This window comes from Chelonus insularis, unplaced genomic scaffold (assembly GCF_013357705.1).
Source record: "Chelonus insularis isolate UGA/USDA-ARS -01 unplaced genomic scaffold, ASM1335770v1 contig_23_pilon, whole genome shotgun sequence".
Lineage (NCBI taxonomy): Eukaryota > Metazoa > Arthropoda > Insecta > Hymenoptera > Braconidae > Chelonus > Chelonus insularis.
Window position 1 is genome coordinate 72,970 of NW_023276443.1, and position 72,089 is coordinate 145,058.

At 27.2% G+C, this 72,089-nt stretch overlaps 6 protein-coding genes across 17 annotated transcripts in view; 3 read left to right on the top strand and 3 right to left on the bottom strand.

The window, feature by feature from the left end:
* Positions 1 to 4,426: 4,426 nt before the first annotated feature.
* On the bottom strand, positions 4,427 to 14,924 carry LOC118064610 (monocarboxylate transporter 9-like). Of its 3 annotated transcripts, none has more exons than XM_035079318.1 (4): positions 14,812 to 14,924; positions 7,681 to 10,360; positions 6,243 to 6,528; positions 4,427 to 4,803 (listed from the first exon to the last, which is right to left on the bottom strand). In XM_035079318.1, the coding sequence occupies exons 2-4, from the start codon at positions 9,823 to 9,825 to the stop codon at positions 4,628 to 4,630; spliced, it is 2,607 nt and encodes an 868-aa protein (XP_034935209.1). In that variant the 5' UTR covers positions 9,826 to 10,360; positions 14,812 to 14,924; the 3' UTR covers positions 4,427 to 4,627. The 3 variants fall into 3 exon arrangements, with proteins under 3 accessions (XP_034935209.1, XP_034935207.1, XP_034935208.1); XM_035079316.1 differs by lacking the exon at positions 14,812 to 14,924 and adding an exon at positions 13,401 to 13,723; XM_035079317.1 differs by lacking the exon at positions 14,812 to 14,924 and adding an exon at positions 11,867 to 12,010.
* Positions 14,925 to 15,004: 80 nt separating this feature from the next.
* On the top strand, positions 15,005 to 17,811 carry Pngl (N-glycanase Pngl). The gene is made up of 4 exons (XM_035079319.1): positions 15,005 to 15,414; positions 15,486 to 15,997; positions 16,073 to 16,685; positions 17,222 to 17,811. The coding sequence occupies exons 1-4, from the start codon at positions 15,193 to 15,195 to the stop codon at positions 17,780 to 17,782; spliced, it is 1,908 nt and encodes a 635-aa protein (XP_034935210.1). The 5' UTR covers positions 15,005 to 15,192; the 3' UTR covers positions 17,783 to 17,811.
* A 16-nt stretch (positions 17,812 to 17,827) lies between these two features.
* hop (tyrosine-protein kinase hopscotch) lies at positions 17,828 to 25,334 on the bottom strand. Its single transcript, XM_035079315.1, has 12 exons — positions 24,883 to 25,334; positions 24,513 to 24,811; positions 23,908 to 24,270; positions 23,235 to 23,438; positions 22,792 to 23,069; positions 21,787 to 22,129; positions 21,457 to 21,613; positions 21,260 to 21,381; positions 20,998 to 21,151; positions 20,468 to 20,798; positions 20,018 to 20,397; positions 17,828 to 18,656 (listed from the first exon to the last, which is right to left on the bottom strand). The coding sequence occupies exons 1-12, from the start codon at positions 25,006 to 25,008 to the stop codon at positions 17,991 to 17,993; spliced, it is 3,423 nt and encodes a 1,140-aa protein (XP_034935206.1). The 5' UTR covers positions 25,009 to 25,334; the 3' UTR covers positions 17,828 to 17,990.
* Positions 25,335 to 32,527: 7,193 nt separating this feature from the next.
* LOC118064528 (proton-coupled amino acid transporter-like protein pathetic) lies at positions 32,528 to 50,475 on the bottom strand. 6 transcript variants are annotated; one of them, XM_035079201.1, is made up of 6 exons: positions 50,252 to 50,475; positions 49,950 to 50,049; positions 39,451 to 39,536; positions 35,646 to 36,053; positions 35,189 to 35,552; positions 32,528 to 34,538 (listed from the first exon to the last, which is right to left on the bottom strand). In XM_035079201.1, the coding sequence occupies exons 2-6, from the start codon at positions 50,004 to 50,006 to the stop codon at positions 33,948 to 33,950; spliced, it is 1,506 nt and encodes a 501-aa protein (XP_034935092.1). In that variant the 5' UTR covers positions 50,007 to 50,049; positions 50,252 to 50,475; the 3' UTR covers positions 32,528 to 33,947. The 6 variants fall into 6 exon arrangements, with proteins under 6 accessions (XP_034935092.1, XP_034935093.1, XP_034935094.1 ...); XM_035079202.1 differs by lacking the exon at positions 50,252 to 50,475 and adding an exon at positions 50,110 to 50,239; XM_035079203.1 differs by lacking the exons at positions 49,950 to 50,049; positions 50,252 to 50,475 and adding an exon at positions 49,177 to 49,198.
* Positions 50,476 to 50,585: 110 nt separating this feature from the next.
* LOC118064529 (spliceosome-associated protein CWC27 homolog) lies at positions 50,586 to 53,611 on the top strand. Its single transcript, XM_035079206.1, has 8 exons — positions 50,586 to 51,156; positions 51,263 to 51,472; positions 51,538 to 51,738; positions 51,822 to 51,961; positions 52,031 to 52,279; positions 52,384 to 52,539; positions 52,951 to 53,120; positions 53,205 to 53,611. The coding sequence occupies exons 1-8, from the start codon at positions 51,115 to 51,117 to the stop codon at positions 53,507 to 53,509; spliced, it is 1,473 nt and encodes a 490-aa protein (XP_034935097.1). The 5' UTR covers positions 50,586 to 51,114; the 3' UTR covers positions 53,510 to 53,611.
* Positions 53,612 to 62,448: 8,837 nt separating this feature from the next.
* Positions 62,449 to 72,089, top strand: part of LOC118064589 (uncharacterized) — a 23,730-nt gene continuing 14,089 nt past the window's right edge. Inside the window, exons 1-11 of one of the 5 annotated variants that reach the window (XM_035079277.1) lie at positions 62,449 to 62,639; positions 62,736 to 63,262; positions 64,583 to 64,802; positions 65,570 to 65,718; positions 66,504 to 66,662; positions 67,828 to 68,240; positions 68,361 to 68,838; positions 69,961 to 70,301; positions 70,468 to 70,673; positions 70,756 to 71,041; positions 71,295 to 71,428. In XM_035079277.1, coding sequence (XP_034935168.1) covers positions 65,596 to 65,718; positions 66,504 to 66,662; positions 67,828 to 68,240; positions 68,361 to 68,838; positions 69,961 to 70,301; positions 70,468 to 70,673; positions 70,756 to 71,041; positions 71,295 to 71,428 — 2,140 coding nt within the window. In that variant the 5' untranslated portion in view covers positions 62,449 to 62,639; positions 62,736 to 63,262; positions 64,583 to 64,802; positions 65,570 to 65,595. Of the gene's footprint in view, positions 62,640 to 62,735; positions 63,263 to 64,059; positions 64,504 to 64,582; positions 64,803 to 65,049; positions 65,145 to 65,187; positions 65,309 to 65,569; positions 65,719 to 66,503; positions 66,663 to 67,827; positions 68,241 to 68,360; positions 68,839 to 69,960; positions 70,302 to 70,467; positions 70,674 to 70,755; positions 71,042 to 71,294; positions 71,429 to 72,089 lie in introns of those variants that run through there. The other 4 variants (XM_035079279.1, XM_035079278.1, XM_035079280.1 and 1 more) reach the window with 4 other exon arrangements.

Consider the following 72,089-nt stretch of genomic DNA (forward strand, 5'->3'; position numbering starts at 1 on the left):
TAGTGGTAGTACTCTGCTCTCTTAGAACTCTATGGTGGGGAAGATAGTAGAGTGGTGATTCAGAAGTAGTAGAAGAAGCTCTTCTGATGTGATCTAGATTCTCGTACTTCTTCATAACTTCAAAGTAGAGTCGACCATACTCTGCGTTAGTGTCTAGTCGTTTTAAAACATTTGATAGGCACCTTTTACTAAAAGACTCACCAAAGAGTGTAGGCAATTCTCTTAATGGTAGTCTTACAACGTATCACCCAGTTTCGTTTCTAGTGTGTATTCTCTTAAAGTGGTCTTCACATTACGGCTCTTCGGGACTCAATCTCGATGCTGTTGACTCACTAATCTCTTCTTAAGCCCAGAATTTACTGATTAGAGAATTCCACTCTTCATCAAATGTTGGATGAAGGCAGTGAGATGCATCTCCTCCATGCATCCAGATGGGGCCAGCTGGCCATCTCAAGATTCTCAGTAAAGAGTTGAGAAGTAAACTCACCTACAATAAAAGTCTGCGTAAGAATTGAAAGTTCCAAATATCTCAACTGCAGTTTTAGCAAGAAGACTCTTTTTGTTATTCCATCAGAAGAATTTCAAAGACTCTTCAGAGGGATACTCGATGATTGCTTTGACACTTTTAATAATTTAAAGAACTTCTCTGAGACGAAAGACAGCTCAGTGTCAGGATCAAACAAAACTCGTGCTTCAACAGGTTTTCTCTGAGAACAGATCACTAAAACTCTACCTGTACCAAGTAGAATAGAAGGCTTCTCAATATTTCTTGTCGTTCCTCGGTGTTCAAATCCTGGATGAGAGCGTCGTGGAGTTGGTGCTGAAGGATGCAGACCTCTCTCGGCGATAGATAATGTTTTCTCAGAAGATTTACTTTATGGTCTAGACACAAGATAATTCTCTTTTAGTTAGTTCAATTATGAAGCAGAACTTCAACTCACTGGTAGAAAACTCTCTCTTGATGTTGTCTGCTATAAGCAGTTTGTTCAACGCTGTAGATAATGCATTCTCGGGTTTAGTAGAAGATGTACTCATGGATTTGCGTACCTTATTCCTCAATGTAGATAGTTTACTCATTATTGATGCTGCCTTTAGCAGATGGCTCTTGGCTGTAGAGAATGTAGACTCAGGTACTTTAGAAAGACTTTTAAAAGACTCACACTCAGTAGGCTGAAGAGAAAAAGTAAACTCAGTACTGTTAGCTCTAGAAAATGCAGGCTCAACAATCTCAATGATCAACGAATCACTCGCTGTTATGTAATTCAAGCTCTCGTTTAGAAAATGATTTCTGGTTTCTCAATACTCGCTCAGAGGTTAGCACGAGTCACTGCTCTGATACAGAGGTAGATGGGTTTGTCGTAGTAGTTGCCTGGGAGGCCCTTTTCTGCTCTCTTGCTTTTGTTCGATCCTCAAAGTGGATTTTAGTGTGATGCATAGCCCCACATGTCAGACATCTCTTCTCGCTAGTGCAATCTTAGACTTTGTGTAGTCCAAGACAATTAAAATAGAGTCTTCGCTCCTTCACCGTCTTTGCTTCGTCATCTACCGATAGCGCTCGGAATCTCGGAGACCACTAAATATAGTGCTTCTGTCTGCACATGGCACACTCTTTGGGTGCGTCAGTATTCTCAACTGACGTATCCGATGATAAAGTTATGGTGCAGCTCACAGCCGGTTTTTTTCTCGAGGATGAGGAAAATAAAAGCTTCTCTGCTAGTGTGTCCTTAAATACTTTTGCTAAAGCTGCACAAGTAGACATTTCACCTGAAGATGGTTTACTCGAAGATGCCTTTCTCGTAGATGATGTCTCCTCCTGTGATCGCTCGAAACTCTCCCACATGATAGCTGTAATCTCCAGAAACTCAAGTAATTTATCGCAAGAGAGGAACTTGTTATGTACCAGCGTACACAACATTTTCTTTGAAAAAAAATATTTTAAATGTTAAACACCAATTTTCAGCTCGCTCGGCTATCCGAAACAATTGAATATGATTCAAATTTTTATGTATATAAGTCAATTTGGCGATTGAATCAGTAAATTTTACTAGAGTAGGAAGGAAGCTTTGTACTATTCGTTGAAAGTATATTTATATATAAAATATGTATTCAATCAGTAAAGCTGACTATTCAAGCTGGTTGAATACTATTAGGAAAATTACTTTTAATCATTGTAAATACTGGTTCCTTTAGTTATAAGAATTACTTCTTTGATCAGTAAATTTATTTTATAACTTACTGATAGAGTAACAGTCATTTTTATTGACATTGGAAGTTTCATAAGATGACAAATAAAGTAAAAAATATTTGATTTTCCGCGGTCAAATTTACTGATTGATTTTTCTTCGTATACTTATCAGTCAACTCTGCATATGAAATCTCAGTAAATTCAAGACTGTGTACAGACAATTCATAAACTTAGTCATCAATGAACTCCTATTGGACAATTCATGAGAACTACTTCATTATTATCTTAATTGTTATTCTTGATTCAGTGGTTAACACGTTCATTGACGATCAAGTGATATTGCGTATTTCGTCTTCACATATTAAATCTACTTTGCATAGTAAATCTACTTCTATAACATCAAAATAACTCTATAATATTATATCTCAATGTTTACAATAAGTACAATGAGTTTTCATGCTTGAAAACGCTAATAGTGATCTTCTCGAACACAACTCTCTGCATTATTACCAATTTGTTATATATATTATTTAACAATAACATTAATTAAACGTATAAACATACCTATTACTTTTATCATCAAAGTATCCTAGTAGCCAAATCAACATATAGTCCAGTCATATTAAATTTTAAATCGGGAAATCTAGAAATGGATAAAATTTTAATAGAATATTTGTAGGGGATGTAGAATTAGTTTCCCCTAAAAAAAGTGAGCTCCGACACCGGGCAAGGGTTGAAATCACCCTTCAAGGTCAGTGTTTTCCTTTTCAATACATTCTCAAGTTTTAAATGTATTGAGTTTTATTTCAATTGACTTGAAATTAAAATATTCCAAGCCAAATAATAATAAATAAATAAATTAATTAATTAATTAATATAATAAAATTAATAGAATATTATATATTTATTGTTATTATAATTACAAACGGCTATTTGAATGGTGAATAAAAAAACTATTTGAGAGTAAAATTTATTTAATTTAAAAATTAAGTATAAAATCATTGTTAACAATAAATTAAACTATATTTGAAATAAATCATCTTCTTACTTTACATTAAGTTTTTTTTTTAAAAATATTTATTTTATTTTTATTATAATTACGTAGTGCTATTTAAATTGTAAATAACACAAAAAAAAAAAATATTAACATAGAAAATTGTTTCAATGAATAATTTAAAAATAAAATAATTTTTAATATTTAATTGAATTTTATTTTTTAAAAAAAATTTTTTTTACATTGTTTTAAATTAATGTGAATTTAATTTAATTTAAAATTAAATTGCTTATTAAATATATATATATATATATATATATATATATATATATATATATATATATATATATATTTCACATTTATTTAAAGCATTTTTTCATATTTATTATAGTTCTCGAAAAAAATGAGAACAAACGTGAAAAAATGCATAAAAAAGCGTTTAAAGGGTGATTTCAACCCTTGCCCGGTGTCGGAGCTCACTTTTTTTTAGGGGAAACTAATTCTACATCCCCTACAAATATTCTATTAAAATTTTATCCATTTCTAGATTTGCCGATTTAAAATTTAATATGACTGGACTAATAAGACTGACGGCAGACTTACCTATGTCGGTCTTATGGTGGGTCCGCACGATACAGACTATTGTTTGTACAGATATCTGTACAGACTTAAAGTCTGAGTAAAAATTTTCATGACAAATATGATAACGAAATGTATGTGCAGACTTAGATTATTTCAAATCTGCCATTTTTTCAAAAATCGTCCTCACCACGCAGACATACACGCATACTTCCAACTTCCGTGCTCAGGCTTCTTTAACTCAGACTTTTCCATCATACCGACTTTTGTTTGTACTGATTTGTTACGCAGACAAAATTCTATAGAAGTCTGTGTGAAGTTGGTATCGTGTGGACCTACCATTAGTTTGTCATTTGCATATGTATCTGTCGTTTTTCTGTCGTAAAATTGTGGTCAGGAAATTTAACGTCAGACACTGAATAGCAGTCTGATGCAGAACGGAAACAGAGATACGAAGTAAGTCTGACGAAAATTCTGACGTCAGGGAGAGCTACTAGGGTAAAGAATACTTATTGGTATTAAGAATAAAAAATAATACATAAATAAAAGTAAAGTTTTTTCTCCAGTATATTTGAATTCTCAATGTTATTATCTCATACATAGTTGTATACAGAAAATTTTTCAAAATTTGTATAACTATCAATAGACTATAAAAGACTATTTATATATATATATATTTTTAGTAATTAAACACTCTTTTAATATGCTTACATGTTAAGCTTTATAATGAAAAAAATATTTCTTATTATTTCATACAGATAGTTTGAGCTATTAAATAAATATTATTTTACAATCAAATTAAACTGATGGTTATTACAGAACTTTTATAATGCAATTGAATAAGATAAATTTAATTTCTATCTTCATAACTATACATTATTTATTTCACCAAAATCAGTTTTTGGTACACAGTTGTCACTACTAATCCATTTTTTATAGAATTCCATTAGTGGCATTACCATTAACAAGAGACCGCTTAAACCTATGAAAAATCCAGCTAAATAGAAAGATAAGTCGTAGGTTCCAGTAATATCATAAAGCCACCCTGAAAACAATATTATTCATCTGATGAAGTACATAAATAAAATTAATTCACTTAGTTCTATTTTTTATTATTTACCAAGTAAAAATGTTCCACAGAACTATGAGTATTTCGGCTAGGATAATTTTAACATATATATGTTATATATGTATATCTAACACATTCTGGTATAAATGTACAAATGTATATGTGAAAATACAAAATTAATAATATAATTATGCGATTTTCTTTTATATTTATACAACCTTGCTTAGGTACCGGGGAAAAAATAAAATAGATCTACATTAATCAACGTAGATCTGTTTTTTGGCACAATTAGATCTACTTAGTTCTGTGTACATCTGTTTTAATCATTTTAGATCTTCTGTGATCTCTGCAGATATATTAAATTTTTTTTATCATTGAGATCAATGGAGATCTCCATAGATATACAGTAATTTGTGTAGATACACAGTGATCTCACTAGATATACATAGATTTACTTAGATCAAATTTCCTTCAGTTTTTTAGATATGAGTAGATCAAATTGGATCTAAAAAATGGCGAAAATGTGGATCTGTGTAGATCTATTTTATTTTTTCCTGGGTAATACTGCAGCTCTATGCATGATAGTACTTTATCGGTAAAGATGTAGATTAACCCCCCATCCCCAATGATCTTAAGCTTGTAGTATGTTGTACAGAAGGCAATCCTGAATAATTTCATATGTGCATGTATATGTTAGGCACAGAAACATTAATTAAACATAGTTCTTTATCATAAAAACTTTGATAAACACATGCATTTGAAAATCGTACAAATTTTGAGATATATCATCTCTTTCTTTCATTTTTCAAAACACAATTAAAACATGAAGGTGTCATTTTCGCGCCCAACATGCATACACATTTTGGTTTTGTATAATATGCTCTACAACATACTACAAGCGGAAGGTCATCAGAGGTAAAAGGTTAACTATTACCGTCTTATCTTAAGTCAATACGATACTACTGCAGTATTACTCTAGTTCTGTTGTGTACAGTCTCATATGTATACTATCCACTCTTGGGTAGAAAACCTTTTCGTTTCTTTTAATTCAAAAAAGAATTCAATAACAAAAAAGAAATGTGATATAAATTACTCGGTAAAAGATAAAATTCAATTAACTGGAAAAATTGATACTTTGTAGCAGTGAAAATTCGCTAAAATGTATAAAGGATATTTATAATACCAACGAACATGGAAATAATCAATCTTTTGATGTTTACTTTTCAAGTGGGATAATTTTTGGCTTGCCCTTAGACTGTCCCGTTATCGTTATTTTTACCTAAAAATTTTTTTAATCTAAAGTTCTGCAGAATTATATTTTTACTCGGGTTTATTCATTACTTTTCTTTTATTAATTCTTTACGAAATTATTTTTTATATATTTATTAAATATAGTATTAAAGAATGAACCAAACCTGCTAGCGGTGGCCCCATCAAATTGGCTATTCCCTGAACAAGAAGAAGCAGACCGTATGCATTGGTAAAACGTTCAATTGTAATAACTTCAACAAGAATGATGCTCGTTAAACTGTAATTGGCAGCTATAAATATACCAAAGGCACCTGATACAGAGCATAAAGCATAATAGTTCTTGGTAACCATTGGTATTAAACTTGTGACTATGCCACAAAGAATCATGCATAGAGCATACACAATTAAAGCATTTGCCCATGGTTTATCACCTGCCCATCCAAGGAATATCTAGAATAAAAGTAATAATTTTGAAAGAAATTCGTGTACCTCCGGTTTAATGATTGAACACACTGAAGTAATGGCGTATTTGTCAAGAACAGCAGTAAAAGATAATTATGAACAAATATTGATAATGTTATTTGGATAGATAAATTATACAGTTGATTATAAATCAAAATATATCAAATTGATATGATAACAGCAATTAATAAAAAAAATTCTATTCATATTAATTTGAATTTCAATAACAAAGCTATAATTCGTTTCAATGATCAATACTTCATTTGTAATTTAATTATTTAGTAAATGTAGCTGAAATTTATTTTAATGTGAAGCAAATTTTTTCTAATTATATGATATCTTTCTCTTAATCATTCAGTTATTATCGAATATGGAATATTATACACTTAATTATTATCATAAAAAAAATTAAAGTATTATATAAATTGATGGATGATATAAATGTTCTAGAACAGGACTGGACAACTTTTCTTTTTTTTTTAAGATTATTATCAGATTTGAAATAAATATCATATTAAAAATGGATTGAAATAAGTTCGTTGTCAAAACTAAAATTTAATGATAACAAAAAAAAATATTTTCAGCAATAAATTAACATTTTAATTTATTGAATTTATTCAGATACACATGTAATAAAATTTCTGTAAATACTATAATGATTGGAATGAATTTACACAACTTTATAAAGTTATTTGCATTTTTTATGTTTTTCCTCCAATATTAAAAATTATTAAATTTCAATATTTAATTTGTTTAATTTTTCTCTATATATTTTCAAAAAATTTTTTCATCATGTCTATATAGCCAAGATGATAATTTTTAACTATTACTACATAAAAATATAAAAATTGATTAACACAAATAACTCTACACTAGTTAAGAGTGAACTTAAGTGAACTTATTGACAAGTTTTACTTGTCAATAAATTGACTTAATAAAAGAGTTAATAAACTTAGAAGCATCGAAAATATTCTAAAAAAAATTTTAGATTACTCAGATCGATCAGATTAGTATTATTGAGTTTAAGAAAAAGACAAAGTTCATTCAGTCCTATTTTAGAAATATAATTTACAACAACAAAAAAACTACAATGTCAATAGTAAATCTAAGAAGATGAGTATTAAATTTAAGATATTATACCTCTCCAAACATATTAGCAATACCAATTACAGAAATAAGAATGGATGCATCTGTCTCGCTGAAACCCATTTCAATGGCATTGTCCGTAAGATAAACATAAGGCACATCATACCAAGTATGAAGAAGAAAATTACTAATAGAAAAAAGAAGAAATTTTGAAACTGTAAAATGGGAAAAATCTAACATATCTACAATCAAATCCCAAAATTCCCAGAGTCCAGAATACCAGACAAATTTATTTTTTGCAATAGTCGTCATTGAATTTCTGTAAATATCTGGACAACTAGATGCTTTTAGTCTATATCTGTTTATATTTAGCATAGCTCCACGATAGGTTAAACTGTGTCGATGAATTTTAACATTTTTTAAGTATGCAGATGGAATTCTTTTTTGGGCTTCGGGATTAGTAGATTGGTTCAAATGACTTTCGGTTTCAAATTTATTGAGCCACCATAGATAAGCCACATTAAAAGCCATATCATTCGTATTTCCTTCACTGACTGCTTGTGTAGAGCTCAATGAATCCACAGCATTCGATTGATTGGTATTATCTTGTTTTTGAAATTTTGGTGGACCTTTCGAACTGGTATGAATGTTTTGATGAGTTGTAGAAATGTCACAGAGAGTTGCTGAATCACTAATACTTTTTGATGATGTTAATATTTGTGGATAATTACGCATAAAAACACTATAAATATCTTTACGAGTAGCTAGTAGATCAAGAACTTCTAGTGGTATTTGATCCCCATTTTTAATAAACGTTGGAAGAGTTAAAAGACTTGAAAATAATTTAGCATTATTATCTTTACCATGTAAACGTCTAATATAATCTATATCTATAGGATTAACCCATACAGAATTTCCCATTGAATGAGGTGTTGTATCAGTAAGGAAATTATTGGAAAATGAATCGATACTTGCACATTGGATCTTTATAGTTCGTTTTTTCTCTCTAATACGTTTGCGTTCCTTACTTTTGGCTTTTGCACGAACTGTTGTCCACTCAAGATCTCTCATGAGACATCCACAAACTGCTAAGTTGAAAAATAATCCCGCAAGAATCAACGTAGTTCCACGCCAACCATATTCAGCTAAAAGATACTGAGTCACAGGTGCAAATATAAATGTTCCTATTCCACTTCCACAAACCGATAATCCGGTTGCAAATGATCGTTTTTTATTGAAATAATAGGCCACAATCACAACAGCAGCAACAAAACACAATGATAATCCAAAACCTGCTATTACTCCAAATGTAAATATCAACACACCCATAGAACTTGTAAAAGAACTAAATACAAATCCAGCAGTTGCAAGAATACTTCCTGCTATTGATACTCTTCGGCATCCATAACGATCAGTTAAAAAACTTGCAACTGGTCCTGATAATAGTGGCATTGCCATAAATAATGATCCAATCCAAGCTGTTTTCGATTTACCTTCATTGAAATAATTTAAAAATTCAACAAAAATAACTCCAAATGAGAATGTTATCCCATCAGCTATTAAATTAACCATAAATGATGCTGCAACAATAACCCATCCCCATCCACCATCTGGTGGCTGTGCTTCAGCAAATTGTTCAAAGCTCGAATCATCAGAACTTATTCTGCTAGATGGTGAATAGCTAGATGTTGAAATAGATAATGGACTAGGCTGTTCTTTATTAATATTTCGTTTGGATTTATTGATTTTTTTGGTTTTTCGTGAACTAAATTTGACTTTTGAACATTTACTTCCATTGATAACGATCTCTTCATCATCAATATGGTTTATCCTTTCGTCATACAAACATTTCAATTTATCAGCACCTTCTTTTTTCTCATAACTGTTATCATTATAAGCAGTTGTACAATCCACTGCTGAAGTGAAATCCACCGTAATCATATTTTTTTCTCCTAAAGTGTCCAAATTGATACATGTTCTGCGTCCTTCATTTTTTACTCTTTCTATTACTTTGTTATTATCTTCCTCTAAATTATTTACATCTTTTATATAACTTTTTTCCATCTCAATACTGTGTCGAGTTAAATGATAGTTTTCTGTATCAGACCAATTGGATACATCACTGACATTATGATTTTCAGCTTGATATAATCTAATTGGCTTATGGTCATTAACATACGACCAAGTAGTTGGATTCATTGTCAAATATTACTTTGAAGATTGTATTATGTTGTTTATTTACACCCTAAAACATGTTTTATTTATTGCTTTCAATTTTAATTCTGAATTTATTTCAATTAACCATTCACTCGTGAAACTCATTAATTTATGAATGAATGAAGACAATTGTATTATCATTAATCTGATTAACACAATGTAGTAATAAAATATTAACTCAATTTCAATAGAAATGTTATATATTTTTATGGTGATATCTTGGCTCTTTGATCTTTTTGTATTGGTTGATTTGAATATCGTCTTCGTCGCCGTCGCCGTCGTCCTGACTTTCGTCGCAGACGTATCGGCATTGCAGTCTTGGTCAATTCGTTGTTGTAATGTAACTCGTGTTCGATTCGGAACATTTGTTACACGTGTTGAATGTATTTTGGTATTTGGATTCTTAATGGAGGACATGTGAAATTTTGAATAAGATGCTATCTTCTTCGTGAAGTAATTATCAATTCCAGAATCCATCCGGTGATCAGTAATTTGTTTACGCTTTCCCATATAAAACCTACGAAAAATTTCATTGTATATTAATTATTTGTAAAAGATATAACATAATACTCATTGTAATGATACTGATCACTGTAAATTTTAGTGTTTTATTTTAAAACATTAAAAGTGTTTTAATATGACGTCACCATTTGATTAACATTTGATTTTAAAACGTTTTTAAGTAGTTTAAAATCTTCTAAAATTTATAGTGGATAGAATACCAATCGGAAAAATTTATTTTAATAATTTGAGTTAAATTATTCATAACAAATTTACTGGCGTGATAAAATGTTAAACAATTAAAATAATTAGTTTTAAGTAAAACATAAATTTTGAAATGATTAGAAAAAAATCATTATAAATTAGTAAATTTATAGAGACGATATTATGATAGTAATTGACGTCAAAATAAATAAGTGGATCAGATTGGCTTCGTATTTATGTAATTACAATTCATTACATACTGATATTGGATCTTTATACTTTTTTAACTTTCTAATAATAAATATTATAATAAAAATTTTAGTCATAATAATGAATTTTTAAATTAACTTGTAATATAAAATTTTTTATTAATTAATTAACTGGTGACTATTTAATATCTCAATTATTGAATTAATTGTTTTAAAAGTACTTGGATTGAAATTTAGATGATATATTCCTTCAACATAAAGCAAATAAATTGAATTAAATGTCATTTTAAATTACCACTAATTTCTTTAGTAATTTATTAATATAGTTTTTTTTATCAGTTACGTTAATTGACACTATTGACCTATTTCGACATAACATCAAATATGTCAACTTTTAATCGATTATAATCCGATCGTCAGTAAAAAACATTATTAAATATATTAAAGAATTTTTAATTATATAAAATTGTATGCTCTATAAAAAAACTGATAATCATATCTAACAGAATGTTCGTTACGTACAGTAAGAGATTAAACGAAATTCTTCTTAAAATAAAAAACAAATTAATATCATCTAGAGGATTTATTACTAAAGATAGTAATTTATTAAATCTTTAAAACAGATATATTGTTAAGTCTTTAAGATAGATATTGTATCTTTTGTGTACTATGAAATAAAAACTTAGAACTAATTGCCTATTTACTTTGAAATAAGCGTATTTTCAATTTTTATCGCTCAGCCAATGAGATATAGCATATAATGTAAGCAATATCTTTTGATAAAAATATTAAATGTATCTCTGTTATTCATCATCGTACAGAAGACGTTGAACATCGTAGCATGGTAAATATCAACATCTATTGTATATGAATTGTAGTTCATTTAAGAACTTAACTTATACATTTATGTGTAGAAGAAGATGATGACCCTGTCTTTTTTTGTTCTGCTTTCTCTCTTTTTCTTAGCTATGTACTGAGTATTGTTTATTCCGACGTTACTTTATTTTAAAAAATATACCCCTTTATATGATAAATTATTTTAATACATAACATGCATTAATTGGTTAATATGAAATATAACAAAATACTTCAAAATAAAATCAATATACCTTTTATATAACATAGATGTTGATTATTTCCCATTTTCTATCAAATTTGAAAATTCTCTTTTATCATTTAAATATTTTCACTCAACTTTTAAACATTACCTAAAAATGTTATTCACATAAACTAATTTTTTTACTAAATCATTAATAGATTATTAATACCAAAAAAATGTTTTAAATAATACTTTTTTGTAATATCATGGTTGATTTTTCACATATTTATCAATTTTATTCATTCTTTATTTCAAAAAGTTTTATTTAATCGAATAAATGAATTAATTGAAAAATGACTACTAGTCCATTAACTGGTATGATGATAATAAAATACACCTCTTATCTACAGTTTAAAAACAAAATCAATATAATAAATAAATAATCTTGCTATCTCTGGTATAATATATTGATTAATTCATTGATGATTAATTGTTTATCATCTATCACCAAACATTTCAAATATTTAAGTTACTAACTTATTTTATTATCAATCACACTAATTTACCACATAATCTGATTAAGATCAACTTAATTATTAATTTATATTGAAGTTTTACAAATTAGGAATTGACACATTTTAAACAATTGTTTCATAGAATTTCTTTATAGAATAGAACTCAACATCCATACCGTAAGATTACTCGATTGAAACTGATGCGATAATGTTTCTTCCTTCGTAATACGTGTCGTACATTATAATCGAGTTCTTCTTCGTTTCTTCTACATTACATCAATTTCTTTCTACAGTTATTTTATTCTATTATCCACGATTAATGGATATGTAAGTATATATACTTGATATATATGTAAATACATATATTTATATATTTATATTTTTCATGAATTCGAATTTTTTTTAGTTTCAGAGCCATTCGAATACAGAAGTAGTTATTGAATTAATTGTATTCACATATAATATTTTTACATCTGTGTTTATAGTAAATAAACTCTTAAAAATTTTGAACAGGAAATTAAATAAAAATTATTAATTCGAAATTTTTTATGGTTATGTTGTGATATGAATTTTTATTGATATTTATAAATTTAATTATTGTATTTAACTAAAATATATTCTTAAGACAAATTTAAAAAATATCTTTGAATATTAGCAATAAAATAATGTTTTTTAACTGAATAAAAAACTGTAATGAATATAATAAAAAATTAAATTTATAAAAAGATTATTCATTATATTTAATATGAAGAAAAATCAGCATATATTCACTGATGACGTTTAATGAATATGATAGCAAAGACTGAACTTATTGATCCACACTAATATTAGTTCTGTACATTTATTCAGAAAAAATAATTTAAAAATATAATGAAATTTTATTTTAGTAGTATCAAAATTGATCATAATATTATGTTAGAGCCTATTTTCACTTTCTTAATTTCTACTATAAAAATCAATTATTATAGTTCTTTTATATGCTCTTATGAGACATGTGTAAAAATAATTCTAATACATTCGAATCGAGCAATGAATTGGAGTGAAAAAAAAATCTAAATATAATATTGTGAAAGCGTAAAAATAACTTACTTTTTCGTGATTATCTTTATCAGAGAATACTATAAAATAGCATAATGGCTTCAGTTGTTTGAATTTAAATACTTGACAATGTATAAAATATTATACAGAGGAATTTAGAGCTCAAATATGGTGACATCTATTATAAGCTAAACATTTGTCACACTAAATGAGAAAAGGTTAAAAATTTATCAACAATTATATCCAACATACAATAAATAATCAAATAGTATTAATCCTAATAAATGAAAAAAGAATTAAAACTGTAATGGAAAATATAAGTTTAAAGTAAATTTGACGAATAGAACAACAGCGTTGATAGAACGTCTAAATGAGCAAAACTGTATGATTAAAGGGAAGAGTCTACGCATGCGTTTGTATGCTGTACTTGACCGATACAAGATACATTTTTTACTAAGATGAATACTTTATAATTCAATAGATAACTATCAAATTAGGCAATTCATTCATTTATTTTGGTCTAGTTTTATTATTTCTATGACAATAATTTTTATAATAAGTTTATTCAATCTTAAATTTATTGTGAGATTGTAAAAATAATTGTGATTTTTATTCACAATGTAATGATTTAGTTTTTCTAATAGTTGTATAAAATTAGAGCTTGAGACTGAATGGAGCCAAGATTTTTTTTATTATGACTTCGTTTGAGACACTAGCTGAAAACAATTTCAATATATATAAAACCAAATTTTAATAATTAATTATCTATTCAATTAATATACTAAACGATAATTTAACTTTTTAACTAATTTTTAATATTAATTTTTCTTAATTTCAAAAAAAAAAAAAATAATTTTAATGATAATTAATGTTTTCATTCCATGTATTAGTAAATTTTTCAAAAAAGTATGAAGATTTTCAATCATTTTAATGGCATATTTATGATGACAATTTAATGTATGACTTTTTTAACAAATATTATAGTGCCATTATTAATTATCAACATTAATGCTCGCTCTAATTCGTTGTTAAAAAGAATGTATATTCTTATAATCTATTTATTTTGTCAACAATTTAACTGAAATTTGGCTCTAATAATCTTCAAATATATTGCTACCAACTTCCTTCTTCGGAAGAGTTGACAAGCCATGAATGAGTGACATCTTGAAGGTTTACATCAACAATCTGATATTTGTTATTCGTAGCTACATATCAATTGATATCAACTAATTGTAATGTTTTTTTGTAAAACAAAATACACTTTCAGCAAAAGTTAATTTTTTGCAATTTTTTGAAACGATCAAAAAAATACTTTATCAATATTGATAACATTTTGAATGACATTTTATTAACACTGACACGCTTTAGTTTTCATAAGAACAAAATCCAAATTATAAATTTAAAAATTATTTATGAAACTCACACATTCTCCATATACTCCAGAACTTACAATTTTATTTACCTTCAGTTTATTGAAATTTCTATCTTATTACGGTGCATCATTGATCGAAGTGATAATCTACTGACCTATTATCAAGTCAACTGAAAAGTCTGAACGAAATGTAAACAAATTTTAATTTTAATTTAAAAATAAAGCTCCAAAATACATGTGCAACTCCACATGTTGCAGTAAACATGAAACTTGCCTTAATATAACATGGCTACCGTTAATGTAAACACAGGAATACCAATACCTGTTACATTACATTCTTAGAAAAATTATTCTTTCGCTAATCTTCAATGTCAAGTTTTTTTCAATTCGACTGATAAATATTTTCATAAACAGCTGTAGTTAAAATAAAGTGTAATTACTTGTAATATTCAATATTTGATATTTGAAATAATGGAAAATACATTTAATGATTGTGTAAACATGCTTAAAGAAAATACTAGTCATATCTTTCAAACAGCAATACAAACCTTATATAAAATCTGTGATAACATAGTTAAATTTCCAAGTGATGAAAAATATAGAAAACTTCGTATCGCAAATCCTGTTATAAGTGAAAAATTATTACCAGCTATTGGAGCTACTGAGTTTTTATTTGAATTGGGCTTCGTAGAGGTTAATATCAATATCATTTTATAATCAATTATTGTACACGGGATATTAATTATATCTTTTTCAATTTACAGGATGATGAATTTTTCTTACTTCCATCAAATTTTTCAAGAATTAAACTCGAAAATGCGTTAAAATTACTAAAAGATTTAAAAAATTTAGAAACTTTACCTAAAAAAAATAATGCAATAAAATCACTTCATTTCACAAATAAAAACCCACAACGAAATTCGTTTTTTAAAACAATACAAAGCCATTTCGAAAGTGTTTTAAATTATGAAAACTCTGAACTTCAAAAAAAGGCAAATTCATGCATTCCGATTGATAAACTAAAGTTGAATGCAGTAAAACAGTTACGAGTAATTCAAAAAGAAATAATACTTAATTCTAATAATGGAAAAAATTCAACAGAAGAATCACAAGTATCAATTGAAGAACTTTTGTTAAGAGAAGTCATGCACTGGTTTAAGAATGAATTCTTTACATGGATGGATAGTCCAAAATGTAAATCTTGCACTCAAGTGTGTACATTTAATAGAAATGAATTCAGAAATGATCCAAGAATATCTAGAGTCGAAATTCATATGTAAGTAAATACTTATTTAAATTATTTTATTCCATGTCAATCAGATTAAAAATCAATTGTTGGAAAATATTTCAGGTGTAAACAATGTAATACAGAAGAAGAATTTCCACGATACACAGACTCGGAAATACTTTTGAAAACAAGAACAGGTCGTTGTGGTGAGTGGGCAAACACTTTTACGTTAATATGTCGTTCTCTTGGATATGAAGCACGGATAGTTTACGATCAAACTGATCATGTATGGACAGAAGTTTGGCTAATTAATTCACATCGATGGGTCCATGTCGATCCATGTGAAGATACTTATGATCGTCCTTTACTTTATGAAAAAGGTTGGAATAAAAAATTATCTTATATCATAGCCTTTTCTAAAGATGAAATTCAAGACGTTACTTGGCGTTACACACGAAATCAAGCAAACGTCATGAAGAGAAGAAAAATCTGTTCAGAAGAACATCTTTTAGATTTGATTATTAATCTCAATGAAGAACGATTGAAGTTTTTAACGCAACAAGGATGTAGTGAAGCTCGAAATCGTTTTATAATTAAAAGAAGATTAATGGAACTAGTCGAGTTTTTGCCAGCACCTCCAGGTATGGTCAAACCTGACCAACAAAATGACACAAATGAGTATGGTGGAAGAATTTCTGGAAGTACTGCTTGGAGAGCTGCTAGAAATGAAATTTCAGTAAGTATTAGACAAAGTTTATTTCCGTGAATCAAAAACAGTCTACTAATCAGTGAAATTTAAAATTATTGAACATTGTTAAATAATATTATAATACTAGTCAGTACACTGCTTTTCAATATTAACAAGCACTTATAACAAATGAATGACATAAATAGTTTGTATAAGGTTTAAAATTTCATAAATTTCCAAAAATATTCTCAAATATTCAATATAGGGATAAGTAGACTTATGTAAACCATAAAAACATTTTATGTTCATAAAATAAATTTATATTCATAAAATATAAATATACATCATATAATAAAGGTTAACTAAAATTTATTTGCAATTTTTAATTATTTGAAGAATAGCATAACTGCAAGCTTATCAGTTTAACATTAAAATATTATTCTTAAAACCTTATTTAGAATTAGCACAATAAATCATTCCATTTCCACATAAAAAATATAATTTTTTTTAAACTTAAATATTTATTAATTTTAAAATATAAGATGTATTATACAGTTCATTAATATATCTATTTTTTTACTTAGGAAATACGCCATGACCATGTATGGGAAGTTCCGAAAGACACAAAAACATTCCACTTGCAATATTTTGTAGTTGAAAACAAATACTACACTCTCAATGATAATAATGAAGTTTTAACTGTCAAACAAAGTTGGGAAGCAGGAGTAAACTCATGTGTCGGTGGTATTTTTCGAAAAGAAGAGAAAGATTGGAAAATGGTATACCTCGCAAGATCACCTGGTAGTCAAATAGGAAAAATAACTTGGAGTGTAGCAATAAAAAACCAAAAAGTTAATATCGAGACATTGGAATTCAGTGCTGATACAACAGTTTTTGAAGATGGTTGTATAAAGTGGACTATTCAGGGCATCAATAACAATAAAATAGTATCATTAAATGTTCCTAGTGACAAATATTTCAAAACTGATCAACTTAAAAATGTGGAAAGAATAAATGTAATTGCTGAAATGTCAGGAGGTTCCAAGGATATTTCATGGCAGCATGCTCAATTATTTCGAAAAAGTTTAGATGCTACAAAAGAATGTTCAATGAAAATATGTTTAACTTTAAATAATAAACATTGATTAAATTTCTTACAATTTATTCACAATCATAAAATTTTACATAATTGATATTAAGAATAAAAGTCAGTTACTAGTCTTAAAATGTTTAAATACATACATATCTATACAAAAAATGGTACATAATTTATTATATATAAATATAAAACAGGTGAATGATTCAACTCATTCAATCTATATACATTAATGATATTCTCAGTATGAATATAATTTAATATTGATTAATTAAATCGCGAATATCATTACAGAGTGTTGCAAAATCTGGCCTTTGGTGACTTTCTAAATGCCAACATGGATACATTAGTTTAACATAAACAGTTTGAGGGCAATTAGGTGGACAAGGTAGTCGACTTCCTCGTTCTAAAGCAGCTAACAATTCGGCACTACCTTCTTCTTTACCATCACCATTCCGTTCCCATCCAACACCAGGAAGTTTTGGATCTTCACCGAGTCCAAATGTTTCATACATTGTTACTCCAAACGACCAAACATCGGATCTTGATGAAAACTTTCCATCTCTTAAACTTTCTGGTGCATACCATTTTATCGGTAAATCACGGTTTGTTTGTAGAATATAGTAATCATTATTTTCAGTGACTTGTGCCAATCCAAAATCACTGATCTTAACTCTTGCATCATTTGCAACGAGGATATTTCTAGCTGCAAGATCTCGATGAACTATACTTTTACTGCCTAAATAATCCATGCCAGTTGCAATGTCAAGAGCAATACTTAAAAGTCGTTTATGGGTAAGACTTTCTCGATGTATCGCTAGGTAACTTTGTAAAGAACCATGTTGAATAAATTCCATTACTAAACAAATCTCTGGTTCCGAAATGACTCCGAGAATTTCGACGACATTTGGATGCTTTAAAGTCTGAAATAAGATTGAATAAATGTCATTCAATACTATAGATTACAATAATAACCCTTGATAAGCATACAATGGGGATAACTAATAAATTTCTAGAAAGAAGTTAGTACAAACTTATGTATTCTTCATCTATTTTGAATAAATATACTTCAAATCAATATAAATATTAATAGATACATAAAATAAGAGTTAAATTAACAAACTATATTTTTAGATCGCATTTCTTTGATAGGGAAAATAAGCAACAGTTGTCTAATGAAAAAAAGAATTTAAATAATATCGAAGAGAACGTTGAAGTTGTAAATTGAATTTTGACTATTGTAGCAAAACTTTTGAATAAAGTCCTTTAAAGTAAAAGATAACAAGAGAATATTGATATTTAGAAATAGATACTGTGGCTTTTTCAATTAATGAACATTGTATAGCACCGTACTAAATGATGAAACACTGTGCTTGAGCAAAGCTCTTCACAATATTTACTCGTATATCATTGTGCTTACTATTGGAATGCTTTCTAGTGAACACAGAGACACCCAATGCACATTGGTGTTCTAATTGAAAAACTCATACTCATTAGTTGACATAGTTAGACCAGACTCTGTAGCTAAAAGAATCTTATCTGAATTTCAGATGGTTATGCTTTGAACTTTTATTTTACACACAAAATAATAAAGTAAGATTTTAGTTATATTATCATTTAAATAAAAATTAACTAAGACAATTAGATGCAAACGTGTTTATTGTATTAATAAAGATCTAAAATATTTATAATTTGTAAAAAAATGCCCAGACCTTTTGAATCTAGAAACACTTCAAAAAGTACTATAACAGTGTATGCCTTTCAAGGGTTACTGGAGTTTAATAAATTAAATATAAATAAGTAATTTTTTACTGAGAAAAATATGATATTGAAGTAAATGCAATAAATAATAAATGGTTAGTTTTAATGAACAATCTATTTATAAGAATAAAACTTAGTTAAGTGGAATCAAAAAGAATGAGGCATTTTATTTCACTTACAAAAATATGTCGTATTCAGTTGAAACAAAATTTACTTCGATTATTAAGATTCAATTATACATATATTGATTCACTGTTATCTTTGATTTTACTTTTATTCGTTATTGAATACCATTCAATATGATATATTTCAGACATGAGGATTTATTAATTTGACTACCAAAAAGTTTTAGAACAACAAATTTCAATTATATAAAGGTTTTTCGTTTATCTATATTCCACTAAACGAAATTTAATTTTACATTAATATATGTATCACCATAAGAACTAACGAGATTTCCAGTAATTCTTCATATATTTATTTTTTGTTTTTTATGATTATTTATTTATTTCAAATGACTTACCTTCATAATGGCAATTTCTCTTTCAAAATCCCGCAAATCTGCTTCTAATGCTTTCGTTTTCAGTTTTTTAATGGCTACTTGTTGTGGTTCAGCATCTTTTGTATTGTTTTTCTCGAGAATTCCTCGATAAACCTCGCCATAAAAACCCTGTCCAATTTTTCCTTGAAAAATAACATTACAGTCAGCGTCCAATTCGTAAATACCCTGCATTTGTCTCAACGGATCACCGCTATGACTGTTTGTTTCATTAAAATTATTGACTTCATGAAGTGATTCGTCACGGCGATTGTTATGACTTGTATTCTCAGCCAACCATCCTAAATAAGCGGACAATTCTTCTTCCGCTTCATTGTCAGTAAATTGAATTAATTTTGCACCACCTTGAAATATTATTTGTTTTTATATTTTCAATTTTAAAATTAAATGGTGTAGAAATAAAAGATCACTTACCATCATCTAAATCATCCCAAGGTAGGCTTGTGCGATCAGTAAAAAGACTACTAGCCCTTGATTCACTATCTGATGAAGAATTATTATCTATCATTTCATGGCCATCATCATTATTAGCTTCTTTATCGTTAAATAATTTTGGGAAGGCCGTAGCATATGTATGAGTTCGTCGAGAATTATAAACTTGATAGAGTATTTGATTTATATCACGCATTATTGCTTGAGGCTGTTTCCTAGGTCCATTTGGTTCTCCCCAACATTCCAACATCAGCTGATAGACTTCCATAGGACAACCATTGGGTATTGGCAATCGTTTTCCACTAGTATAAAACTGAAAATAATTTATCATTAATTATTATATGTCAACTTTAATGTTATAATGTATCCTTTTCATGAAATTAACAATGATTATAATACTGACATCTAATACTGACAGACTATAGATTTACTTTTAAAAAAGATCTATACAGCTAAAATTAGTAGTTGATGTTGTCAATATGAGAAAATGGTTTTTATTATGATATACATACTTTTTTCATGATATTAACATCTTGATGAGTAGGAAGTATAGCACCACGAGAGAATATCTGCCACAATGTTGTACCTAGAGCCCATACATCAGCACTTGTATTTTTTTTAGCCATTTCTAAGTTATCATAATACTCAGGTGGTAACCAATGGATGCTATTTAGAATTATTAGATATTATTTTAAATTCAACAAAAATATAATTAATAGAAATACCTACGAGTTTCAAATTAATATAAATAATAGAATAATTAAGTTTACTCACTCAGCTTGTGTATAGCTAAAAAGACCTGGATCAGCAAGTTTGACAATAAAACTATTATCCGTGTGTGCATGAACCAATAATTTACGACATCGTATATTTCCATGAACCACGCCATTTTCTTCCTACAATAAAAAATTTTCATCGTTAAAAATTTGTATTTTTATGATTATTACCAATTAAAGTTTCAGTTTAGGTACCAGATGCCACACAGCGGTTGCTAAACAAGCTGATGCTTCTACCATGTCAACGGTTTTAATAGTTTGCGAATTATTTTGAAGATAAACATCCAAAGGACCGTATTTAACAAGTTCCATCAACATTCCAATTGCTGGCGCGACTGTTATTCCATATAATCTAGTATTTGCACAGAAAAAACATTTTACAAAACAGTCAAACATAAATGACATGTTTTTCATCTCGTGGTATATATACTATGTTTTTCATACTTATGCGAACAGTTCTACACTTCTTTTATAAAAAAGTAAATTTTTCGCACAAGTATGGTAAGAATAAATAAAATTAATTACCTAACAAGCGCGCCTGATCGTAATTGACCCCATTTACCAGCCAAGTCTAAGAATTCTCTTGTATATTTCCATTCTTCGTCTCTTAATACTTTCATCGCAGCTTCTAGTTTTTTACCTTTAGCCACTCTCCACATTGCTCGATAGACAATTGTTGGAGATTGGAGAAAATTTCCCTTAATAAAATCTACATTATGTTCTACAAAGGGCTGTGCTTTATATACTTGTAGTTGTTGCGGTGGAATACATCGTGGTCCACCTTCTAATAACTCTGTCACTATCTCGTCATCTGCTGTCACATCACTTCCCATACCATCCAAAGCACATATCAAAAGAGGTGACTTATCTGTCAATAATGAAATTAATCTTCATGTAATTCTTGTTTTTTTTCTTTTTGATATAAATAATGTAAACAAATCAATTAAGAAAGAGAAATTAAACTAAACTGAAAATAAAGCCAGAAAGCTACATGAACTTGAGAAAGAATAATGTGATTAGATTAAAGTGTGAAAGCATAGGAAGATATAAAAAGTAAAAGTGTCCGTAGGAAATGTTGAATTTCACGATAAGTAAAAAAGAAAATTGTACGAAGAATTCAAAAAATAGAGTAGAACTTTCATGAACTCTCATCATTAAAATTCGACTTTTTTTACTTTGAAACAGACGTTACTTTTATTCTTTTGCTTAAAAATAGAGTGAAATTTTAATAATCAATGATAAAAGAACAAAACGATAAAATTTGTATTATTTTGTTGTAATCAACTTACCCATATTTGTCAATTCTACAGTTTTAAATTTATAAAAGTTCTACAGTAAACAAGAGAATTCGAAAATCTAACCAGCTCGTGCACAAATAACTTAGACATACTGAATAAATTATAAGAAATTATAGATGGTTAGTCAATGAACGAATACAGAAAGTTAAATATATTGTATGTGATACTAAACTAAGTGATTATTAAGCTTTCAGACTGTGTTAAATACAAATAAACAATGATTTTATCTTACCATATTCTGACGGAGGTAAACATTCAGCTAAATATAACGATTTTGCAGGATCTTGATGAGAATGGATTAATTGTGGTATTGATTTGTATACATTCATCGAACCAAATAAAATGAAGTTTTCTGTGCCAATTTGTTCGATTTTATATGTACGTGGTTTATTATCTTTCCCACAGGAATCGAGATAAAAAACATTATATTTTGATTCACATTCTCGTAAAATATATGTCCCAGGATAGTTGGATCGTTTTCCATCAAGTTTTGAATAAGAAAACTCGCCTCTAAAATGAATATTCATAACATACAATAATATTGTAGCATTGAAAGCTTTAAATTAAATGAATAATTCAATTTTACCATTCATTTTTAAATAAAATTACACTAATTGAGAAATCAACAAAAAAAGATGTTAATTTTATAAGATTATTAGAATTAAAATACATTACCCAACTGGTCCATGACATCTTAACCGATGTAACTTTTCAATACTAGGCGTAACAACATCTCGGCATAAATTAAAATTCCATTTAACAGCTAATCTATAATATCCGTCCAGTGCAGATACAAATGACATCAATATAAAGTTTGTTGGAAATTTCAAGTATGATGGTATTCCATTTTTTCGTGATATTTCAATTGTATTGTCTTGCCTAAAAAATGTATAGATAATGTGTTCAATTAATATGTTGAATTTACTGAATTAATTACTATTTCTAAATCAAAATAAATTCACTAAAATGAACATAAATTTTTTTCAAATTGTAATCAGATGGAAATATAATTATATAAAAGTAAACTTAATTATGATTTTTATGTAAAGTTGATTCAATCCAAAAAATTATCAAATATCAATCGTTGGTGTTATTTCTTTTAATAAAATTTATTCTTCAAGTTTTTTTTACGAAAAAAATCATCTAATTATTTCTGCATATCAAATGGTATTTTACTCAATTAAAAAAAAAGTTTTTTTCACCAATTGCACAATGAAAATATTCATTGAAATTAATCAATTAATGATTCAACAAAAAAAGTCAATAAATTAATACTATTGAGACTAATAATTAATTGTAAAAAATTTGCTGTTCTATGTTTGTAAAAAAAATTTTGCAAAAATATTACCTTACGGAAATAAAGCATAAATCTTCTATAGCACAAAGTAGTGTCCACTGACTATTGGCATCGGTTTCACAATACTTGACTTCTAATGCAGTGATTCTTAGCAAAACACGAGAAGGTGGATTAGGGTTACCTTTATCCATAAACGCTTTATACTCTTCACATGGATAATTGGGTGCCATACTTTGAAATTGGTTGAGGTATTGTTCTTTAACATAAGAGGCATCATGACCTGATATTCTGGCTAAGGCATTATGTATAGGTTTTTTGATAAAGAATGAATGCCTTTTTATACATTCTTTCGGTATATATTTTTTATAATCTGACTCAACAATTTCTTGTGGCACATCTTTTTCTAACATAACCCTGTAAATTGTAAAGTAATTAATAAATTTGGATTCAAAAATAATATTTAATGTTATTGAATAGTAATAAAAATTAAATTTTAAAAAAAGTAATTGTCAGTTCATTAGTTAAAAATTGTTTTAAAATTTTTAACTAATGAACTAAAAAGATACTTTCTACCAATCATCAATATTAGTAGAGTACTATGTAATATTTTTACACTATCTTTACTATGATAAAAAAAATAGAAATTATTCTGTTACCTGTACATGTCACTAACACCTAAACCAATCAGTTCCCGTTTATGTTTTTCATAAATGATATCTGGTACTTTGTTATCTAAAACATCACAGCGTGCTTGATGAAAATAATAATTATAAGCAATATAATCAATAGATTTCAGTCTTTGAAGATTAGCAGGTTTAAATCGTAATCGGAATTCTAATTTAATTTTCTCTTGAACTTCAAATCTATAAGCTGGAGAAAACCAAAGCCGGTTAGATTTATTTCGTAGTGCAAATAAATGTCGAGCAACTGGACCTATACCAATTTGTTTGCATACCTATTTAAAAAAAACATTTTAATTTATTTATGGTAATATTTCTTATTAAGCATGAAACATTGTATATTTACCGCTATGCACAAATCTTCTGCAGTCCATCCAGGAAGGTAAGCAATGTTCAATACCTTTAATTCAGTTGCTAAATAAATGTTGAATGTTTTGTTTTCTTCCATTTTTGGAGTCATCACAAAAAACATTTCATATTTTGATGTTGTTTTCAATGTTAGAACAAATATAACTATTCCAATTGAATACTTAATTACTTTTTTATTTTTCAAATAAATAAATTCATCATATATACTTAATTTAAATAATTACGATAATGTTAATAAATAAAGTTCATACTTTTTTATAACTTTAAATACCATAAGATGTTTACGGTGCGTCGTGTGGATTAGCGAACTGTATAGTCGGACTGAGAAGAGAGTTCCTTAGATGCTCTTCATGTGTTCTTGTACGCTTGCGCAGTAGTAAAAAACATGGTAGAAGGGGTAGAAAATCAGTGGTGGGGAGCCCGAAAGCATTGAAGCAACTGAAGAACTCTTTTCTTAGTTCGACTATACTATACTATTGTCTATACTATATATAGAGCGGCTCTTAGAGATGTGAATTTACCGGTAATAGAAAATTCGGTAATTACCACGTAAAATTACCGGTATCTGACGGTATTCTGACGTCAAAAAATTCTGAATGTAAAATTTACCGTCAAGCCGTCGGTCAGCGTAATTACCGGTCATTCGCATCTATATAGATGAATATGATGAGCTTTTTACCGAGGAAATGGCTTGCTTTCGAACTTGCTTGCCAATTTGCTTAAGTTAATTTTGCTTTTTGCACTTGTTAATTTAAAACTAATTAATTATTATAAGATGAAAAAAAAATTTTGTAATTTGTAATAAAAAAAATATTTTACATTTTTGACTGTTAGGACAGAAATAATAAATATATTGAAAATTATTATAAACGTTTATTTAGTTAAGTTTTTGGTACATTTTTTTTTATAAAATAGATAATCCTTCGTTATTACATATTATAAAGAATTTGACTTTTTTAACTTTTATGTAAATTATTTATGAAAAAATAAAACCATATAATCTATAGTTTCTATCAACTAGTAATATCACATAATAATTGACATATTTCATTAGGAAATAACAAGTCTAATACTGATTCAATTCCATCAACATCACTAATTAGTCTTGAGTAAATTCTTCTTCTAAAAATTCAACTTCTTCATGCTCAGCACAAATTTCACTTATTTCATCCTCTCCTTTATTACTTTCCTCATCTTCTTCCCATTCTTCTTCTGTATTTTTTGGTGAAGGATTAAGTAATTTTAAATTTCTTGCAATGTATGTTATTTTTCCAGCTCTATCGATACTTAACTTATTTCTTTTAGATGAATGAATCCATCCTTGTGTACTAAAGGAACGCTCGGTTGCAGCTGATGTTGCAGGTAAAGTCAATATAGCCACAGCTATTTTGCTCAACGAAGATTTTTGGCAAATACTTTGCCACCATTGACATGCTGAAGTGATTATACTTGCTCGCTTAACGTAGTCGTAACTCCACATACTTGATTCTGACACATAATCTGTTAAATCTTTTAATACCTTATCACTATTTAGATTTAATTTATCACCAAGATTTATAATTGATGTTTATATATTGATTTGTTCTCCCCCATTGCACCAAGTTCTCAATGAAAATCCTTATCTACAAATTGAATTTTCTTATATTAAATATTATCAGTATTTTTAATAAACAAATAAAAATGAAAATATATACCTGATAGAACAAATAAACAGTTGTATGCCGTTGGGAATTCTAAACTGTGATTGGACATGTATTAACCAATCAGAGATCAGCATTTTTCTGACCGGTATGGTAAAACAGGCTTGGTCATTGACGTGTTTTTTACCGGTAATTTACGGTAAATTTACCCGTCAATTACCGATTCACATCTCTAATAGAGCGTTTTCCATTTAGAAAAAAAAGTCGACACAGTGCAACACAGTGTCGACCATACTATAGCAAAAACCTAATGCCAACTAAAGCTTGGTAACTTCAATACTTTCATTGGCAACACTACTTTTTCACAACGACCAGCAAATTAATGATTGACTTTTAAAAAAAATAATGGATAATACAGGTAAATTGAGAAAATTATCAGATATAAAAGTTTTTCGTTATGAAATTAAGGTAGTATCTTTTATTATTTACACAATGCAATGCTATGTAAATGTCAATGTATGTATGATCTCAAAATTCTCATTTTTTTTTTAAATTTTAAAAAAAAATTTTTTTTCTCCTAGTAACTTTTATAAGCTGCCCTCTATCGAAACACAATAAAAGTAAATGTTCCATTTATAAAATTAGTATGCAGGCTTGAGTATGAAGGGTGGGGGTAGAGCTTGCCGGCGAAGTGCCGGAACTCTCCGCAAATTGTTTAAATTGCTGCTAAATATTTTTAAATTATTTTTGAAAAAAAATTACATTTAAGTAACTGTACTAAAAAAGAGATTATGGCCCTGTTCGAATATCTTCTCCCTCAGCGTTCATTAATGCGTGTTGCACTGTGTCGACTTTTTTTTAAATAGAAAACGCTCATTATATTCTCCATGGTGTACACTTTGGCTTTATTGATGCCTTTCCTATATCATAAGAAAGCAATTACCAACCGCCGTAATTATTTTTTTTTATATTGAGTTTCCAATTTTGCATTCTGTAAAGTTAGGCTGAATTACAAAAACTCGAGAATCCGTGATTATCTTTTAAATATGATGTTTTATTAGGATATAAAATTCTTTATTATTTCTTTATCATTAAAAAGGTAGACAAGTGGTTAACAACTTGTTTATTATTATTTGTAAATTTACAATTAACAATTATTGTAAGAAAATTCTCAAAAAAAATTAATCAGTTTATTATTTTTCATGTCTTAAAATCACGATGGCCGTTTAAAAATGACTAGAAAATTACAATTTATTAATTTTTCAAAGTAATTTTCCCGGATTATTGTTATTTGCGGTAGACCTTCATGCCTTTTTGATAATAAAAAAAATTATTCTATATCGTGAAAACATTCTATTTTTAATATAGATTATATATAATATATAATTTTTTTTACTAATTTTTCGTTCGAAACAGTTAGTTGCCGATATCTTTGTTACATTCTATTCGTATTATAAATAAAATCATTTTATCTAATAAAACGCAGTAATTGGAATATATTTTGTCATATTTTCCAGATACTTTTTGCTACCACTAATTAAGTTAAATGAAACGTTAAGAACCATGCACAAAGATTAAATGTCGAAATGAATATTTAAAAAAATTGATTTATTTCTTAAAATAAATAAAATTTATAGCACTGTGTCTCCTAAATTCGTGTTTAGGGCTCGCTTAACTGTTGACCTAAATAAACAATTATGAAACGAGTAGAGAGGAATTTTTTCAGGCCACGGGCTCGTATTTAGGATCAATCCATACATTTCTTCTCTAATAATTTGACTTTCACCCCCCAAAAAAACGAAAAAATATATTTAAAAACATTCAAAATCCCGAAAAAGTAACAAATAATAAAATGATTAATGATTAAAATTACATGCTTTCGTCGGTTATGATTCAGTCTGAAGTATGCTAAAACCTCAATTAATGATTCTCAAATGTTTTTTATGAACGTCTTTGCTCAATCGTAAACAATATTCTGGCGTAAAATATTTCCTGAAAGTTATTTAGTTTAAAAACCATCTTATTCCGTAATGAATATCGACAGTGATTACAGTGATTTAGACGACGATTATAATGATTTTGTTCCTGATGAAATAAAAGAAAAAGCGAAGAATATTGTTTTACAATCAATGCCAACAAAATCTTGACAAATATACGTGGCAACTTATAATGCTTTTAAATCATGGCGAAAAGAAAATGTCAAATCAAATTCTTTTGCTGAAGATGTATTCGTAGTCTACTTTGATAATCTTTTTCAAAGATATGCCCCTCCCAGTTTATGGGCTTTTTAATCGATGTTAAAAACTACTATCAGAGCATTTGATAATGTTGATATTGGTAATTACAAAAAAGTAACGCTTTTTTTTAATCAACCGATTCAGATGTTTCGACGAAAAAATATTTCACCAAAATTTCAAATGTTGTACCAGTATTAAATGAAAAATTAATTAAAACAGCAGTCTCAATGTCCAAACCTGAATATAATGATTCATCGAACTTTGACAAACCTTGTTCATCAGCATCAAATGAAGTTAAAGTTAGTACATCAGGCTATCAAAAAAAATTTTAATCTACTTATCATTAAGAGATATTTTGTTTCCCCATGTAGTTAACTGTTCCGAATTGCAGAAAGCAGCTGAGAGCTGTTTTCGTGTTTTGAATGTATTCAAAAGATACATTCGTAGTTCAACCATTGAAAAAGACGGAATCACAATTCAAAGCTTGGGGTTAACTGAGTTTGATCAAAATCTTGAAAATAAAGCTAATAGTCAAAACGATCCTTGTACGTGGGCTGATTTAATAATTAGAAATATGAATTTGTTTAGAGAACTATTTTGTATTGAAGCATTTGAAGAAGATCGCAATGCAAGTGAATTTCATAAATAGACTAGTATCATATCTAAAATGTTAGATATCATCATAGGATTACTCACCAACAAAGCTAATATTCATGGTAGTAATCATGATAACTATGAGCTACTTAACGTTACTATTCAAAAAAGCAATATACTAGAAGCATGCTTTTTCATAAGAAGAGGAGCTCTTCTTGGAGGAGATTTTATTGTATTGCTACTTGGAGCGATTGAACAGAACAATAATACAATAGCTAAGACATTAATAGATCATGGGATGCAATATAATCCATCTAATCAATTAATTTAATCATTCCTCTCAACGTCGCAATATTTAATAAACAATCGAACATAATTAATTATATCATACCTCAGGTTTTATGTTTGAAATCTTCAGACCATTTTACTGATATCCAAGTTTTATTATCTATAGAAAATGAAGGAAAAATACATCTTCAGACTCCAGGTAATTCGTATACTTATGTTGCGATCAAAAATAGATATCGTAAAATAGCTCAGTTTCTCCTGGATTATAATCCTAACGTCCAATACATAACTCCAGATGGTGATACTGTACTTCATAAGGCCATAGAAAATGATTTCAATGCTAAGTTTATAGAGACTTTAATAAAACGTAATTCATCAGTGACTGCTGTTAACCATACTAAGGATACACCACTTCATGTTGCCTGCAAAACTAAATCAACAAATCAATTGGAGATAATTAGAACACTTCTACGTTACAATGCGAATATTAATTGTACTGATAATGACTTAACTACGCCTTTATACTTGTGTCAAACTCACAATTTAGAAGTGGTTAAAGTTTTGCTTAAAAAAGGAGTTAATCCTAATATTAGAAACAACAGAAATCAAACACCTCTTCACGCAGTTTGCGGATTCAAAAATACATCAACCCAGCATAAAAGTAATATTTCAAACATAATACAATTATTGTTGCAACATAATGTAGATATTAATGCTGTTGGTATTCAAAAGGTTGGACTCCACTTTTTGAAGCTTGCAATACATCTCATGAGGAAGCAGTTCAAATTCTTCTAGGTAATCATGCGAATATCCATCATATGGATTTAGAAAAATTAAATCCTCTTTATATTGCCGTACAAAATTGTTCATTTAACCATACTGAGGTTGTGGAATTACTTTTAAAATATAAAGTTAACGTTAGTTGTGTTAACAAGTTTGGACAATCTATTATCCATCTTATTGCTGAGAACAATGCTTGGACACTTATTGAACGTTTTGGTGTCACAAAACTCAATTTTAATGCTGTAGACAATCAAGGAAATACTCCTCTTCATCTTGCTATTAACAAACAATGTCCTTTAACGATTGTAAATCTACTAAAATATGGCGCTGATATAAATCTTGTAGATGCAAAAGAATGTACTCCTCTTGAAAAGGCTGTAGAATATGTGTCGTATAATCGGGAAAAACTCAACGATAATGATTTTATTCAACAGGGGTATCATTCCAATTATAATGCGAGTTATAACTTGAACGTTGCTTATCTCAAAATTTTATACCAAAACAAACATGTACTTTTAAGTAAACAAATAGTAGCACTTCTAATCAGACACATAGTTACATTGAAGGTTGCTGGACTAAAGATAAGCTGTAAAAATTGGAATTTATTCAATACCGTTAATAAAGAATTTGAATCTTTAAATATTGTACAACACGAAGAAAAGTGTGTAGAAGAAATGGAAAAAATGAAAACTGAGCAATGTGGTATCAATGGCATAATTTTGTACGATTTGTTAACGAAAAATATACAGTTTTTGACTAGACATGTCAAAAATGAACAAATCCAAAAAACTTTGGATTCAAAGATTTACGATGAAAAATTTTCGCTATACATAGACATTGTGAGATCTCGATTCCGAGATGCTCAATTGAGATTTAGACTCATATATTTGGCAAGAAGATATTTTAATTTAAAAGTTTCGCGACGATTACCTGATAATTGCATCAATACAACGTTCAGTTTTTTAGAATGTGAAGATATGAATACGTTTATTCAAGCTTCAAAACGATTGAAAAAATAGTTAGTTCTTCTGAAAAATATTAAAAAATTTTTAAAATTCTAATCGTAAATGTAGAAAAAAACTATTTTTTTAATCATAAAAGTTTTATCATTAAGTTTTTAAAACTTTTAGAAAATAAATATTGTATGATAAGTTTATAAAAATATAACTAGCGTAAATGGAATAATACTATGTAAATTAATCATTTAAAAATAGTTGCGATATAAAAAAAAAGTTTCAGTAAATTAAAAAAAAAACTCCAATAGAAAATAAATTTATTAGAGCAAGCCTGAAAAAGTCATTTTTACATATTTGTTTAGGTAAAATTAGATTCAGCCACGTGGTTTAAACATGGCTACCAAGCAATCTTTTCAAAAGCCTCTTGAGATGGAAATTTTTACAAAATTTTAAATAATATTTGTTGATATATGATAAATTCGTATTTAAAAAGTTTGAGTGTCATCCGATTTGTAGTTCAATTGTAGATCAAATAATACTTTAATTCTTTTAATATAAATTTATCATATATTAAAAAATATTATTTGAAATTTCGTCAAAATTGCCATCTTTAATAGCTCATTACAGACTTTTTTAAAAAAAACAATTATAGATAATTCAATTACAATATTGGATTCACTTCAAAATATTGATATTTATTTTATAAAAAATGTATTTCATATTTATATCGAGAATATAAATAATGTGAAATCGAGTGTTATCGAGAGTCTAGATAAAATGTTTAAAAAAGTCAGTCGAGTGGAAACAAATAACAATAATTTATATAAAGAATTTGTTTTTCTCATTTCAAGTTGAATAGTTAAATTATCATTCTATAATTTACATTTAGATGTAATAAAGCGTCTAATATACATTTAATATACAATAATTTATTTTAAGTTTTCGATTAAAAAGTTAAAATAGTTTGTTTACAGTAAAATTAAAACACCAATGATACTTTCTGTTCTTTTCCGTATGTAAAGTGAACTTTTCTGTTAATGCTGTTGTATAATGTTAGATATTTAACTTACCTTTAAGATGTAAATGGATTGCTGGACAATAAATAGTAAAAAATTTAATTAACATTTTCGTTGTTTTTTTTTATTATTTCTATAGCTTTTACAAGAACAAAATCATAAAATTATACTCATTACTCGATAATAGAAGATACATGTTCATAGTTAAATAAGTTAAAAAAAAATATCAAATAACAATTCGTATCATGTAGAAACTTTACAAACTTTTAGACTCTATTCAAAATTTTTTCGAGACCCAAAACAGGTCTGAAGCAATAAGTTTGAAACATATTCGCAAAGCTGCTAAACTACAGAATTACTGTTTTATTATTACAAACTAAGAACTTGAATGTTTTTATTGCTATGATTTTATTCAATTCCTTTTATTTTCATTGTTTAGATTAATTTGTTTCATGTAAATGTCAATTCATAATTTTTACGTATTTATTCATATTAAAAAACTAAAGATATTCTTATCAGACCTTCAAATTTTTGCTTTTCCACGCATCAAATATTAAATAGTCTACAAACACATGTAAATGCACATTTTGTTTACAGTATTTTAAAATTAATAAACTATTTTCTTGTTGTTCATATCAGATTTTAATAAAAATATACATTCGTCTTCGTATAATCATCATGATTACAAAAATTACTCATCTTTAGTAAATTGTTTAGCAAAAATTACTATATATCTACAATTGTCATTAACAAAATTCATTGAGATGGTACTTTATTTTTTTCAAGTTTTTAATTGATCTATCATTAAGAGATAAAAATAAATTCATGTGCGTTTTAACAAAATGTCATTTCGAAGTATAAGTTACAATTAAGAAGAAAAAAATAATCAACTAAAAAATACTATTGAAGAATCAACATCGTTAATAGATCATTCCAATAAATTAAAAAAAATTATTTTCCACAATAGTCTTTTTTGTTTCATAATCATTGTAAAATTATCATTGAAGAGGTCCGAAATAAACTTTCAAAAGTATTACTGTAAATTGCAACAAATTAATTAAATTTTAAAAAATGTGCATTTATTTATTTCTTCTCAGGAAGAAATAATTAGTTGTTCTAATACTCCTTAAAAGCATATATTAGAACTGGAATTCATTACAACTGATTTATTTTCCCATCAGTTATTAATATAGTTGCAATGCAAGTACAGTCATAGAAGTACCAGACTTCTGCTACGTTTGAAACAAAAATAGTGACTACTTTAACTGCAGGAATGATTTTTGCAAACCTGCTGGCTGTTGAGAGGCCGGCTCTCGTATTCAAAACCTATGATTATTAATATATTTTGCATTCAAGAATAAGCAACAAATAAACATATTGCTTATGAACGAGGTTAAAAATGGATGACAAGAGCCGGAGGTAGCCATTAAATATTAAAGACTGTATTACTAAAAACGACAGCAGTTTGAATTATGTTACTCGTAACATTGCGTCGTTTTGGACAAGACACGGCTTTCATGCCGATATTTCAATTGCCTTCAGCGATTTCTCGAACACTCACATACGTTCCTGTCACAAATCCAAGACAGCCAAAACAGATGATGAGTATGTTTTTCCATAATATCCAGTTGAAACGACCAAGACCGTCTTCAGATTCCCAGACAGTTACTAATTCAATTATAGATGGGAACATTAAGCCAAGAGTAGAAAGACAAACTGCACCAACAAGAGATATAAATGGCCCAAGGTTAGGCACTGCAATTGCCATACTAACAGTGAAAATAACCAGTCCAATTCTCACTAGATATTCAGCATAAAGTTTTCTTGCACCAAAATAATGTTTTAGATTTTTCCAAATAATTTCCATGGGTACGTAAAATTGTAGACCATAGGTGAAAAAGATAGCTAGTGCAATCATTATTTTTACAGATTGTGCCAAAATTTCGTCGAGTGGTAAGTTTAACGTAATTGATCCGTCAGTTGTGTTACCATATCGGAGGTAACCGAAAAATCCAACTGTACTGTATAAGGAAACGACTAAAAACATTCCAATATTTAGAACACCTGGGCATCCAATAAAGTGAGTCGGAGTTTTCATGTTGTTTTCTAAAGGCATTACCTGAAATAAATTACATTTTTTAGTTTTATTGACTCGAGTTGAATTTTATTATATTCAGCGATATTCTGGCTTTTAACAAGACCAATATGACAGCATTGTATTGTTTTATGGCAATATTTTATACTATTGAAAAATAATATCTTCAGATTTTTTAGAAAATTTATTATTCATTTTTAGAGTTCCGTAGTTTCAATTAAAAGAACCCACAATCTTTGTACAATAACTTTACTGTTTGTTTGTTAGTCAATCTGGCTGTATTTTATAATTATCACTGATCATTTATATCTGTAAATATTTATAATTAGGTAAGAATCGAGAAATTTCATAACTTCAATTTAGACAAGAATCTAAAACTTGTGAATTTCAAATTTTAAGTAGAATTTTATAAAACTGTATGGAAACTTCAGCATGAGAAGTCTACTTGAATTTGTTTGTTTTTTTTTTATTGTAGAATTTTTCCTCTATTTAATATTTACTTTGTCCCAGTATTTAGAAAAAAATATGAAAATCTGTAAACGTTTAATTTTTTTCATTCTTTAAAAATGAAGCATTTTGAATTCAAAATTGTTGATATTATTTAAAATGAAACTAATGTTAGAATATGCCTGAATATGAAAATTATAATTAAATAAAATATAAAATATACTTACAACGCCGATTCCTTCAAGGGCAAAGATGGCAGTTCCGAAAAACATGGGAAGTTGTTCAAAATTAGCCATGTATGGTAGGCCAGTTTGAAATTGTGAAGTATCCCGAAAGATGTAATAAAATGTAATACTCATACCAATGGCAATCAAAAAATTGGCAAACATAGAAAATGGTGCAAGGTATTTGAGATTTCTCACTAATGAAAAAATCAATAAAAATGGTAATAAGGCAGCCATGTAAATTCTTAAATCCCAACCTAAATGAGCGTGTTCTTCAACTATTTGGCTTATACTTTTTGCGACGAATACAACATATACGCAGCAGCAACCAAGCAAGTCAATCACCAAAAAAGAGTTAATGGTTGCTCTAAAACATTCAATTAACATAATTATGTATCTTAATTTGATATTTGCATAAAAATTTTATATATAAAAATGGAAAAATTTGAAATAAACTTACTTTGCAAGTCTTGCGTATTTTTGGACTGGTTCAGGACCTACAAGGAATGCAGCTTCAGCAACCTCTGCAAATCCTAAACTTGGGGTTTGAGTCCGTCGACAAAGTTTGTGGGCACATTTGACAAGAATATGAACGCAGTATGTACAGACCGCTCCAATAAAAAACGTAGCAAAAAGTCCAAAAAATAGACCAGCATTTTTAAAGGCCATGGGCATAGCAAGAATACCAGATCCTAAACTTCCTTTCAGTAGATGAATAAGTGTATCCAGATCAGAAGTTGGATGAACTAATTTTCTATGTTCAAATGGATTATAAAGAGCAGCTTCTTCATCATTGGGCTTTTCCACAAGCGGTAAAGTTGATCCATTTGATATAACAATAGGAACATCATTTTTCTCGCATTTGTATCTGTAATTTTAGTGTAATTAGTATTGAAATCAAATATTCATCGTTACATATATACATGATATATATAAATATATATGTATATAATATACATAATAAAATGTACTATTGACGTACGTACGTGTAACTGTTCTCTATATGTATTATTGATAATATATTACGTAACTTTTAAAGCTGTATTGAATCATGAATAAATTGATATAATGTTATTGTACTAAGTTTCACGTGATTATGAAAAATAATTTAAATGACAGTATTTTGATAGAAAAAATAATTCATATGTTAATAATGTGTGTTTATGCAATAATGTAATTAAGCAAAAGCATTAAACATGACATTCATTATTTAAATGAAAACTAAATATTAATTATTAAAAGGAAATAACAAATAGTAAATGTTTGAAAAATATTTTGGTGAAAAAGAAAATAACCAACACCATATATTGGTTACTACATCAATTGTGTCATATCGATATGAAAAGAAACTAGTAATAACAAAAAAAATTACATAGCCCTAAAAGTCCCTTTGTTTAATTAATGGTTGATCATGCCGAAATGTTCATTTAACTATCACAAAGTGTTGAACTTGAATTAAGATTGATATATATATATATATAAGATATAATAAAAAAAAAGCAAGTACAGTATAAAAATTTGAACGTATTATTCAAATATATAATATATAATATATGTATATTTATAATTCATAATAAATCATAAAGGTAAAGGTAGAGGTAGTGTAGGTACCGGTTAAGATGCGGAAGTCTCTCTCTTTCTTTCGCTCTTTCTCCTTAGCTGTCTTGTAAGCTCTCATCTTTTCTGATGAGATAAGAACTCTTTCATTTTTGAAATATTCTCACCCTAGAGCGCGCTCGTCGTGTCACGTGACACTATGACACAACTCGGGTTCGCACGTGATTTGTGTGCGAGATACACGCGTTGCACACATTTCTGGCTTAGTTCTGGCTCTGCTGCAACCACCGCACTGCATCACCGACGCCCAGCGCCACGACGCAGTACGACGACTAACAAGCCATGTTTACTTTAACATTCCACTTCACAACAAAAAAGGATAATACACGTTAACGAAATTATTGCAATCAATAATTTTGTAAATTTTGTTATTTCTGTCAAATAAGTTATCTCATGATTATTTTATCTATGCATGTTCTTTCAAATGTCAGTCCGTTCATTTGTATTTTTTTTCCATTTTATGCTGTTACTACAATTCTATAATACTCAAGTATTTTTGAATTTTCATCAAGAATCATATATGTAAATTGAATAAATAATTTTCTTTTAATTATTTAATATATACCATTTAATTGAGACAGTGAAAAAAATTTCATCTTTGAGTCATTTTGCCATTGACATAGCACGAATCTGTGAGATTTTATCAAGGTTATACTTAAAAAATGACAAATTATTTTTTGCTACAAATTTATTAAATTAGTATTTATATTTTTATCGATAATTTACAAGACTCAATAATTCATATTGAATCATTCAAGGAAATAGTTAACATCACATCTTCAGATTGTTTTTAAAAAGTTATTTACGTCTAGGAAATTATTAAAATTGATTGTAAACTTTATCATTGTCTCTTTTTACTTCACTTCAGTGAGACATGATCAATATGAAATGAATTAAAAATATATACATTTTAGAATGTTAGATATTATTGTTTATTTGTTACTATATCAATCGCAAAATGCATCGATTATTTTCTCGAATTACATGATTACTTCTCCATGAAAAATAGATTTCAAAATAGGTATATAGTTTAAATACTCAAATTATTGATGATTAATAAAGAAAGAGGTACATTAAGTGAGTTTTTTTATTAATTTAATTATATTTATAAAACATATTGGAACAATATTTAGTAATTATGGTATTTTATTTCAGATTCTATCAGCAATGAAGTTTAATACAATTGGTATAGGTTTTTTCGAATATCAAGTCAAATTCATTTGTAAGTGACATATGATTATTTACTGGATTTTAGGGTTCAAAGATTTATTAGAGTAATTTAAATTCAGTATAAATTAATTTCAGTTAATAGAAACTAAAAAAATATTTTTAAAAATATTCGATCATTAGATGAAAACCAGGATTTAAATTTAATTTTGATTTTAAAGGATGAGAAATGTTTGAAAAAATAAATAAAAAAAAACAAAAAATTTCAGAAATGAGATGATAAAGAGTTATTGAGGTAGAACAAATTTGTCGAGTATATCAGACAAATTAAGTTAATTTTGAATTAAATGACTCAATTAAAAAAAAAATCTCAAATTAACATTTTAAATTTAACCATAAAAGTTTTTGTTAAAAATTTGTACAATTATTAATTATTGAGTTTACACTATTACTTTTTTGATTGCACATAAAATAATAAAATATTGAATTTTATCTTTTTCATTTCTTGATTTTAGGATTCAATTCTGTATAAAATGCAGAATAATTTTGGCAATATAAATTTACTTAGAAATGAATTTTTTTTAAACGAGTAGTTAACCAATGAGTTATGTTTTAATTGCCACAATTAAATGTACAGAGTAGATAACATGTATAATATAGATAAATATATATACCTTTAATGTTCAATTTTATAGTTTCAAGCTTAACTTATTTATTTTTGAAGATAATAATTTAATTATAAAAAAATATTTTAAAAAGATTGACAAAATAAATATGACTACTATTCTTCATAAATTTAACAAATATTCCAAATAATATTAATAACTTACTTTACTATAAAAAAAATTTAAATATGTTTTTAAAGATTACAATATAAGATGAAAAGAATATTGTAGAAATTTCAACCTCAATTCATAGTATAAGAATAAGAAATAATGAATAACTTTGAAAATATTTGAATATGCTGATAACAAAGCTTTATAAATTGCAATAGGAGAAAAATAAGTTATTAAATAAGTGCAAAAATTTTTTCATGACGTGATACACATGTTGAATATTTTCAAACTGATTTCCTGGTAATCATTTAGTGAAATAAATTCAGTGAATAAGATACAAATGTAAACATTTTGATTATGGAAATATCTTCAATTATAAGACAAGAGGAATATTTAACTTGAAAAAAACTCACTATAATGTACCATGATATTAATAATTAATAAATAAATAATAAAATTGAATAATTGTTATGGAGATATTTTATGTAATATTAATATATACACGTATAATTTATATGATTCTTTATTGAATTCTATCTACATGAAGTACTTATTAATTATTTTGCTTTAAAAAAGTAAAAAACGTAATGATCAGTCATAAAAGTCGTAGTGCAAAACAAAGTCTTTCTGTCGAATCATAAAATTTGAGAGCTTCAATAAAGATTCTGCATAGCTTTTAATGAATAACAATTAGTTGATACTTACTTCATTAAAACCATGTCTGATAATTCCGTTCTAACATCACATTTTTTCGGATCATACTCGGTTATCATTGGACGCATTGGCGTCCGCTGCAAAAATAAATAATTATTAGTAAATTCTTCTAATTAAAATAATTATTTTTATACTTCATTTAGAATTATCTATAGAGAATATATGTAAATCTCCTTTTTTTAAATACTATCAGTATCCTATCGCATCAAAGGAATCATTAGTAGCTAAAGGGGAAAGTCTACAATTTTTCCATTGGCTTCAAAGATAACACTGAATAAGTAGAAAAAATTTAGCTTTATCTATTGGGGTTTCATAAAATTAATAACATTCTTTCACAAGAGATGACGTAACTTCGGTGAAAAATATAGGCAATGTGAATTGCATAGTAAACTATTGAACAGGAAAAATTGTTCCATATTTGAAATTTTTAAAAAATCTTATTGATTGTTATAAATAAAATAACTCAGGAAATTATGAAAGAAACGACCTTACTTTTTAAACGACCTATGAATTTTATAATTCTTTCTAAATATACATTGTTTTCTCAACCATAAAAAAGCAACTTTATGTTCGAGATGATGTTTTAAAATTTCTCTGTATATATCTGATGTCATAATGAGCTAATAGTCCAACTTGCATGCGATCTTATTTGGAGTTAAAACATATAATTGATACATCCATTTATTTTGGATAACCTATTGACAAAATTGGAGAAAAATTATATTGGGTTGTTAAGAAAGTAGAAAAACATGTAAAGCAATTTTTAATTTAATAGTCTATAAACTTCAATGTACAATAAAGTTATTAAGTGTATCAATAACTTATGTCCACTTTGAGAGCGGAAATATTGTGGTACCATTTTAATGCTATACGTGTTAAAATATTTAATTATAAAAGTGTTTCACTATTTTCTTGACAACCCAATGTGTATCTATATTTATTGTTTTTCTTCAATTCCAATTTAAAGTTTGACTTTTAATTGTTCCTGCTAGGAACAACGTGATATCTAATATATCAACAAATTTTGCAATTAAAAAAAAAAAACTATTTCTCAAATAAATCATAAGTAACAATGAGATATTGTTCATAATAAAAAGATGTTATAAAACATTGACTGTTAGATTATCACAAGAAAAAATAATTGCTAATGATAATAAATGCAGCTAATTACATTATAATATTGTCGACATTTTCGTAATCTATAATGTTTTGAAATGGTCCATATAAATAACAAATTAAATCTATTTTATCTCATTCATGAAACCCGTTAAGATACGCCTTATGGAAAAAAATTGAAATGATTGAGTACATGATTACATGTTATCATCGTGTTAAAAAGTATCACCTTTGGTTTGATAGTTGATATCTTTTAGTCAAAGAAGCTATCCAGACTTACATATGGGATTACATATTATAAGTTGCGTACAATTGTTTTCAAAAACTTTACACCAATTTTTTTTGCATCTCATTTAATTGGAATGAATTTGTTAATAGTATTTAAATCAGACCCAATATTTTAAACTTTTATAATGTGGATCATCATTATCCAATTATCACCCCAAATTAAAGAATGACTCGAGATGACCTTAAAACTTATCTGATAAGAAAAATGAATCTTGAAAAAAATTATCTTTTTATTTCGAGCATAAAGTAACCAAACTAACATAAAAACAATTCAATTTGTCAACATGAGAACACATTAATTAAATGTAATATACATGAGATGGATGGTGGAAAAAATTTGTTAAATCTAATTAGATCGGTATTTTTAGACTTCATACTTGATAACACCAAATGAGATTTGATCCAACTGAGTTAGATTTAATGAGATTAAATTAGGTCTAATCAGATTCAAGTCTCACAATCAAGATGATACTAGATTTCTTATTTTAACGTCAAAATTTTCAGATCTGATTATGACAAGATTTAAGTTTTTTTTATTGATGATGGTAAAAAAAATAATTTTTTAATAACTTTTTTCTTTGTTAAAAATCAACTTAAATCTAGATTGTAAGTTCACATAATCTCCATGATGTATAGTCAATTAGGCTTTGGAGGTCATATGAAGAACTTCCCAATTTAAATAGTTGATGAATATGCTCTTGAATGGTAAAAAAATTTTAAACTCAATTAATTTTATTTTGAAAAATTTTTCGGTTTCATCTAATATTTACTTTAAAATATTCGATTAAGAATAAAATCAAAACTATGAATATGTGTAATCTAAAGTATTTCTCCACTTTTAGGTGTATTTTAGGAACGAGAAAGATTTCTTTAATCTTAATGCGTACAGATTTTACTTGTTTGTGATGATATAAAAGACTTGTCACTTTTTTTAAATTAGATCAATCAGATAACATTTTGAGAACAGTTTTTTAAGACATAATTACTCTAAACTAGTAACATAGATATTTTAACTTCAGCTGACTCTTAAAAAAACTTTTAAAAGTAAATAAAAAATTAACAGTATATCTATTATACTACTCTTCATTTAATATTATTCCAGGTTTTAAATTTAATCATGAACAAAATACATAGAAAAATAATAAGAGCTAATTAAATTTATTCATCAATAAATATATACGATAATAATTTATAAACCCCAACAAACCAAGTCAATTTAAAAAAATTTATGTTTGGTTAAATATAATTTTTTTTTTTTCAATTTCCAGCCTTTTTTAGCGCTGAACCCTTAAGACCATTGTGCTGGGTCTGTTTTGCACAGTAAAGGCGGTCATCTTGTATCTTAGGTCTACTGGTTTTCAAGTTTCCAAGTAACCTTGGTTCTCTTTGGCCCTGAATAGTTCGTCATTTTGTGCACGCGTTCTCTTCTATACGCCCCAGCATCTTTATCTGATGATAGGTGAGCCAGTGTCTCGTTATGGTGCTAAATGGCTATTCATAGCTGTTCTTTCACTCAACTAGTGGCCCCGATGTAAACCTTAGAGATAATCCCGATTAAGTTGGAAGTTGCCTTGCCGTCAGAGATTCCCCGAGTTACCCCAGGGGTCCCTGGCTTCCTCAGCATCAGCTACCCAGTAGCCAAATCAACGTAAGACTGACGGCAGACTTACATATGTAACTTTAGTTTGTCTTTTACGGATGTATCTACTGTTTTTTTGAAGCAAACAGATGTAAGATTTTCGTCAGAAAATTTAATGTCAAAAATTTATGGCAATCTGACGTAGAAAGGAAGCAGACGGACGTAAGACTGACGAAAATTCTGACAACGAAGAAGTAAATAAATTAAGGGTCCAATTGGGCAGAGCTTCTTGCACAGGTAAGGCTATTTTATGTACAATGGGAGGTCGTCTGGTTTCCTAAAGGTATCAAGCGGCAATAGTACCTTATGTACTATTCAGTCATCAGCACAATAGCTTGTACCTACTGTGGCTTGTTCCCCGAAAATTGTGATTTTGATTGAACATAATAAAAGAAATATTGCCAATTTTGGTAATGTTATTAAATTTTGTTTAACATAAAACCTAAACTCAATGAGTAACCCTAATATGTCAATTTCATAGTAAATAAAGAGTAATTTGAAAATACTCATCATGAAAATTAATTATTTCTATGTTATGATCTAAAAATTTACATTTTGATATATTTCTTGGTGAAAATTTTGAGAGAGAAGGTTCATTGCTAATTTCTTTCGCGAAAATTGTATTGATCTAAACAGCAGCAAATTGAAAATAAGGGACAGCTGACATAATCCTAGCTGAAAAAATTGCCTATAGCCCCCCATAAAAATTTTCCCCTATAAAAACTCATGCAAATCGCACAGTATTTATATTTTAAATCAACCATAACCCTTATTTTGAATCATATGTCTATGACGCAGTTTATTTTCAAACCTTTAGCAGTTATGAACTAACATTCTATATGATTAATGGTCTTTAAAACAGTCATCATTTTCTTTAATGAAAGTATATACAGTGATAGAAATTGTGTATTATTTATAAAGATGGATGTCTTAATTTATCATCAAAAATTAGCACTGATTCAGAAATAGAACTTTCTACATATTTCTTTCACACTAAATTTAGTTCACAATGGAGAATTTCAAATTTTTTAATTTATCTTATATTGGTATATAAATGATAATAATAATAAGAATACTATTTTTGCACTAAAAAAAATTAATGTGCCAACTAGATTTATTAAAAAAAACTTCCAAATCAGTGATGATTCTTAATGATTGCCAAAAATAATGAATAAAGTTATAGAATATATCCAAATTCTATTAACTTGCTCTGAGTATTTTGTTGCAGATGATAAAGAGCTCATTTCGATGTCTATGTCGTCGTTAATATGAAACATTTTAGCCATAAAAAGTTATTTCTTCCAATATAAAATATTAATACACCTAATCACATACGTTTAAATATTAATAATCATAACAATGTCGTTGTCTGTGCTCTATAACATTCACATAAATATCCATTTTCATTTCACAAAAACAATTCTCACTAAATAATATGTCAAAGATGGAACACTTTCGCATCAGGTTTGTTATAATAGCAAGAAAAAACTGATAATACTGAATATTCAGAAACAAACGACCAATGAATCGTTGCCAAAATTGTTAAGAATATTCCAAGGTCAACTGTTCTTAATATATTCTATAATAATTTAAGATATCATCAATATGTAATAAATTAAAAATAGAAAGAAGCGCCAATGATAAATATAATTTTAATAATAAACAGTATAATTTCTATGTATATATATAATAATTACTGAATACATCAAGAAAAATAATATTTTTGTTTAACTCGTTGAAACCAGTTCAGACAACCAAGACTATCAAGACTAAACATTATTGGATTAGCTGCGTGGTTTTTATATTAAGCATCTATTGAAAAATATACGATGAAACATTTATTCTCTATTTATGTGAATACTTTGGCATATTGGATGTTATTAACTCTATTTTAGTTAAAATATTAAAACTATCATCATTATTATTATTAAACTCAATAACATTGTAGGCTGAACAAAAGAATGCAAAGAATAGTTGGCTTCAAGAAACTATCTTCGTTGTATTCACATTTCTGATTTTAGTTTAAAGATAACTTTACTCAGCAAAGATGTTTATTTTTTTATAATTTTTATTATTTTTTATTTCAGAAATATTAGGGTCTGGACGTATTTGTATAAATCAATCTTGTGAGTAAATATAATCTGTTATGAAATAGAGTACGTTTGAAGGAAAAAAAGATGATTTTATTTTGTTAATATAACAAAAATATATGCTTAGTAAATTAATGATTCTGCTTCAATAAATTACCCAATTTTGTTTCAATTTTTAATGTAAAAATAGGATATTTATTATTTTAGTATCAGAATTATATTTCATTCAACATTTTGCAAAATAGGAATGGACTGATGATGTAAATATTTTAATTGAACGATTTGTTAACGTAAATTGCATTAAAGATCACTCAATAATTTTTTTATTCAAATATTTTTCGATTAGAAAAAAAAACAAAATTATTTTAGTGTAAGCTTAAATAACATGCCTAATAAATAATCACCATCCAGTAAATGACCAGTAAATAAAATTTTATTAGTTATAATCTAGAAAAAGAATCAACATTGCCACTACAAAATATAAAGTATCTTAAAAGTTTATAATTAATAAAGTTTTATGTACTGGTCATTTACTGAATAGTAGTTTGCAAGAACTCCAGACTGTTTTTAACAGTTAGAAGGTTCTAGAGAATAAATTGAAGATCAGAATTGTATATTTTTGATATTATATGAGTTTCTATGGAGTAACGATGAAGAGATGAGTAAAAAGTTTTGGAGTTGATAAAGTTGATGTTACCTGATAACGACAAACACTCAAACGCGTAGAGCGTTAATACTTTTCAAAGAAAAAGTTTTCTTAATCGATGAGTAATTTGAAAAAAAATACGTGATTGATGACATAAACTTTTATGATTAAAATCTTATCAAATATTTTGTTTAAAGAAATTGAGTAATATCAGAGGAAGTTGTAAAATTTTTTTTTAAACTTTTAATGAGATATGTATTATTAGAATCTGAAGTGATATGTTTTGTTCTTAACTCTATGATAGTGTTTTTTAGCTCTTAACAATCAAAATTGATTCTCATATCCATATTCTTCTTGGTATAATATTATTTTTTATAAAAACTTTAATTACTTTTTATATAATTATCGAGTTTTAGAACAAAAGACATGTCATCTTTATGAAAACATCTGTGGAAGATGACTTTTATTATTAAAAAGTAATAAATGATTTAGTGAACAATTTTTTTACAAAATCATACTACTTCTGATTGTGATCAGAAGTGAAAACATCAACTAAATATTTATAAAAAAAATAAAAATAACAAGATTCATGATATTTATTAAATTAAATAAAAATATCGTAATCAACAACTGGATCTTTTATGCTACTTTACTTCTTTAAAATTATCTTAATTGAGAGAAAATGTTTTAAATCAAGTATGAGCTACTGGAATGTTAGAAAATTTCTTAGATGTAGTAAAACTATTCATGTTTGCTTTTAAACATAATAGGAATAGAAAATTCTACATTTGAAAGAACTTGTTTGATAAGTTAAAAACTCTTTTCTATTGTAATTTAACCTTTCTAAAGGTATGTAATATTCATTTAATAATTTAATTTAATTTATGAAAGAGATATTTTGAGATAATATAAAGAGTTCTAAATTTTATTCCGAACTGATACTTGCTGCATATTTTTCAGCATTATTCAATTCTTGAATGAGAAAAGGTTCATATGACACTGGACTCCAGTTGCTGTCTATTGTTACTTGTTATACTTTTGAATCGATGCATAATAAAACAGAGACAATTGGAGATATCAGCATATTACAAAAAATATATTTATATATAAATTCACTAAGCAAAAAATTTACTCATACTAATAATATATTTCATTTAATTATATTTTATAGTTTCATGTTTTTTCTCTGATTTACTTTCCAGAAATGTTGATAGAAATATCTAGATCCATTTAATTCTACCAATTGACTCTAGAATCTTCAAAACTGTTTGTGAAGTTAGTAAAATAAACTATTTCTTTTTAATGACTTTGTCGGACATTGTTCTCTTAAATCTTAATTAAGGCCGAATTTATTAACTTTTATTGCTTTACTCCAACAAGTCTCTGAAATAATTAAGAATATTATTGAAAATCGATGATAATATCCTTTAATATTCATCATAGATCTAGATCAAAATGATTATCATAATGAGTTTAGCTATGCCTATATGTCAGACAGATATTTGTATAATTTTTGTTTAATTCAATCTTTTTATTTAGTAAATGGCTAGAATGTTTTAACACTCATCTCCAGTCTGTTCAATGTGCTAAAGAATACATTTGTCATGATTTAAACTGAACACATTGTAGACTTTCTAGAAATGTTTCTAGAAGTTTCATGCCTAAAAGCTACATCTTATCAAATGCCCATCTCTTTTGTACAAATACAACTATATCTACTATAAGTAAACCTTGGAAAAAAATTCCATAAGTAATTCACTTATACCTACTGCAAGAAATTTTTATCAAATACTACAATTAACTTATAAAATAGATATTATGTGATAAGTAGTCGAATTCAACTTGTCAGTTAATAGTGACTGATTTTAATTGATATGGGTCATCATTTTATTCTTATGATTTTTTCAGTGTTCAACATATATCATTATTAATATGTCTATTTCATTGTTTCTTACATTTAATTTGAATCATTTAAAGAATTTTCTTCGTGTTCAAAGCATTTATAATAACATCAATTATTAGTCTTAATACTTTAAATTTCTTTGCAACAATTCATCTTGACAGAAATGATCACGCAATTATTATTTTCTTGTCATCAATATGGATGTTCGTTTAATGAATATTTTTCAATGTTTCATTTTTAATAAAATCAGCATAAGTTTTTAATTTTATAACATTTTTTAATAGGATTTTTCATTCAATTTTTTTTCAAGTGATTATTTAGATTTAGAACCTAAACTTATAATCAATTGATTAGTTTATTTAATCTGTTTATTCAATGAATAATCATTATACATTTGTGCAAAATCATTCTTGTCGATGTTAAAATAATTTATAACTTTTCATCAGTTTCACTTAAGTAAATTTTTCAAGTCAATGTTTATTTTTTTTTATAAACAATTGAGTGATATGTAAGACTATAAATGATGCCAAAGAATGCATAAAAAAAATAATATAAAATAGCAACAAATTTTATCTGAACAGAAGATAAAAAATTAATGTTTTGACACTTCTGACGCATAAAAAATTTTCCATTAGAGAATTAAAGAATTTTTATAATGTAGAGAATTAAATTTCAATACATAGCTATTGTCAGCGTATTTTTACTTTGAATTTACATTTGTTTTATTATTATTATGTTTAATGGAATGCAAAACTAACTATAGAAAAATTACTTAGTTGACGTTACGAGATTAGACTTGTGAATTGATATTGAAGTAAAATTGTTATATTATCATAACTATTTAACATAGTATTTGAAAAAAATAATTTCCATGTAAAACCATGTGATAGTATATTTATAAAACAAAGAGTTAATGACTAATGTCCACAATTAAGAAAACTATTCACGGATAGAGGCATCATTTTGACTTATAATTATACATATTTTATGAAGATTTTTTCCATCACACTGACAATTTTTTGAATAAATATCAATCTTTCAAATAAAGATTTTTTCATAAATCAACTTAATCTTATTCTTTTTAATCATGAAATTGAACATATTTATTTTTTTGTATTTGTTGTGATATGTAAAAAAATAGAAAACAAATTTTATATTAATAAGAAACACTTTTTCCTGTCTAAAATACTAAAATAGATCAAATAATTTTAGCGTGAAAAAAAAGATAAATGTGAGATAATAAAAACAGTTCATTTCACTTATAGCATTAAGGTCATTCACAATTAGCTTAATATTTTTAAATAACTTAAAAAAGATTGATGGTAGTAGATATAATCATGATAAGTTTAACAACTGAAATGATTTAACTATTCACAATTGTGCCAATTGATGTAGTAAACGATTCAATTGTGTTCAGTAATTATTCAAATTTAGCCATCAAGTTCATCCTATTTCAATATAGTATTGTTAATAAATTGAAATTAAAGTTGTTTTTGTGACATCAATTATATTGATTATAATGATTTCAAACATTTTTATTTAACAATCAAGATAAGAAATAATAAATGTCTAAATAATAGTATCTGTCAAAATTTCTTAACAAATATAATTATTAGTAGTAAAAATCTGTAATAAATTAATAAAATATTTTACTTCTTTAAATAAATGATAGTATCATTTAAATTTACTATTCATCAATACATTTGACAAATATCAATACTAACTATTAAAATCTCAAAACTATTAATAATAAACGTGTTATCAACTATTTCTATAATTATATAGTGAAACATGAAAGTCGTTAATGAACAATAGACTTATTTCTTAGTTTTAAAAATAGCTGAAAGCTAATAATGACCAAACACTATAGAGAACTTGGTGCTCACGAAAAAATGTCAAACATATTACAGAACTAGCCCTGAATATAAATGAAGTTGGTGTGGTGAATATTAATGAGTTAAAACACGTTTTCAATAATAAATTCAATTAATAAATGATAACAATTATTCATATAATCTGTTAACTTTATAATTACATTAATATTGAAGCTTTTGTTTCAAGGTCGTTGAACACACCAAACAGTTAAAAATTACGTCTGTGTATATGACGTATTTATATAGGTATGAGTACATGGAAATGAATTTTCCTGCTACGATTTCTCAGTAATAGATTATGCAACTAACACTTATGGGGACGTAAATGAGGTATCTCTGGGTTGATTAAAATTTCAACTCACTCAATGTAATACAATAACTTTAGAATAGTTATAAAATGAACATAAAATTCGAATTGATATTACGTAAAAATAGAACATAGTTTGAATTCTTTGAAGTATGATAAATTTTAATAGGTTGATAATGAATGAAAAATTTATTAAACAATAAAATAAACAAAAAATAAAAAATAATTTTTCTAAAAAGTATGATTAAACTACTGATCCCAAATCGTGAAACTATCCTTATGACCTTGAAGATTTTACGACCGCAGCTTGATTCATTATATTATCCGTAATATATTGATTATATTCTCCACAAATTTCGTTGGATTCTAAAACTACTTTGCTCTATTTTGCGCAACATTTTTTTTTTATTAATAACGGGTATATATACACGTTATTTTTAACTCTACGTATGATAAATCTACATAATTTTTTGAGCAAGTTAATTTTAAAGTGTACATTATTTTTAGCGGTGTAAAAATAAAAAATAAAATATTTTATATTCTTCAATTGTTTCATTAAATTCTTAAATAATATGTTCCATTAGCTTTTTTCGACATTAGAAATTGATGTTAAAAAAAAATTCTTACCTTAAATTCATTTTTTTGCCCTGACATTTTCGTTTGATCTGCCATCGTGTATGACATTATATTTGCAACAGCTTTTTATCTTCTATAAAATTTCAAATATCTAAAAAAAAATATCAAAAATACAATAAACACCTTTACGTTACTTTTTATAAGTGATTACTTTTTTTAGAAGTCGCGTATGTACGCGTGGCAACAAGACAGTAATACTATTGTGATTCTTATTGAATGGAAAATAAGTTTTCAGCTTTATTGATAGCACATGACTCTACAATACAATACGAATTTTTGCATAGTTTACTTACAATAAAACATATAAGTAACAGTAGGTAAAAAGTTTTTTCCAAAAGATCTAGCAAGTCTTCAATGCTTATGTATTAATTGTGCCGAATCTATATTTCTTTATACGCAATCGAATTACTCTTATCAATGGATTATACTTCTGTCTACAAAGCACGATAAGTTATGTCGTTAAATTTTACCGACTATTAATAGATACACAAATGAAATAAATTGATGAAGTGCCGTCCATAGCACTTGGTCTATAGTAGATTTACAATATACAGTCAAGCTGACTAAAGAGTAGACATCGTGATTTACTCGAGTGGTTCCGTTTACTGTTATTTCAAACTTCGATCTGTCCGCAATTCTCGTATGAAAAAAGATAAAACAAGCCATGCGCACAGTTAAAAATTATTTGCAACATCATCTGCGCATGATCAGCTGCAGCTTCCACTTCCGATGTCAGATGAATCACCCAATCTTCATCATGAACTGAACAGAGTGGGGGATGTGTTTTGCTCTCCGAAATGAATACGAACGCAGTCTTTTACGTCACAGTTAAACACGACCCAAATAAAAAAACATAACAATATGACAGCCTCCATGTAATCATCTCATTTCAATACAAGTTCAGAAGAAAACAAAACATTATCATAAATTAGATTAGTTAGATTTAGAACAGTTCATAGATCTTGTATAATAATAATGAAGAAGGTTTTCAAATTTAAATTTCAACATTGTTATTGGAGTTAATATTATTTTCTGTCAATCAGTTAATAAATCAATTTATTCAAACAAGTTAAAAAAATTTTCATTTAATTTTGAAATTAGTTTGTTTTCACTCTACTTTAAAACTTTAATTTTAAAGTTAATTAACTTACTCAACATGAGTAGTATTTATATTCAAGAACCACCGACAAGTGGCAAGGTTAGTATTATTACATCGTTCATTCTCTACATTGTCACGAATGTAATTGAATTTTTAATTTAAATAATAGATTCAATATATTAAAAATATTTGTATTTTTTATAAGGTTTTGTTAATAACAACTGTTGGAGATATTGAAATTGAATTATGGACCAAGGAGACGCCGAAAACTTGCAGAAATTTCATAAAACTGTGCTACGATGGGTATTATAATGGTACAATTTTTCATCGAGTTGTAAAACGATTTATTGTTCAGGGTGGTGATCCTACTGGTACTGGTGAAGGAGGTGAGAGTGCAGATGGTCATTCTGTCAAAGTATGTAAAAGCACTTTATTTTTTCCGGTGTAGAATTATTAAAGAATAAAATATTTTTTATTCAGGATGAATTTCATTCAAGATTACGGTTTTGTCGCCGAGGTTTGGTGGCAATGGCAAATGCTGGCAAAGATACCAATACTTCGCAATTTTTCATAACACTTGGCGCAACTCCTGAATTACAAAATAAACATACAATATTCGGAAAAATTGTTGGTGATACAATTTACAATGTTTTGAAACTTGAAGAGGCTGAAATTGATCATGTAAATAATTTTCGATTAATTTTTTCCTTCTTTTTATAACAAATGAAAGTAATTGTATTTAAATAGTAAATGTTCTTTTACAGGATGAAAGACCAGTTTATCCACAAAAAATTTTAAAAACTAAAGTTCTGTTGAATCCATTCGATGATTTGGTGCCAACTATCGTCTCAAAAAAAGAAGATAAAGTCGAGAAAGTACATAAAAAGAAACCAACCGGAGTCAAGTAAGTTGAATTAGAACTGAGTAAAAATAGATTTATATTTTATAATGGAGTTTTTATAATTGTTTACAGAAATTTAAAGCTTCTGTCATTTGGCGAAGAAGCAGAAGAAGATGAAGAAACACTTGATACACTCAACAAACAGTTGAGTGGTAAAAGTAAATCCGCTCATGACCATTTGCAAGATCCAAAACTAAGTTCCTACACAGATACAGAACTTATAGAAGTTTTAAATAACAAAAGTAATTCATCAGATAGTGATAATGAAAAAAACAATGATAAAGAAAAATTAGAGGATCCAGATGAAATAAAAAAAAAAGAGTAATTTTTGGTTTTTATTTTTTTTATAAATTATTATTCAGTACTTTACATGTAATTTAATTATGAAAACATTTTTAATTTTACTCATATTTATAATTTTATAGAGACATAAAAAAAAGAGTCATCGATAAATTAAAAAATGAAAAATCCCACAGTAAAAAAAGTAAATTAAAAAATAGCGAAGACAATAAGGGTAATAGAGAAGATTCTGGTGATGAGGTTTTTTTTACGAGTCGGGAACGAAAGCATCAAGAAAAACTGTATGTAAAATTTTTAATAGTAGTAGTAAATCATTTATTTGAATTGTATGCCAAGTATTGTTTGGCGTTTTACAATACTTCCACCTTGCAAGTTTACATAAAAGAAAAAAATTTTCACATAACAAATAACAAACAGTAATATATAATTAAATTAAATCACCCTTCAACCATTCACCACTTTTACACTCATTCCAGAGCAAGTTGATAACACTCATCCTCAGCGACATTACACTCCTCCCTCGCACTCCATCCTTATTCTTTATTCCTTATTTTCATTTTTATTTTTCCTTTCATTATTTTTGCTTTTCACTTCTTACGTTACGTCTCATGTAAAATTTTTACTATTTATATGACAAATCGGAAATGAATTTTTCCATGTATATAATATATTGATGTGTTTTTAATTGACAGTGGTGCAATAAAAAAAGAAATTAAAAATCTAAAAAAAAGCATACGAAAAGGAGATAAGATAGATCAAGTTGAGGAATCATCAAAAAAGGAAACAGCTAAAACAGAAGTAATGAACGATTATATGGCAATTCAAGAACAATATAAAAAAGGAAAAAAAAGTTCACAGTCCGGTAAATATATCATCTAATTTGAAATACGACTTAATTTGTTCAATGAAAATTATTAGAATTTCTAATTTCTTTGGCATATTACAGGTGATTCTCGAGAAAACTTGACATTACAATTATTAAACAGTTTTAAAAAAAAACTAAGACATGCTAAAGAACATACAGTCAATGAAAGTACTAATGAACCAAAGGATGGTGATGATGATAATGATGATAATGACGAAAAAACTTGGATGATACATTCCTTGCAATGTGAAAGTCAAGGAACTGTTTTAGCTAAAGATGCTAGTACTAAATCTGATGATTGGTTTGAGATTTATGATCCAAGAAATCCAATAAATAAAAGAAGGCGAGGGGAAAACTCTGATCAAAATAAGAAGAAAAAATACTGATGCAAATAGAACTTTTATTATAAAAGTTATCAAATATTACAATATCTTAATCTATTACATACATTATTTTTTCTAAAAATAAAATACCAAAAAAATATGTCTTATTATATTTTATTATTATGGCCATTAATATTTTAATTTTCTTTCTTTCGACCGGATTACTTTTATCACCCTTTTTTTTTACTGTAGTATTGTTATAGAATTATCTTTTAAATCAATTTGAATCATTGAAACTGTATTAGCAACAGTACTATCGTCAGTTTTTTTTCTCGATACATTACCATTGTTCTTACTTTCTACGACATTCTTCTTACCTAAATGATTATCTTCATCAACCCTGGCAATGGCACGACTATTTTTTACTGAAATACTATTATGAAAGAAACTTTTAATTGATTTTTCATCATAAGAAATTCGGTTCGCAGAATTATGATCTAAACAACTATTATCGTTATTATTATTTATTGAATATCTAGAATGATAAATCTTTTGAACACAATTTTTATCATGAGGAATACTTTTTACTGAGACGTTATCATGATAAACGCTTTTAACATTACTATCATCAATTTTTTTTTTCACTGCATTATTGTCATTGTTCTGATTTTTTAGAGCTGTATTAGTGCCAAAAAAATTTTTTATTGAATTTGTATCATAAGATCTTTTAATCGTTGTGCTATTATCAGTCTTCTTTTTTACTACATTATTGCCATTGCTCTTATCCTTTACTTCGGTATTATTTTGGAAATACTTCATTATTAAATGTCTATCATAATTGGCTTTTTCAGAATCATTACCATCGTTATTCTTCCGCTTAACTTCACTACTTTTATGATAATTACTTCCAAATGAATTTTTACCATTACAAACTCTTTTAACTTCCTTATTATCATTACTCGTTGTTCTTATTGCATTACTATCACTATTTTTTCTTTTAAGTGTATTATTATCATCATGTTTCTTTCGTAGTGTATTACTACTATCTTTTTTTTTCTCAAGACTTTTAATATTGTGACAATGACAATTATTTTTTCTGGTATCTACTTTGGAAGAAGTACATCCTTTCCTCTTCGGAAGCATATCATGCATTAAATTATTCTTTCTTGCGTTATTTTCTGTATATACCATCAAACCCTGTAAATATAATTTTTTATTTTGGAAAAAAAGATTTTGTAGAAATATCTTTCTAAAGTTTTGCCTTTACATAGAAGCCATTCATTATTTTTTTTTAAATCAACCGATATCATTTTTAAAAAATTCTATCGAAAAAAATAAGTTGAATAATTTGTAATATTTTTTATACTACTTACTTTTGATTCCAATAAATCCGTTGGCATCATAGACAATAGTTGATCATAAGAAAATTTCTCCAACCGTTCTAATATTTTTTTTATTTCTTGTTTATTCTTTCCATAGCTTCTTGGGTATAATTACATATACAAGCCATTTTTTATAGTTGGGTACTTGAAATGATGCTGTAAAAAAATATATTGGAAATAATATTATCATAACATATCTTCTCATCTATTAATTATTACATTAATAATAGAAATTGATGCACATATTTAATGAATTACTATGTAATTAAAAAATTTTTTATTACATTAAATTTTATTCTAAAGAGTTAAGTATATGTATTTCTTTGTATTATAAAGGCTGATATTTGATTCTATGTCTAAACAATAAGATAAGAGTATGCTTTGATTTTTTATGTAGCAGCATTGGTTCTTATTATTATTCCTAAAAGATATTACAAAGGTGTTTTTAACATCTATTCAATTTATCATATCATATGTCAAACTAAGGCTCTTGTAGAAAAGTAATCAATTTTTTCCTGTTAGCAAAAATTTTTGAGAATAAATTCTTTAACTTTTTTTATGAATTGTAACTGATAAATGATAGTTTTTAAAAATTTTTTGCATTCAATAATTATGACATATTCACGTAATATAATAAAAGATATATAATGTTGTTTACCGTCTAATTAGCAATTATTAAGTTGAATAATAGAATCAAAGAAATATATTTAAACGTAGAAGCTGAGGATTTGAAATTTCATATGTATCACATGTCCCCACCATGAAATCTCATATGATGACGCCATGGTTTTTTCAACTACATAAAGGTAATAAAAGCGTTTCTACATACTACACAATTAATGGAATGGATTTCATGCAAAAACAAACAACTATAATGAGATTTCAAATCCTTAGCTTTTACGCAGTCAGTGTGAAAAGCAAGTGAGTGTTTGCAGCTTAAAAATTCCTTTGTTTGTATCACTCATCTAAAAAATTACTAATAATATCGTAAACAATATTACACCTTATATTAGATAAATATGTTTTTACAATTATATAAAAAAATTTCTTTTTAATCATTATTTACCAATCACGTTTCCCAACAATAGTTAACGTATTTAGATTCAAAAGCTTTTATTGACAGGAAAAACATTTATTCGTTTTTTACGAAACCGGAATTCCATGAAAAGGTAAATTAAAAAGATGTCAAAAAAACCGTTGCAATATCTTAGAAACCTAAGAATAATGGAAACAAATTCTATTACATTAACAACAAAAAACAAAACATTCTTGTTTGAAATTTAGAAATTCTAAATTATTTAATAAATATGCAATTATCGTTTTTTATTCAACAAAATTTTTAATATTTTATACAAAAATTCACTATTATTAAAAATATTAATTTCTTTTGTTCCATGAAAGATAAATAAATTGACAGTAATGGCTCTGATATGTAATTATAATGCCAGAAAAGCGGTAAAAAGAAAAAATAAGATAAGAATCTGAAAATAAGATAGAAGAAGAAGACAGTTCTACAAATGGTAAGCATCAAGATGACAAGGTAACTACTTATAATAATATCGATATTACATATGCAAAATGAAAATTGATAGTTTTAATAATAGATATAATCGTATTATCGATTGCAACATTAATACAAATCTGAAAAGAGCAAGTCTTATATTCATTTTTCATTCTTTCACTGTCTGGCTTGTTCTTAAAAATTTCATTCAAAGCCTTTAAAAAAAAACAAAAAAAAACAAATAATTGGTATATTAAATAATTAAAAAATTCAAATTATTTCAACTAATAATTAAAAAAAAGTTGAGAATCTTGCTCTTTATCTTTATTGTCTCTGTAGTCTTTTATTAGTTTACTTTTAGTACTATGACAATTAATAGATGATATTTTAATGAATGTTTTTGCGAAATTCGGATATATAATAATAATTCGACTATATGAGTGTCATTAAAACATTTTTCATGATTAAGATATGTAGAGTGAGGCAAAATAAGTGCAAAAAAATACACAGAAAAAAGTATTTTTTATTTTTTATTTTCTTCTTATCATTTTACATAATAATAACAGTTGAACTTCTGTATTAATCAGAAAATACATATTACAAGATATTTATTAATTTTTTCGCAATTACAGTTCAATTCAATCTGGAATCACATAGATTTCCACTGAATAAGTATCCAAGTAACGTTGAATAATTAGCTATTGTGTTTATAGAGCAAAATAAGTAGTCTCCTTTGACTTGAAAGGTGACAGTGTCATCCATCTTTTAATAATCAATGGGTAATGTATTAAGTTTATTCAACAATCTTGATGCTACTATCATCAAACTGCATTCTTCAATTCAATAAAATCTAGCAGAAAAACACTTATTAAGATTTCTGATAATTATGCTACCTGTCAATTCCTTAGGTTTTATATTAAATAAATAAGCTGTACTTTTTCATGTAAAAAATGCACGCATATAAAGTCAATAACTACTAAAAAATATTTTCATATCACAAAATGTATTTTCTTCAATATTGAGAACGAACCGAAATCTTCGTAACTTTCATTTTAGGAGGTTTTTTCCGAGAATCAAAAATTTTTGTTACATTTATAAACTTTATTACGTTATTGCAAATGCGATTGAATAGAATCATGAAATAAGATTTAAACATTTTTGTATTATATTATTATGAACCTCTATATGGTTTTCTATTTTATGTACTTTGCACTGTTTACAAGCAATGATAACTTAGTGGAAATAAATAATTTTTCTAATCAGAGAATGCTACACCAACTGGTATGTCAGTCTATTGGTATTTGATTCCATTTTTCTCTTTCTATATAATATTATAATGAAAGAATCGTAATGTTGATAATTTGTTTACTGCGATATAATAGGAGATAGAACAGATAATTCTCAATAATAATAATATAAATTTTTTTTTTGCAATTTAGCATATTACTAAAAGCTTATCATTTCATCTAGAAAATTAATGGTAAACTGCGTAAAATACATTAAAATATCGTAAACATTATCAAATTATTATAAATATTTATATAATCTATATTTTTTATAGCAATATTGATTAGCAGTTGATTATTTAGATAATTGTTATTTGGAAAAAATATAGTATTATTGGTATTTATCGAATCAAATTATTACTAATAAATAGATCATTTTTATCAAGTATTAAATCAAAAATCAAATATTGTTTAATAATAATTTGTTTTCAACAATAGATACTCGAAAAGTCAGATCGTAAAATTTTTTTTATTTTTTATCTATAAAATGTGGATATATAACACTAGAACTTGCTAAAACACCGCAAAATACACAAGAATTTCCTTTAAAGTTTAATCAAGTTAGATTTTATCGTTCTGATTATTTGTTGATTTTCACAATTTGTGGTTTTTTATAAGAATTTTAATACATGGACAAAAAATAAAACTACAATAGTGATTTTACAATAACTGATTAATAATTACAATTTTTTGTACAATGAATCATTAATTCGCACATTTAAATCAAATCATGACTTTTTACATCACTCATTTGTAGTAAATACTAGCTCATAGCATAAATTTGCGGTTAGTAAATGACCGATTTTGCTCACGATCACGTTTAAATCTCAAGCCCGTGAAATAAAGCTTTAGTCTGTAAATAGATAATCACTCACGAAGACGGTCGAACACACTCGTTTACACTCGAGATCAGTGTGTGATAATCGGCTATTTGCCGCTCTGGTGCATCATATTATTGTTTGAATTTTATGCACGGTTTTCCAACGTCTAATTTACGGTATGACACCGATTATGGATTCCGAAAGTTCATCAATAGATCACCTGATGATATCATGATGGCTATGATTATCCATTGTAATCCACAATCGGTGTCACACGGTATATCTTTCGTCAGAAAACCGCAAAAAACTGATTTAATTAGCTGTTATCTATTCATTTACTATTTAGTTTTTCTTTGCGGCAAAGTTACTGATATTTGCCATCTGTCGAGTTCAAAGGAACTACTCTTCTTAATGGCCAGACTCACAGTATTTTTATCTTTTATACTTTTCATAAATTATGACATCAAAAATAGAATTTCGCTATTTAATGTCATTTAAAGTAAATATTTTGCATGTGACTTAGATTATTTCGAGTTTAAAGTGAAATAAATATGTTCTGAATTAAAAACTTGCTGTTTTTTTCGTAGAATTTAAAGTATATTTGCAACAAGTATGCTATTTTTCACAGAATATTAATTATCATCAGTAACACTACATCAAATCTAGATTTTTTATCCTGAATAATTCCTGTTTGGATATTTAAAACTGTGATTCAGTGAAAGTAGAAAACTTATATGAATATTAATATTAAATAAATAGAAAAATTAATTATAGCGATGTATATAAAACTGATTAAAATTAGTTAAAAACATATTTTAATGATAATTCTAAATTTTAATTACATGAAACTTGGATGAAGTTGTTGCGGATGCATATGTCAATGTTGTGAGATGTTGCATAGTTTTTTAAACTGAATGATAGTAGGATGTTGTAATGGTAGTTTGAGTCTAGAAGTATCTGTAAAGTTTATAATAAATGTTGACTTGGTTGAATCTAATTAATATCAACTTAATAATAGTTTATTTTTATTGGTTTTTTCACCACTCTTAACATTTTTTCATTCTTTTTATTCAGATAATAGTAAATATTCATTATTTATTCCTACATTAATTACTACAAATTTTGAGTCAGTTATCCGTTTGCTTAACTTTGTTTAACTGCTGCAACTTTTGGTTGTTGAAATTCATTGGTAACGTTTAGAGTTCCAAAAAAGGCAAATATTTATGATAAGTACATTTATCATTTAAATAAAAAGTATGTAATCGAATTTTTAATTTCATCATGTTTGTAGTAATTTCATAAATAGTAAATTCTAAAAGCCTTTATTGAGAAAATCAGCCAGAATTTAATGGAGTTACTTATAGTTCTACTAATGAAGGAAGTAGCAATAACAAGAAGTTCGTAGCTGAAGTTTCGAAAGAAAGACAAATAATTACTCTGAGAGATTACGTAGATCGTATTTTTACCAACAAATATGGAGCTCCCTTTTACGAATTATATAGATCATATCCTGAAAATCCATAGAATTAATTGTAGTAATTCTCAGCCTTGTAAGTTACAATGTACAAAAATATTTATTGTCATTGAAACGTAAATTATCGATGCTGAAAAAATAATTATTACTCTCATTTTTAATTATCTTATTGATAATATTGATATATGTACTAAAAGAATAATTTCGGCGACCAATTTGGAATGTTTAGCAAAAACCAAAAGCTGTTTTGTCTATATGATTTCTTGATTTTTTTTTTTGAATTTTTTATAATGATATCATAAGCTTGTAAGATATTAAAATATATACTGATCAAGCAAGACTTGAAAAGAAAAACAAGCAATATGAAGAAAAAAACAAAATAGGAGGAAACAAAAATGATTTTTTTCTAATTTACATTTATTCAGACAAGAAAATAAAGTATAAAACAAAACTGATTTTAATTTTAACTTCAAATAGAAACAGAGTGACATTAAATGACTTAAGAAGTTGATTTTGATTATAAACATATTTAACTTTAGTATGAATAATTATTTGTATTACTTATTTACTTCGAAAATATAAACCAATAGTTAACAATCTTGAACTTATAAAACACAAATTGTTCTATCTTCAGCCTGTTCAACCATTTTTGCGTTGAAAACTATTTTGAGGCTTATAATTTTTTTCTCTCGTATAAAATCAGTTGCTATCTTCTTAGTAGAATTTAATTGTAATGCTTCAACAAATACAGCTTTTGCAACATCTTCATGTGAACTTTCACTGTCATCATCCTCAGATTCTTTTTTATGTGCTTTTGGAAAGTGACACTTGAAAATATTAACATCAATTTCAGGCTTTTGTTCTTCAGCACTCTTGATTTGATCTAGGTCATTTGTCAATTCTTTAATTTTTTCAAGTGATTTTAAGAAAATAGATTTAGTTTTCTCTATACCAGCATCTCTATATGAAAATCCATCAAATAAAACATTATGTGAGATCAAATCAGTTGGATTACAGGTGACACTTAGCTGTTTGTCTTGCAGTTTAATATCACAAATAACATGAGAAGTAAATTTAGCAGTGAAGAAAAAACGTCCATCATTTTGATTCAAATAATCACTTTCCAACTCTATGTTATAAGTTAGTGTTCTTTGGTTGAAGTTACACTCTAAATTACGTGGTGATATCACAGTTCCATCAACATAAAATTGAATTTGTTTTAGATTATCCATAATTTTGATACTACAGTAATTAATCACAGAAATCACCTTTATTTCAGACTTCAACTTTTAATTATATATATTTAAAATATTTCAGATAAATTTTCTTGATTGTGATAAAATCGTACGATCTCACGTGTTGTCGTATAAATGTTTATTCTCTTAAGTTACGAATTATTTTTCAGAAGCTTCGATCGTGTTATCATCCCCACTAAACTCAGTGCCTTTCATTCATTATATTTTTCTTTATAGCATAGTCAAGATATTCCTAAAATCGGAATTTCTCAGAATGGCTAAAATTTGAAGGGAATGTACGAAGAGTTCCCAAAAAGAAGTGTTAAAAATTAAAAAATGCATTATTAATAGATGACTTATTACAAATAATTGCAATTAATCCAAATATTGTTAGATGAATATGGCTGTAAGTTGTATAAAGTAACCATAATTGCACAAAGTTTTGAATTTATAGGATATTTGAGGAAAAATTTACTCTAGCAGAAAAAAAAGACCGATGAATTAGCAGCAGTTCATAACATTCAGAATATTTTTATAAAAAATGTTCAAATCAATTACAGTAATAAGCATAATTGAACAAAAATAAGCGTCAACCTAGTTCATTCATATTTGTAGCAATTTGTAGTGTTGAAAGTGTAAAAACTGCTTATGATGAAAATAAGATTTTGTTGTTATAATATTTAAAGAAAAATAAAATTATTGTCTTGTTATCTATACACAATATGTTTCATATCTTGTATCCAATTATTCACGAATTAAAAATGATCAAATTGTTTTGTATAACAACATATACTGATATAAACCGGAGCTTCATTCTACTTAATTTTAATTTCAATATACCAAGCTTAGGTCAGAAATTTTCCAAAATAATTATTTATGACACTTAAAAGTTATCATTTTTTTCAAACATGAAATCAAAAGACAGGATTATCAAATATGTTAACAGAAAGCATCTGTATTATTAATCAAACAAACTTGTTTGATTTACTAGTAAAAAATATTTAACAAATTAAAAAATGAAAAAAATGTTTTTTGGAGTAGAAAAGACGATAGAAATTGAAATATTGCTATGTAAAATGTGGAAAACCAGTACGTAACCAGGATAAAAAAAATTAAACATTGTTTTAAAAAAAAGGTGAATAGTATGAAATAGAGAAAATTATTTATCAAAATTCATCTATACTATTTAGTGACACATGAATGAATATACAGGGTGTCCAATAGGAAGTTGCTGAAACTAAATAAGTGTCTCTTCCCTCCATGAATTCAATAGGGGTCCCTTTTTCTAAGGCGCATACCTGAGGCCCCGCAGTTTCATTTCAGCCGTCGTTGAAGCAAGTACGCACGCGTTAAAATGAGTGAGCTCACCACGAAAAAAAAAGTATATCTTATTGAGTGCTTTTTCTCGAGGGGAAAAATTCATAGTAATGCATATAGAGGGTTCCGTACTAAGTTTGGAACCCATAGAGTTGCCAGCGAAAACACTCTGAAAAGGTAAGAATGTAATATTTATTCATATTCATGTATCACACAACTTGTGCTTCAATTCAATTAAACTGTATTGAAGTAATTTTACGTTAATTTTTGTAGAATAATCGATAACGTCGTGAAGTATGGTACACTCCAGGACCGTAGACACGAGTTGCCAGGCCCATCTGTTACGGTGACTACACCAGAGAAGATCAACGAAGTTGAGAATTATTTCAAACAAAATCCAAATGATTCGATTCGAAAAGCTGCTCAAGCATTAAAAATAACCGAATCATCATTACACAACATTTTGAAATATTTTTTAAAGTTTCATCCGTATAAAATAAGCACTCATCAATTGTTAACTGAACATGACATGACGAAACGTAAACAAACAAAATTATCGGTTTTGGGGAACGGAAAATCTCAACATATCGCTAGCGAAGTCCCTTCATCCACAGAAAGTAACGGCATGGGCAGCGATTTCAGTAAAAAGGATTTATTTGCAATTCTTTGAATCTACAGTAACAGGAGAGAGTTACAAACAGCTTTTGGAAACGAAATTCTTCCCTTATGCAAAAAAGAGGGGATTGGTTAAAAATTTTTACTTCATGCGAGATGGAGCGACGCCGCACCGGACTGATGAGGTATTTGAAGCTATTAATCGCGTATGTGGGACTCGAGTAATCGGTCTGGGGTACCCTAGATTTGTTCAAGGTGGACTAGAATGGCCTCCGTATTCACCGGACCTAAACCCTTGTGATTTTTTCTTGTGGGGTTACATCAAAGATCATTGTTACCCTGAAAATCCCAGCACAGTAGAAGAACGGCCATCCAGAAAGTGGTTCGCGGCATTACGAACGATATGTTGGACACAGTTTTTTACAATTTTAAAAAGAGAATCGATTTTTGTGCACAATCTAACGGTTCGCACTTCGAAAATATATATCATTAATCATTGTACTTTTTCGTTATTTTTATAGAATTTAATAAATTGACATAAAAAATATTTGACTCGATTTTATTTATGTGCGTTTAAAACTGCAGAATTTTCTATATTTAAAGCAATTTGGCTTTTCTAATTCTGTGCACGTGTTTTGAAATGACAGCCAATTAGTTTTAGCAACTTCCTATTGGACACCCTGTACTTATGACCTTTCATCATCACTTTGTGATTCAGTTATCAAATTACCAAATAGAAAATACAACTAGCAGAACTATAGCAAATAAAATTGATTACAGTGAATCTACAGAAATTTTATCGTGAAATAGTATTTTTTACTAGTATTATTTTCATCAAATGTGTAATAGACATAAAATAAGAACAATGGTATTAGGATCTTTGAACACAACCAGCTTTGGCGCCTATTTTGAAGTTCGACCATATGATAGTCAATCAGTTACTACTAGTGACTTCTAGCGGATTAATATATGTAAGGATCAAGTTACAATAAAGAGTAAAGGAGTACGAGAGAAAGTTGAACATTACTGCCGAAGGAAAACTCTTGAAACAGGAGAAAATCATCAACATATATTTTATTAACATGAAGAAACAAGAGTATATATATTTACAAGTTATAATCGAAACACACATGATCCAAAACAAAGCTATTTACTGAATGTTTTTATTCACTTCCGTATGTGAACACTCACTTTTGGAGCATGCTTGAGCACACAGTGCGCACGACGACTTCCCCCACTTTTACTCCGATAGCACTGTTTGTGTTTTTTACTAGAAACGAGAGAGCTAGTGGGAACATTACTTCTTTCACTAATTTTGCTAAACGTGAAAAATTCATTCGTATAGATGATACTCAATCAGCTGATTGAAATATTCATGATCCATAAAAATAGTGCATTATCTAGTTGTAAAATAAATTGACAGATAGTAATAAACATTGAAACATTAAATTTTTTACTTGATATTTTTTAACATAAATATTCAACATGACGTTTCTCTGTTATAGATGATCAACGGAACAAAGAAAAACATAGACAAATCTAACGTAAAGTTATTCAGTGAAGTGACATTACTTTTCAATATATTTGTACTGTTCCATTAACATCTATTGTCAACATTGTTGATCTCAGTTAATCGTAATATGACGCAGTAGACGCATATCAAAGGTTGCATTAGAAAGGTGTCGTTTGTGTTGGATATAATGAACAAGTAGTTTTCGTGATATTGTAAGTATTTATTTGTTGCTACGCAGTTTTATATTGTTTTAATTAATCTTAAAAACATATCTCAGCATTATTTTACAAGTGTCAAAACAAGAAATCTTTAATATTGATGTATGACATATATTTGTTATTGTGTTGATAAACACTGCTTTGTTCTGTTTAACCTTGAGGAATGAAATACATAGGCTGTATTAAGAATGTAATCAAATGAATATCAGTTAATTAATAATGCTCAGTTTTGTCAAGATATTTTGAACTCAATTTTACTACAGTTTTGATCATGTTGACATATTAAAGGAAAAATACATTACTATATTATTTCTTTGTATTCAAATGCTAAGATTTGTAAGTTACAAAGTGAATTTTAATTATGGCGACTTTGATTAGTGTAGTTCTTATTTGTTACTTCAATTGACTCCTCTCATTATTTTTTACGTTTTTTCATTGTTTTGTATAATTAACTTTTCTACTAATTTTATTTAATTAATATAAATCTTATGATATATATCGTATGTTCTGTTTGACCTTTACGTAATTTTAAAATATAATTGAATAATAATACGTTAAATTATAATTTTTTTTATATAAATTCAAACAAGTTTTTAAAAAATCTAATCTAAAAATCTAATCTAAAAATCTAATCTATGATTTGTAATTAATTTATTGGTTAATAATTATAAAAAGGAACTGTACAGATATTTTTAATAACAAGTAGTTTTATTTATTGTTTTAATGTTGATCAAAAATAAAAATGATATTAAATTTTTTAGGAAAATTATTAGTTAGTGTAATCGAGATGTCAGCAGATTCACCGAGAAGGAGACTTCAAAAAGGTGTTCAAGTTGTTTTACCTCAACCTGTAAATGATCGTTCAATAATTGACAGTGTAGCTGGTATTATCAATGATATTGTTCCACAAGTAAGTAAATGAAATTAGTTTATTCCATTATTTTATCATCTAATTTAAATACATAAAAATGTTTTTAATATTTTAAAGTAAATTAACTTTACTCAATTTAGTATAAATTTGATAAACAAATTTATTGTTGATGTTTAAAAGATGATAAAATATAATGATTATATTTTCGAAAAATGAAACTTAAAATAAGATATTTTCTTAAGTTAATAAAAGAAAAAATCAATTTCCCTTTATATATAACAATTGAAAGAATTAATATAAATACCATTCTTGTAGTAAAAATTGTTAGTTTGTAGTTAAATATTTTATTGCATAATTTTTTAGAAAATGATATACATATTCAAGAAAGTTTTTTAAGTTAAATTTATTAACCAAAATGTTATAATAATATTATGTTGAGTATTTTATCTTAAGGATTATCAACAAACTAAAAATAATATTTAATTAATCATGTTTAGAAATATAAGCTAATGAGTGATATTTTTATATTTTAAAATTTAAGTATTCCAATCAGTTGTTTTCGTACTGAAATTTAATGTTTTCAATAACGAAAATCTCCATTGTTACTTGTTTTTTGATATTTAAATGAATAATAATATATCTTATATCTTATCTTTATTTGAATTGTGATTCACCTATTATTCATATTCTAGTAATTCAATTATAAATTGTTCAAATATCCTCGTTATTCATATTTTATTTTTCAAGGTTTTATTTAGATCAAAAAAGAGGTTATTAATTCAATATTTTTATTCCGTTGATAATATCCATTGATTCCTTTTCAGGCCTATGCTAGTACACCTGCAGCAGATAATAAGGAATCCATAACATGGGCTCGTTTCGAATATGCTGACATCAATGATCCATCATTTTTTCCTGATCATGTAGAAGGGTCTAGTGCTCCTCCATTACTTCTAGTGTTAGGATATACCTCTGGAGTGCAGGTTTGTAAATTTAATCAAAATTTTTGTTGAAAAATGTAAAGATCAAAACTGTTAACTTTACCAGAAATTTATGTTTATTTTTTTTATTACAAACTTTCTTAAAAATTGGAAAATTTGTTATCAACATATGATTAATTATTCGGAATATTTTTGTCATCAACGGCTAAAACACTCATCTGAGAAATTTTATTAAATTATTAGACTTACTGTAAAAGTAAATCAAAAACAAAAACTCTAGAATATAAAAACTTATCTTTAAGTTCTGTTTATAATATGATTTACAAATTTTTTCAATTAAAACAGATTTTTTTGATCCATCATTAAAATCATTATCATTAGACGTCGTTTTAATTTATAAAATAAACTATATGAATTGGAATTTTTATCACACCGAGAATTAGATATTTCTTACTCATTTTTATTTATTCTAAAATTGATCAATTTGCTAGATTTTATTTTGTTAAAATTAAAAGTTAAAAATTTTAAAAAGTTTTCGTTTGTTATTTGTAAGTTATTTCCAAAATTTGATTATTACATGCCAATGACGTGATATTGCGATGATAATGTTTTAGATATTCAAAATGCCTTTGTTTTTCTTTTTTCAACAATCAAACAAAACAGCTGCATAACAAAAAAAATGGCATCACACACGTACATTTTATTATTAAAATTAATATTGTAAAATATTTGTATGTCGCCATCTAATGACTATTAGATTAACGACAGTTTGTTAAGTTAACGACGATTGCTTGACGATTAGGTTGTTTATAGCAACGAGGGGAGAGTTTGTTTATCTCCAGTTTTTGACTGAGACTGGAGTTGACCGCACGTATTCTTTCATTTTAATTGATTGCTGTCATTCTTTGATAAACTTTTCCTTTATTAATTTATTTTCCGAAGTTGTTATTTGGTCTTATTTTACAATATTAACGAAATTTTATCATATTTGTATAAAAAACTTCTCTCAATAAATTAAAAAGATACTTTTTATCTTACTATGAAAGTTTTTATTTATTCTATCATAAAAAGAGAAAAAAAAACTTATATGTATAAACAATCTTCTTTCAGTAAAAAAAAAAATTTACATTTTTTGTATAAGTTTCATTTAATATTAAATTTTTATATAATATTTTATTGTCTAATAATAAATGTATATTTCTATTAGGCTTGGTTAGTTGCTGCATCTGGAGAAGCAACTGAAATTTTATCATGGCGACAAGGTGTTGTTCGTACCTTAAGAATATTGCCAAATCCAAAAACTGGTGATGATAATTCTGATGCGTACGAACAAAAACGACCTGTTATTGCTATATGTGATTCATCTGGACCAGGACCACAATTTTGTAGTGTCAATTTTGTTTCGTTAAGAACTGGAGAACAGCTCAAAAGCATTAAATTTAAAAATCCAGTATGTGATATTTTGGCCAATAGAAGATCCATTGCAGTTACATTTTCAGAGAAAATAGCAATTTTTGATGCTAGAACTTTTGAAGATGCCCTGACAATAACCACATGCTATCCATGTCCAGGTCCTAATCCTAACCCAGTTGCTTTGGGAACCAGATGGTTTGCGTATAGGTATATAAATTAATTCAATATTTTTAATTATAACTATAGTTCTAATATGAAAAATATTAGAATAAATAAATTATTTTCTCGTTGATTAAGAATATAAAGTAATGATTTAATTCTGTTTAGTGAAAAAAAGCTAGTCCCATCTCGAAGGAGTAGTGGAGGAAGTGAAGGTGAAGGTGTACAAAGTTATACAGCTGCAGTTTTGTATGCAGCTAAATCATTAGGTAAAGGTTTACGAGGTTTAGGAGAAACTGTGGCTTCAAGTCTTACCGGAAATTCAATTACTCCAATGACATTCAATAATCCAGTTGGTGACGTTTCACAACCCGGGGTAGTGACAATTCTTGATCTTCATGTAACAAAACAAGAAAAAGATCTTGATGATTCACCTACTGAAACTATTGTAGCCCATTTTACTGCCCATAATGATGCAATAGTTGCTATGACTTTTGATAAAACTGGAGCAATTTTGATGACAGCTGATAGAAGAGGGCATGATTTTCATATTTTCAAAATACAACCCCATCCTGGTGGTCCCACTCTAACTGCAGTTCATCATCTGTATGTTTTGCATCGGGGTGATACGACAGCTAAAGTTCAAGTAATATATCATTTTGAATATTAGTTTATTAATTTTTTATTTATGAATAGAGCAGTATGTCATTATAGTTTATAAAGAAAAAGTAATAATCATGAAATACATTAAAAATTCTAGAAAATTTTTTCTAAATTTCAAATTCTATACAATAAAAACGGAGGCACCATTACATGGTGTACTTTGAGTAAATAATTTCATTTTTTATTCTTGAACTAAATATGAGATATAATCTACTCCAATTGACATAAGTAAATTTATATATTTTCTTACTGTTTTATCATAGAAATTACAATCTCTTCATAAATAAAAGTAAATTTTATAACTGATAATATCATAACTAAACACTTTTCCAAAAACATTAATAGTTTAAGATTTATTTAAAGTTGAAAAAGGTTAGAGTAAGTTTTAATCATTTAATTGAATTTAATAGGCTTTTAGTTTTCAGTTGAGATGTGCAATACCAAAGTTACCTATATATCAGTTACAATTATCTTAGTTAATAGTTTAAATCTTTCACTAGATTAAGTCAATTGTGTATAAAAACGATTTCTAAATCAAACGTTTTCATATTGAGCAATTTATATAAAATAATAGAAAAAGAAAATTAGGCTTTACATTCAACTAGAAAGTACATAATTTTCCACAGTATAAAGTGAGACTTGAGTTCATAATAGTCTGTTTTCTAATTTAGATATTATAATTTTTGTTTTATGTGTTATGTAGCTAAAGAGATATGTAGAGCCTCAATGTGAATTTAGAGCTTTTCACTCTTTTTCATAGAAGCATCTAAAGTACTTTGCAATAGAATGAACACAGTCCGTCCAGCACTAAATTCTAAATTTAATTTGAGTAACCGTAACTTATGTTTCAAATAATCCCAATGTTTTGATAAAAACAGAGATGAAAGACTCTAGACCTACTTTAAGGCCCTGCTCAAGTTATTCTTTTTTTGCTCCAAAAAAGTTGAGGTTTGCCTAAACCTGCTCTATATAAGAAAGATCACAATGTCGTGGAAATAATTTTACTTTTTTTGTCAAAATAGTAAAACTGTTAAGAATTCATCATTAAATATTGAATTAAAAATAAATATTTTATTTGAATTGAAATTTTTTATTATATTTTTAGGATATGGTTTTTTCGAATGATACTCGATGGGCAGCTATAGCAACGGTTCGTGGAACAACTCATGTTTTTCCAGTAGCTCCATATGGAGGATCGGTTGGCATGAGAACACATTCCACACCTCACGTAGTCAATAAACTTTCAAGATTTCATAAAAGTGCGGGTTTAACAGATGATGGTACTAGATCACATTCTCCTGTATCTCACAGTGAAGTACCTCTATGTGTTTATCCATATTCAAATCCAAGACTCCCACCGTATCCTCATCCTACAATTCTTCATCCACTAGCACAAATTCGTCAACCGTCATCATTAAATCATGCCAATAATCAAAGTCAACCCAGGTAATTGAAAAATATTTATGTTTCTTTAAAAATATTCTCCATGTTTTTATGATTTTTTTAAAAATTAAATTCAGTTTGAGTTTTTAACTTCTCTCAGTGTTCTGGATTTAAAAAGGATTTTACAAAAGAAGTAAAATAATAATGATTATTAAAAATAATTTTGCAGACCACAACAAAGACAACGTCTTCATTCTGAAGATAATGGTATGCTGCCGTTGAAAATTTGTGCTTGTTTTGCTGCACCAAGAGCATGGATATATTCACAACGTGATCTTATAAATAAAAATATGAAAAGAGTGACGGAATCATTATTTATCATGTCCTGTGATGGCAATATGATTCAGTATGATTTAGAACCAAAACCAGCTACAGGTATTGATATTTTAATTTTTTATAAATAAATGATTAAAAATATTTGAAATTTTACCTTTACTATGTTTTAATTATCTTTTAGGAGTTCCTAAGGAAAAAGTGTGTGATGATACTATGATAGAACTTGAAATTGAAGCAAAAGGTCAATGGTCCTTATTACGAGCATCACATTCTCCAGAAATGACTCCTCCCCTTTTATTATCAAATCCGCTGTTGTGTCATCCTGGGGTACCAAGAAGTATTCAGCACATAGATTGTGCTGAAGATCGTTGGTTGAGTCAAGTAGAAATTTTAACTCATGCTGGACCACATCGTCGACTATGGATGGGCCCGCAATTTATATTCAAAACATATAATACGCATAGTGGGTAAGTTTCCTATTATAATATATTTACATATTATCATAAATAATATATTGATTATTTTATTTCTAAATTTTAAAAATGTTTTGCACAAAATTAAAAGAATCATTAAAAGCTATTCAATAATTTTTTTATTTAATAAATTAAAGCTTCAAAATGTATTATTAATAGCTTTAATAGCTGTAAAGAATAATAGTTGCTTTTTTCTTAAATATTATTCCAATTACTATATTCTAATAATAACTTTCTTGTTTATTAGGTCAAATACTGCAGAGTCGGAAGCTATTGAAATTGGAGTTATTGGTGGTTCTCGACCCGCGAGATCGAATCCAGTGAATATGCCTCAGCCTGCTGCGCGATCTTTAGTACCTGTTGTGATTGATGGATCTGGAAGTAAGTAAATCACATTTACTTAAAATTTAAAAAATATATTTTAGTCTAAAATGGACAATAAAATATATCGACTCTATTAAGCATTAATGTACCAAGTGCCAGAGAATCAACTTCAAATAAATAGCTAAAAAGTTTTCTTTAATTAAGCCGATATATAAATAAAAAAAAAATAATAAAACAATAAATAATTTTTTTTATCATATGTTTTTTTCAAGTAACATGAAGTGAAATGATCGATTAACTTAATTTCTAAGGCGAATAATTAGTTTATTTCAACACACTGAAAGAAAAGAAAGAAGTAGAAAAAGAAAGAAAAAAAGAATGAGAAAATTTTAAATAAAAATTCATTTGTATTGTTGAAGGCTAAAGGACGTGATTTAATGCTTTTTGCAAAAATACTATGCATGATAATGAAGAAATATTAATTAATAATTTAACCACAATCAGCTTAGCTAGTTTTCTAAAAATTGTTCTAAAACTCAATTCAAGCGACGAAGTTGAATGGAGCAAAAACTATTATATAATTTAACATAAATTAGAAGTTTTCTATAAGCTTAATGCCAGTCGACTATTTCAGCCTCATTTATGACATTCGAGCATTAACGTAGAGAATATTATATTTTCTATGAAAACCACTCTATTAGTTTATTCTAGGCTCCTG

Bases quoted from the DNA above. Each gene is read 5' to 3' on its own strand.
- LOC118064610 (XM_035079318.1), bottom strand. From the start codon at position 9,825: ATGAATCCAACTACTTGGTCGTATGTTAATGACCATAAGCCAATTAGA. The intron at 6,529-7,680 runs GTATAATATCTT...CTTTTATTCTAG, and splicing joins TTGCTAATATGTTTGGAGAG to ATATTCCTTGGATGGGCAGG. The intron at 4,804-6,242 runs GTTTGGTTCATT...TATTGTTTTCAG, and splicing joins GATGGGGCCACCGCTAGCAG to GGTGGCTTTATGATATTACT.
- Pngl (XM_035079319.1), top strand. From the start codon at position 15,193: ATGGAAAATACATTTAATGATTGTGTAAACATGCTTAAAGAAAATACT. The intron at 15,415-15,485 runs GTTAATATCAAT...TTCAATTTACAG, and splicing joins TTGAATTGGGCTTCGTAGAG to GATGATGAATTTTTCTTACT. The intron at 15,998-16,072 runs GTAAGTAAATAC...AAAATATTTCAG, and splicing joins TCTAGAGTCGAAATTCATAT to GTGTAAACAATGTAATACAG.
- LOC118064529 (XM_035079206.1), top strand. From the start codon at position 51,115: ATGAGTAGTATTTATATTCAAGAACCACCGACAAGTGGCAAG. The intron at 51,473-51,537 runs GTATGTAAAAGC...TTTTTTATTCAG, and splicing joins CAGATGGTCATTCTGTCAAA to GATGAATTTCATTCAAGATT. The intron at 51,962-52,030 runs GTAAGTTGAATT...AATTGTTTACAG, and splicing joins AAGAAACCAACCGGAGTCAA to AAATTTAAAGCTTCTGTCAT.
- hop (XM_035079315.1), bottom strand. From the start codon at position 25,008: ATGTTTTTTGTGATGACTCCAAAAATGGAAGAAAACAAAACATTCAAC. The intron at 21,614-21,786 runs GTAATTAATTTT...TGCAAATACTAG, and splicing joins CGATCAGGCGCGCTTGTTAG to ATTATATGGAATAACAGTCG. The intron at 21,382-21,456 runs GTACCTAAACTG...TTTTTATTGTAG, and splicing joins CAACCGCTGTGTGGCATCTG to GAAGAAAATGGCGTGGTTCA.
- LOC118064528 (XM_035079200.1), bottom strand. From the start codon at position 43,788: ATGGCTAAAATGTTTCATATTAACGACGACATAGACATCGAAATGAGC. The intron at 36,054-39,450 runs GTAAGTATCAAC...CTAAAATTACAG, and splicing joins TCAGACATGGTTTTAATGAA to ATACAAATGCGAGAAAAATG. The intron at 34,539-35,188 runs GTAAGTATATTT...AATTTATTTCAG, and splicing joins CCCTTGAAGGAATCGGCGTT to GTAATGCCTTTAGAAAACAA.